Genomic DNA, 60948 nt, shown 5'->3' with positions numbered 1-60948 from the left:
AACGGTTTTATTCCAATGACTTTTTCTTACGGTTTTACTATTACATTTTTTTCAGTTCGGTCCCGCAGCAAAATTCCTATCTCCTCCAAGCCAACTTCGTTCCAATAAAATTTGAAATTAAAAGATATTCACGTTACGAATCGAAATAAAACAATCCTATCTCTTTAATTTTAGATAAATTGATATTGTTAAAATTTTAGAAAAAATATAAAGCATTTTATTGGGGAAATTCTTATGAACAGGTTTCTCGACACATTTTACATAAATAAAACACATTTTAAGAACAATTATTCCATGAATTTATTTCGTACATATCTTGTTATCAATTCGTACTTAAATATTTTCTTGTCCACTTAATTACCCATACATCACATAGAACAATAATAACACTAAATTTAAGCATTACTCATGGCAGGAAACAAGATAATAAAAAAAGTGCATTTACACATAATATTGTAATAATTAAACACTTGAATTAACGAGAGCTCAGGTCGAGTTCATAATATTAAAATTAATACGCGACTATTGTCATAAACACGAGGACCAATTCAAAAACCTAGTCCCATTCCTAAAAAAAAATATAAGTTGACCGCAAACACGCCGACTTTCACACAAAAAAGCAATTGCCCGCGTATTTACAACACATAAACGCCACAATGCTAAGCTCGCTATATTACTTCGTTAAACACTTTCGACTTTAATATCCATAATGACAAAGTTTACATACACAATCATTTATTATTAGAAATATTCTAAAATGGATATGTAAATGGGAAACATTTTTTGAAATGTACATACAAAATCATCCAACATCTATAAAAATAAAGCAACTCGTAAAATTACACATTACATCGTATAATATATTAAAGTATAACAAATGAGTAACCATTGGGACAAGGCTCCCTATAGAAAGTTAAAATAACGATTTAAGCTTAAACTAAATTATATTAAATAGGGCAATCATATGACCCTGTATCACCGATATACAAAAATGAAACTTTCTGAGTATTAAAAAAGCATAACAGTTTTTGAAAACAATGAAGATTAGCGAAAATTGGGAATGTATATAATCATGAAATATAAAAAAAATAGGTTAAATTTCCGGTAGTTGTTCAAAGCAAAATCACAGTAATGAATTTCTGATATGGATGCGTTTGTGTAAAATTTCTTGATTCGATGCTGCAATGGACTATAAAATCTTTAATATCATGTCCGCTGCTAATAAACTAATTGAATCTCAAATCCAACGATTTAACTTACTAAAACCCAATCGTAATCGTATTACAAGCACTAATAATCTTTTAATATGAGATGATATTCTCTAAATGAGAAAATAAATAACTTTCATACATAGACCGCCATATTGTTTTGTCTGCATCGAGTGTGTGTGTGTCGTTCTAAATACGTATCTAAAATTATTGTCCTATTTTAAAATAAACAGTTTTAATTAAGTAAAAGATGCAACAATTCAAGAGGTATTAAAGTGATAACTTCTTATGGGAGTGTAAGCCGCTTCGTAACGTAACGCGTTACGGCGCCAGTCTATCTGGCTTCTCTTTCTCTCACGCATACAACAGCGGTAGGCAGGCTCCTCCTCTCTCAATCTAACCAATAGTTTAAGTCTTAAGCACACAACGTTTTCTTTTTATTCGAACATTGATCGTAACACATCATCACATGCTAGGGATATGATATATCGGACACAAGCGCCTTACAATAGGCACAATGTAATCAGTCTAGAATGAATTACGAACGAAAACTGTTGCAAGTGTCATGTGGCCGATTATGACATAACGCCTCAATGGTTACGCGTACTCTTAGATTATTTATACGTCTAGATAGAGTCTGTTGCTGTTAGACAACCGTTGAAAACAGGCCAGGTTTAAATTGTGCATTGCTCAAAATAGAGGTTTACTCTAAACTCAATTTTTTTAGATGTTTCCGCAGTTGTCATAGTCTATCTAGAGTCTCTAGTATCAATACCACTAGTACTATAATAAAAATACTAGTAACGCGGAGCCGTGACGTAATTCATGTTTCAGTTAACATGGCCGACTGTATTTTATACTAATCATTTTTCACTTATATTTTTATTTCTTATAACCTTAAATTCTTTGATTATTATTTAATACTGTGAACTGTAATCACGAGTTAGTGATGGTTAGGAAACACGGACTTATAACTAAAGCAGTTGATTTACGATTTTATCTCTTATAGTTTGAATTTACCAGTGAAAGACTAAAACCTTTATATAAAAAAAATAATATGCGTTATATTCATCGTTTAACATCAAACACAGGCGAAATTGATTTAATTCTTTCGATAATTCCAAAGATAAATATATTATATTATAAATATGGGCATTAATCATGGTTTAATAAAATATTCATAAAATATGAGACTGCTTATGACATTTCTTTAAAACGCTATTGAGTGTACAAGGCAATCATATCATGTAGACATATAGAGGACATTCTGAGAATCAAGAATGAATCTATTTCAAAATTTAAATTATTAAGCTTTAAAACATTTCTACAATCCATAAGTGTTAAGAACAAAAAAAACAAAACTCAACAGTTACTTCAAAAACGTCAAAATCCAAGATATCGAAACAATAGAAGCACTAAACAAAAAATACACTAATAATTATACAAAAAATATTTTCGATACTTTTGCAAAAAACATACACCCCTTGTTTAACTTACACCTAAGTATCCTTAATTTGACCTCAGAAAAGCCAACACAAACAAACCAACCAACAAAATCGCTAAACAAATCCGATCGTGTGAAACAGCCTCTATAAACATTAAAAGCTACTAAAAATATTATCACAACATTTAGTAATTAATCTAAAATCGACCCTTAAGCCTATTTAATGAGATTAGCGTTCACTTAATATATAATTCACATATTTAGAGACTGAGTGTCCCGCTTCCAGATAAAGTTAACACAGTCAAAGACTGCAAGGCTTGGAAACCGAAAACAATCTAACCGGGTAACATGTAAGTAGTTATTTCAGTTCCATTAAAAAGTTTTTGTTCAATAAGCCGGCTACGAAATGTTTTTTTCCATCGGCGAGTTATTTGTAACCTAATATTTGTTTAACAATATCGCACGGACTGAGCGTTCGTTCGTCTCGTTTCGATTATTTTCTTTAAGTTTATGAAAACATCTACCGTAAACTTCAAACGCCGAGCGAATTAATTGAATATAACCAATTTTAACCAGCAATAACCGTTAAATTTAAAACTGATTCCAAGCCTTGAGGATCTGTGGGGCATATAATACGAACTTGTAGCCACTAGCCGTTTCTTCTACACTCTGGATGAGATTTAGGCTGGGTGCACACAACATTAAACTGCACGTTATTGTTAAACGCATAAACAACCTAGTGTTATATTTGTATTAATTTTATTTCGAGAACACATAAAAAGCCCAGTTACAATAATATTCCAATCACCCAGTTTTCTTTCTAACTGGTACCTAATGAATTTTCTATGGGTATCACCGCACACAACACAGGCGGTTTTGGGTGAATCCTATAAATCATAACATAAAAAACTATTTTAATATCTATAACCAGGCTCATTGCACAGAATGCTAGTTGGGAACCACAGCGGTGTCTTACTGCTGCCAAGCAGTAGTGTAGTTTATTTAACATCAACCGATCTAGCGGTCAAGTGCCTACTAATTATTATTTTTTTTTTCAATATTTCTTTTTATGATAAGAAGTGATGAGATCAATACGACGTTCACCTGATAAATTGTCACACAGTATTCTTTAAAATCCAAAATTTTAACGACACCATGCTTTAACTCGCTACCCTGATAGTTGAAGCCCAATAATTTAAAGCTACAACACACTCAAATTAAAACACACAACTGACACACTATGCTTGGCGGTAGAAAACAGTGCGTAATAAGTATAATGCAATTTGCCACCGTGTGTACCCAGCCTTACACGATATTTCATCAATTTGGGGCATCGCGTGAATTGGCCGCACAATAACCTTTCCCTATTTTAAAGAACGTGCAGGTATCACTCAGTTCATTCTCTGTACAGCTATGATAAAGTTACACCGCTTCTACAACTATCAACATTGCCTCGATTATTATAATACTGTAAAACAACTTAAAACTTAATCAAAATCGATCATTTTGCACTTCACATAAAAATATTTTAAAGACGGTTGTTATTATAAACCAGTGACAATTTTTTCTATTCTGATACATCTAGAAGCGTAAGGTTCATATTGAGGTTAGCCTATTTATACGAAAATACACGAAAATATATTATTATTACTAACAAGTGAGCCGAAAGCCATCAATCCAACTTGATTTTGCTAATACAAGAATTGAACTACAAAAATTTTGCTAGATTACAAAAAGCCTTGAAAGTGTTTTTCGCTGCTTATTAGACAACCAATGGTGGGGATTTATATCTCTGCCAGCAGGTGTTTGTTAGGACAAAGGCTTTGTCATTGAAAACTGTATACTAATCCATGTTACTAGAGTTCAATATTGAGAAATACAAAATACACTATATTAATTTGTATCAAAACATTTACGAAACATTTGAAAAGATGTGCTGAGAAAATATATAGCATTTAATTATTCATCTCTTTGTAAACTTATTCACTAATTACTAATCGATCAAGGACGCCCGCTATCCCAATCTACTTTTCGCCCGACGAAGAGCTAGATGCCCTTCCCCGTCCCTTTTTGCCCTTCTTGTCTTCGACTTCCTTTTCATTTACGTTTGCTGTGTCGCTCTGCTTCCCTGGTCCTTGTGACTGTGCTAGAGAGTTTGAAGAGTTCTGAAAATGATTAGAATATGAAAAAATATCATTAATCGACTCAATCACTGTTTTGCGTAGAGACGTCACTTTATTATTATTAATGCACTAGCAGATCATTGATCTGACGCGTGCATATCTCTGCACATATGTTTACAATCTAGTTTTTTTTAAATGTTCATCAAGTCTTATTTTAAGGCTATTTACTGATTTTGCACTAATCACAGATTCTGGTAAACTGTTCCACATGTTCACCACCCGATTTGGTAGAAAAAAAATCTAGGGTTGCTAGCAAACTGAGATTTGAAGAGATTGTTGTTTGTCTTTATGGCATTTTTCAAGGGGAGTCTTTTGTAAGGCTGTTTGAGCATCCCCGATGACTTGATCGGGAAAACGTTGTTGTTGACGATCTGGTAAAGATAGCCTAAAAAGGTTGGATGAGAGCAGCGCAAGACCGATCGTCGCGGAGATCTTTGGGGGAGGCCTGCGTCCAGCAATGAACGTAAGCGCCTGCCGGAAAAACCAGTCAAGGCTGGTGGCCTGGAGTAAGAGTTCTTCTTGTAATGTCAATAGTGTGGAGCTCCAGAAGCAGGCATTACCTTCCGCTTGTGATGCTTGTCCTGCTTCTTGGCCGCGTCATCCCGCTCGTCCCGCTTGCGGCCCATCACGCCCAGAAGCTTGCTCACCACGCTCTTGCCGCGACCACTCTCGCTCGTCTCCGCTTCAGGAGACTGTAAAGTAATTCACTTTTAAATCTACCAGCAGTTGAGAACCTGAGAGTTGAGCAAGATATACCAAAATTTATGACCCATGCGTACTCTAACGGTTGGCTCAGTCGGAAAGAGCGTCCGTACAGAACCCGAGAGGTCGCCGGTTCGAGTGCCGCATCGTTCATAAATATTGGTTACACATTTCATTTGTATATCTAACGGCAGTTCTCAAGGAGTACGATACCTCTTAGACGGACCAGATTTCATGTATTGTATGAAAATGAATAACACTTAAAACAATACAACAGGCCGTGTTCGATACTAGAAGATATATTGTAGCCTCGGTATAAATAAATGTTACCTTATGTTAACGGAACCGATATGTATGAACTAAATAATCAGATGAGACTGATACTTCAATTTATACAATTTGTTATGAAAGTAATTGCTAACGTCCCTATTTCTTACAATATTTTTTTTATGTCAAAAGACCATCAAATTCTAATTTAAAATTCCTTTGTACCTATTACCTTTTAAAGAACATATTTAACAACATGCAATGCGCATATTTTTAGTATTGTAAACCCAATTATAAATTACCTTAAGGATTTCAACTGATTCTTGTTTCTTCAGATTCTCTTTTTTCATGGAGTCTGATCTCTTAGCATCTATCTTCTCCTGCTTTTTCTCCGCCTTTTCTTGTTTCTCGAGCTTTTTCGCCTCCTTCTCCCTCTCTTGCCGCTCCTTCTTACTCTCCTCCGTTCTCTTCACCGAACCACTCCGCTCCATCTTCTCCTTCTCGTCGACTTTTGCCAGATCTATCTTCTCTTGTTTCACATCTATCTTCTCGAGTTTTTTAAATGAGTCTTGTTTTTTAATCTCCTTCGGCTCCGACTTATCTCTCTTTATCGAGTCCTGCTTCTTCAGTTCTACCTTCTCTTGCTTGTCTTTTGATTTCGATTTTTCTTTAACGGATTTGTCGTCTTCCTTGATGCTGGAGTCGGATTTCTTACGCGTCTTAATCTGCACTTCGGGAATATTCGTGGTCTCTTGAGTCACGTTTAGTTTCTTGTTAATATCCGAAGTGGTGAGACTCATATCCGTGCTTGAACGGCTATTGTCTGTTACTGTTGATGAAAAATCAGTAATAGTGAGTTAGTTACCTTTAGCATTAACAAATGATTGTAATTTAAATACAATGCCTATTTTCGTTTAAAAATAATAATTACATTATTTTGTAAATGATCACAATCTTGTATCATATATTAATTCATTTACGCTAACGCTTGGATCTAGAATTACCAACATCTCAATTATTGATATTTTTTTTTGTTCAGCCGCTAATAGGTCGGGTAGGTAATATTTTTTTTTGTCAGTCACTAACCGGAGGACGAACATGGATTCATATGCTGGAAGTTCAATTTTTATTTAAAGTATAAAGGAGTACATAGGGACACTCAAACAAACAAAACAGGACACAAAAAAAATCAGTCTGCAATCTGCGGTTGGAAATTTCTAGATTCGAAACCAACGCCCCTTAGTAAATGAAATGGGTTCAATTCTAGTAATACGAAATATACTCCAATAATAAAACATACACTCAGACATGGAAAAGTAAGCCCAGCAAGTAACTAGAAAATGTAACCTACTCTCTGAGTGTCAAATACTGTATTTTTTTTCCAAATAATTGTATTACAAATGGCCAGTCCAGAGACTTTGAGTACGGACCACGTACTGTTAATTTGAGAGACAGATGAAGGACAGTGCTAGAGACTTATGTGGAATAACAGAAACGGTAGTGACAGTGATGTTATTCACAAGAAAGTTGAAGGTCATGTAGAAAGGATGTATGAAAGTAGATTAACGGTATAAATTTACAGAGCTAATGTGGTTAGGAAGTTTGGGATACGTCGCCAAACTTGGTAATTGACCAGAGGTCAGGTTAAGAGTACCAAGAAGAGATTGGGAGCTAAAAAAGCCAGCGATGTATGTCAAGGTGGTGTGATTATATGTATATGTAGCACATTACCCGTGATTTCCCTCGATGTGTCCACATTTGACGCGTCCACGCTGGTGTCGAGGAACGACTCGTCGGACAGCGACAGCGACGCGAACGACGAATTCGCGTCGAACGCACCCTTGTCTAAACTGGACTTCGGCGACGACGTAAATATGCTCGGCGTTCCTTGTTTAGCCGGGGTGCTGCAATATTGTAACAGTATAGTTGTCGTTTTGTTATTGTGTTTATATTTATTACAGTAATCTGTTTATTTTATTTGGAAATTTCACATGTTTAACGGAGTTTTCTGTACTTAATTTATAATGACAACTATTTAATACATAAAATCAGTACAAACGAAAGTAAATATCACGTATAAAGCGTCAATACAGGCACATAAACAGGACTTATAACGTAGTGCATTATTCCAGCTACTACCAGAGATGGGCCTATAACTCGATTCATCAATTGTGGAACGCACTAACCGAATGGTGATTCTTGCGGCGTGATGTGTGGGCGAGTCCTTCTCCTCGGCTATCCTCGGTAACATGGGTTCATCGGTCTTGTCCGACGGGGGCGGAGTGGAGGGTGCCGCGGGCGGAGGCTGCCCCCCTCCCCGCCACGCCCCGGGCCCCCCTCGCCGGGCGCCGGTCACTGCGGCCCCGACTGAGGCCCCGACCCCACCGGCTCCGCAGCACAAGGGCGATATTGAGCACTTTGATTCAGCTGAACGAGGGTGCAACCTGGGCGATAACATTCGACAGTCAATTTACACATAAATGAACTAAGCATAACATAACCATTAATTATTTTTCCCGATCGAAGTCGCGTTTGATATTTCTAAAACCTTAACCCTTCGTGTAATACAGCCTATTGCAATTAATTGCCTGTTAACTCAATTTCTTGAGGTCAATATAAATTAATATTCTTGATGTAAATTTCATTCCGTTACTGTTAGCGGGACTGCAAACACGCTTAGAAAACTAGTACTATGCCAAATGTTCAGACGTGTCGAATGACATTTAAGATCCAATAAAAATGTTTCAAATTTTTATCGATTCGATTTTGATGAAAGAGGGTATAAAATCGCAAGCGATTTAGCAGTTGACCGACTTTACTGCTTTATTAAATTTCACAGTGTCGACGCTACGCCATTATTTCAAATAATCAATTATTTACTTTAATTTTTAGAATTATTTTATGATTACGCTGAAGTAGTTCTACCTGTGTGCTCATTTAATGTCGCTACGCTGCATATAGCAAACGGTATATTGACATCCACCATTTCTGGGAATATATTATAACACACTCTTATTTGTTTTAATTTATCAAACAAAATTTATGGACGATACATTTTGTATACAATTATTTATCTTGATTATCCTTAAGAGTCAGACATATACCAATGCAGACTTTTTTGTAGACATTTTAAAGGTGTACATTAGTGAGCTAGCAGTGTAAGCGGAAAAAAATGTTTTTATCGACGACATCACATTCGAAACCTCTAAAATTATGAGTGTTTCTCTTAATCTTCCTCTTGAATCTCCTTATCTATTATCTATCGCATAAAAATCCGTTGCGTAGTTTTAAAAATCTAAGCATACATAGAGGAAGATAGAGGGAAGCGACTTTGTTTTATACTATGTAGTGATATAATATGTATGTGATATATATTACGGATACGGCTGTACGTGCTGTAAGGCCGCGGTTCCACCTGCAAGCAAACTACGCAAAAAACTACTGCAAAAAATGCGGAAGTTTTGCTCGAGTTCCTTGCAATATTATTTACATACCGTACTAATTCCTGCAATTTATTTCTGCTATAAATGTCTTGCGAGAAGCTTGCGGATCATACTATCGCAACTTATCGCGGAGGTGTTTACACACGAGAGCTTACGAGTGTCGCGATAGGAACTGTCAAGACGCGAACGTGTAGCAGCTGCATTAATAATTTTGTTCTTGAATAAGAAAAAAAGGTCAATTTGGGTTCGAGAATAGATTTCTACGAGATGTGAAGCTGGTGTTTACCATAATTTATTACGTGCTATACAACTGGAAGATGGTCAACAATATTTCAATTTTATTCGTATGACCGCAGTTGATCTAGAAGTATTATTAGTAAGAGTTGGTGATATTATAAAAAAACAGGTCACAAGCACGGACGAGTAAAATAAGAAGCGACTCCGTGTCACCTTACATAACAGTGAGGCACCAAAACAAGCCGGTAAACGTGTAAATACATAGCCCCACGCATACACTTATACAAGCCGATCGGCCGCCATTATGAGATTTGCCATCATCTGTGAGAGATCAGTTTGCGTCGCAATAAAATATTTTAAATATGCCGTCGTGCGTTGTGAAAAAGTGTAAGAACAATACTATAAAAGTATATGTGGATATATGATTATTTAAGGGAGAAAAAATTGTGTATCTGGTATACCCCGTAACCACACACACACTAGCATAAAGGTGCTTCACCTGCTAATATCACAGCGCGGAGTCCTTCTTTTTTTACTAGTCCGTCGTCACAAGACACATTTCAGAGATTCGATATCACCGAAGGAAAGACTCATTTTGACGCTGCGATTTTTCGGATTTCATTCGCAGTAGTAGAGAATTCTTTTACGGTGGAATTAAGCCCAGAGCTTTTTTTAATTCGATTTGTATAATCCTATATTGCTGCGAGATATACGAAACTAGAGCGGTAAGCAGCGAGATCTGTTGCGCGTAGGTGCAGATATGTTTAGACACATAGAATAATAACGCTCAGAACGATAGTTAGCGGTGGCCATCTTGGATTTCAAAAATGATCCCAAAATCATTATCTGCACCCTCGAGAACCTCGGATACGATGTCCATATTGTTGAAATCATAATTTTGTACGGCGGCCATCTCGTTTTGCTATAAAATTTCTCTCATACGTCGATAAAGAAGTTTCACTTCAAAAACATACCGACGTTTTGAGAACCTCCCCCTTTTTTGAAGTCGGTTAAAAAGAGTGGCTGTTAATGTTCTCACGTGGTCAACTTTTTCCGAACATAATATGGTAAATTCAGTAATTTAAAAGAAATATTTATAGTGATTATTCAAAAAGCTTAGTTTAACGCCAATTGATTAAAATTATTTGACTTTGACTTTGAATACTTATAACAACATGTGGCGTCGTACATTATAGCCTCTAATAAACACAAAAAGCTATCCCAGCGGAGGAACTCGGGGTATATAATATTTTCATAGTTGGCAACATATTTTTTAATGGCGTCTGTTTTGTTTACAAAATATTTTGTTGTTTTGACGAACGAATTAGCTTAAATTAAAAGTTGTGAAATAGTATTTAGGTGTGAAATGTGATTTTCTTATCATAATTTTTATTATAAGACGCTTTGTGACACTCTTTCACTGCACAGTAAGTCATGTTTCAATTGCACAGGAAGTTGACAGAATGACACTGACGCGGCGAGAAACGTATGTGGTCAGAAACTGCTTCATTTTGCTTGGGCCTACTCACGTTTTAAGCGTTATTATTCTATGTTTAGAATAATTTTTCACAACTACTACGAGTAGTTACGCGCTTGACAAACTGTCGCGACAGCCGCTGTCAAACAGACTGTTGGACATTTCTCGCAGAAGTTGTCTTGTAGACTAACACACTCACCTGTCGGGCGAGAGAGCGCGGCGCAGTAGCGGGGAGGCGGGGTCGCGGCGAGGCCATCCGCGTCGACACTCGCGTGTCGCGAGCGGCGACGGACTGCGGGCCTCGCAGCCGCGGCTACACGCACACACACATGACACAGGCGCACACGACCATTATGTATATCGCAAAATGTTACTTTATATTACCCACTGTTTTTAAAACTTACTCTTACATTATATATACATCTAGATAGACTGTGCCAGCTGTGAAAACGCCGATAGACGTGTTTGAAACTAACTTCTATTTTGATCAATGCACGCACACTAACACAAAGTGTTATACAAATCGCGAGTGTAAGATGTAGGTTTTTTACGCACACTTCTCTACTATATGACGTATTTATTATACATGAGCTATCGGTTGTCTAACAGCATGAGACTCTATTTAGACGTATAAATTATTTAAGAATTTATTAATAAATAATAATAACAAATTTATGGGTTACATTCGAAACACACAAATATCAAAAAACATTTTGCAATATACTATCTGCAGAAGGATATTAAGTAAATATTCCTATGATTTCGTTAGTAATTTAACACAGCAATTTAATCACAACAAAAAGATGATTATAACTGTATTTACAATACATATACACACACAAGGGAGGAGGAGTGCACACGGAGAGACACAGTGACATACCGATGTCGATCGGTGCTACTTTAAAAAAGTACCGTACAGACGCACCGATGGTAAATTGTGCCTTGACTGAACAATTGATTGACTATAATAACAGTACATGTGTTAACTGTGCTCACCTAGTGGGCGAAGCAGGCGCGGCCGCGGGCGCCGGCTGCGGGGAGGGGGAGGGTGTCCGAGCCAGAGGCGACAGCGGCATGTGCTGCAGCGAAGCACGTCGTACCTCGGGGCCAGCTCCGCCCGCCACCAGCTTATGCTTCAGACCGTGCAGCGACGACGGCCTGGCGACACGACACGTACACTCGTCTCGGATGGCATTCATATTCAAATTCAAATATTTTTATTCAAAATAGGATGTGACATCACTTATTGAACGTCAAAAAACTACCACCCATTCCAAAATGAATGCCTCAGACCTGAGAAGAATGGGCGCAACAAACTCAGCGGGCTTTTTTTCCATCGAATAAATATGTTTACAAAGTAATTTTGTACAATTAAACTTATTATGTAATAGCCTCAGGGCGGTCATTTCATTCCCAATCTGTGATATCATTAAGAAAGTCATTTATGTTATAGTAACCTAAAGGTTACCATAAACGTTTAAAAAACGTTTATGTGGTAAACCACCTAAACGTTTTTTAACAATTCTTTTGAATTACGCCATACTTTTGTTTTGAACATTTTCTGGGATCTTGTTGTAAAAGCATATACATCGGCCCACAAAAGACTTACTAACTCGACTTAACCGGGTAGTAGGCATCATAAGTTTATGTCTGTTCCTGGTGATAACATTATGGTTATGACAGTTTCTGGCAAATTCACTTATGTGCCTATGGACATACATTACATTATCAAGAATAAAAACAACAGTACACACTATACGTACGGCACGCTATGATGGCCGTTTTGACGTTTGTCCACTCGTGAAGTTTCGTATTAATTAATAATTACATTGAAGGAGCAAATTACTGTTCTTTATTGTCAATAGTGACGTGCAGTTAGTCATAAAAAATTATCGAATGTATAATTTTAGGACACAAAATTTATTTATTACATTGATTTCTAAACTATATAAGAGTTTACTTATTTACGACAAAACACGGCATGTGTTTTTCAAAATTCAAAATTTTTAAAAATGAAATCTAATACTATCGTCACATAGGATCGCTGGCCAGCACAACTACAACCTCTGTCAAACTCGCGTCAATGCTTAATGTAAAAGTACAAATTGTGAGTGCACTGCGATTGCGTTATAGTTTTGACCTGGCTTTGGATTTCGGATATTGATACTGCATTACTGTTGACCCTTGCTCGTTAATTTGGACTCTGTTGACGCCTTTTGTTGTGGATTTCTTGCATATGGCCGAACGTACGCAGAGAACTGTTCTAAACAGTCAAACACGTGAGTTCGTTATACGCCTTTGTAACTATTTCGATCGTGAATCTTAAAATGGAGGGTCAATTTTACCTATAACGTCAGTGGTTGAACGCGTAGCTGATGCGCGTAATATTGGACAACGAACTGTTAGACGAATAACTAAAGAAAAATATGGCGAGACTGGCACAAAAGAAAATAAACTTCACACACTAAAAAAGAGAAAACGAGCAAAACCAGTCGTAGGCATCGGTAGCTTTGACGCCGATGACATCCGAAGACATGTGTCGTACTATTTACGGAAGGAGTATCCATCAAGAAAAAAGTTAGTGCAATCACTGAAGGAAGCTGAATTGTTCTTTGGTGGGGAAAGTTCTTTAACGAAGATTTTGAAGACCGTTGGATTTTGATACAAACAATGTAACAAACGCAAAATATTGATGGAAAGATTTGATATCGTGATGGCAAGATATAGTTTTTTACGGCAATTACGACATGGTTTAATGCTAACCATACTGTTAACCGTTCTTGGACCGATGACACTGCAGCATCTACGTCCAAAGTTCCTGTTGGAAAAGGATCGCTATTTATAATTTGTCACGCCGGAACCATCAACGTTTTTGTCGAAGGTTCTCTCATGGCTTTTGCGTCAAAGACCACTAGAGACTATCATGAAGAAATGAATGGAGAAAAGTATACTGAATCATCTGTTATAATTATGGACAACGCCCCATACCACTCGTTGCAAATTGACAAGCCACCTGCCCAATCCCAAAAGAAAGCTAACATCGTCGCATGGCTTCAAAAAAATGGCATGGATGCAATCATAAATATGTTAAAAGCGGAATTAGTACGTCTTTTAAAAGAAAACAAAACTTTTTTTGTATCGCTTTTTTTTTTAAATATTATTCTGTTCCATCCACAGATCCGCAAGATGGCAATCGAATATAATAATTAGTGAAATACAATACATTTTATGCGTACATAAAATGTAAAATTTTAATTATTGATTTTTTTATTACTTTAGCTGTCAATACAACGTTGGTTGGGTCGTCTAGTCATTAAATAGAAATTATTTATTTCATCCAACAAAGGAACATAATGCGTTAGTAACAAAGTAACTTAAAACAATTGTTAGTACAAGATATCTTAAAACCTAAGCCTTCCTAACCTAGGACAGGACCGACTTGTCAGAACATGTATTATACAGCGGTGATTCAGGTACCTACTGTCAATCGAACCTGTGGGAAAATGCTCTCAGAATACTACTGGGGCTAGCCCGGATCCTACGCAACAGGGTTTACGCATAGTCGCGTAAAAATAATCTATACACGCCTCAGCAAACATCATTCAGTTTTTTTTTATGAAATAGGAGGATTAACGAGCGTACAGGTCACCTGGTGTGATCACCGCCGCCCACTTTCTCTTGCAACACCAGAGGAATCACAAGAGCGTTGCCGGCCTTTAAGGAAGGTGTACACGCTTTTTTTGAAGGTACCCATGTCATATCGTCCCGGAAACACCGCACTAGGAAGCTCATTCCACAGCTTAGTAGTACGAGGAAGAAAGCTCCTTGAAAACCGCACTGTGGAGGACCGCCACACATCCAGATGGTGGGGATGATATCCTAATTTGTGGCGTGTCGTGCGAAGGTGGAATTCGGCGGCAGGAATCAGTTTAAACAGCTCTTCGGAACACTCCCCGTGATAAATGCGGTAGAAGACACAATGAAGCGATGTCTCTACGCAAAGCCAAGTGATCCAGCCGTTCACAGAGCACTGGGTCCCCGACAATTCGAGCTGCTCTGCGTTGCACGCGATCAAATGGATCGAGCAGATACTGGGGTGCGCCAGACCAGAGATGACAGCAATACTCCATGTGTGGCTGGACCTTCGCTTTGTAGAGTGCTAGAATGTGGGCCGGCTAGAAGTATTGCCGTGCTCTATTAATGACCCACAGCTTCTTCGAAGCCAATTTGGCTTTGCCCTCCAGATGGCCACGGAATTGGCAATCGCTCGAGATTTCGAGACCCAGTATTCCGATACTAGGCGAGGCTTTAAGGGAAGTGTTTTCGAAGAGCGGTGTTACGGCAAATGGGGTTTTTTAGTGGTCCGTTTAGTGGTGTCAGTTATCAATGTATACATTCTTATGAAGTCCCAGCCTACATTCAGATGTTTCGAATCAACTTAAATGTTTTATTAAATGTCTTTACTATAAACCTTCAAGGTAAAGTTACCCTGGACTAGATTATGATTATCTTTAGCAGTAGCTCTTGTACCATATGACTGGTACTATTTTATCTTTGCCCTGTACTTTCTCCGGGGCGTAAAAAGAATAGGGGAGTCCCAGGCCCATGGGTGTCGTAAGAGGCGACTAAGGGCTTTTTAGAAGTGGGAGAGTCACGCTGCCGTCTTATGACGTCAGCACAATCGGGCCAGACTCGTCCGGGTTAATTACCACACTCGCACAGAATACCGGCGTGAAGTAGCGGCCTAGTGCCGCTATGTTTCGCATAGGTTAGTGTCGAGGACCGGAGGCCATCAGTTTTCGTTGGACGTCAGGAAGTCGAGCGGGCCGGATGGCATTTCTCCAATCGTGCTTAGAACGTGTGCCCCTGAGTTGACGCCGGTGCTAACGCGTTTATTCCGGCACTCTTATTCCAAAGGCGTGGTCCCTGACTCATGGAAGTCAGCCCTCGTCCATCCGATCCAAAAAAAAGGAGACAGTTCGGATCCGGCGAACTACAGGCCTATTGCTATCACCTCCCTGCTCTCCAAAATCATGGAGAGCATAATTAGCCACCAGCTTTTAGTATACCTAGAGGGTCACAAGTTGATCAACGACCGACAGTACGGGTTTCGCCATGGACGGTCGGCAGGTGATCTTCTGGTATACCTAACACATAGATGGGCGGCGGCTATTGAAAGCAAGGGGGAAGGCCTGGCAGTTAGCCTGGATATAGCGAAGGCCTTTGATCGTGTATGGCACAAGGCGCTCCTCTCAAAACTTCCATCATTTGGGCTTCCCGAGAGCTTGTGCAAGTGGACCTCCAGCTTCCTCACTGGGCGTAGCATACAGGTCGTTGTCGACGGATATTGCTCGAACCCGAAGCCCGTGAATGCTGGAGTGCCCCAAGGCTGTGTGCTATCTCCTACGTTGTTTCTTCTGCATATCAATGATATGTTGGACACCTCCAACATGCATTGCTATGCAGATGACAGCACTGGTGATGCCGTATACACGGGCCATGCAGGTCTCTCTCGGGAAATCGTCGACCAGTGCCGGGAGAAACTTGTGTCTTCTATCGAGTCCTCTCTCGAGAAGGTCGCGGAATGGGGTAAATTGAACCTTGTCCAATTTAACCCCCAGAAGACTCAAGTTTGCGCGTTTACCACTAAAAAAACCCCATTTGTCGTATCACCTCTCTTCGAGAACACTTCTCTTAAAGCCGCGCCTAGTATCGGAATACTGGGTCTCGAAATCTCGAGCTATTGCCAATTCCGTGGCCATCTGGAGGGCAAAGCCAAATTGGCTTCGAAGAAGCTGGGCGTCATCAATAGAGCACGGCAATACTTCAAGCCGGCCCACATTCTAGCGCTCTACAAAGCGCAGGTCCGGCCACACATGGAGTATTGCTGTCATCTCTGGTCTGGTGCACCCCAGTATCTGCTCGATCCATTTGACCGCGTGCAACGTAGAGCAGCTCGAATTGTCGGGGACTCAGTGCTCTGTGAACGGCTGGATCACTTGGCGTTGCGTAGAGACGTCGCTTCATTGTGTGTCTTCTACCGCATTTATCACGGGGAGTGTTCCGAAGAGCTGTTTAACCTGATTCCTGCCGCCGAATTTCACCATCGCACGACACGCCACAAGTTAGGATATCATCCCCACCATCTGGATGTGTGGCGGTCCTCCACAGTGCGGTTTTCAAGAAGCTTTCTCCCTCGTACTACAAAGCTGTGGAATGAGTTTCCTTGTGCGGTGTTTCGGGGACGATACGACATGGGTACCTTCAAAAAAAGCGCGTACACCTTCCTTAAAGGCCGGCAACGCTCTTGTGATTCCTCTGGTGTTGCAAGAGAATGTGGGCGGCGGTGATCACTTAACACCAGGTGACCCGTACGCTCGTTTGTCCTCCTATTCCATAAAAAAAAAAATGTGTATATGGACCACTAGAACAATATAATATATACCTCTGATAGTGCGTGTTGGCCGCGTTATGTATTGCGGGGTCGGCGAGTGCGGGTGGAGGGAGACTGGCTGGCACGGGGGACACGCACTCGCTGCTGCCCGCTGACACCATCTGTAGATACAAACAAGCACAATTTAACTTAAGATAAAGATGAAATAAGTTTTACTAAGTTTGAGACATTTCCGGATGATTGCTTAGAAATCTAACATTGAATTTGAAGTATGTAGAAATTAAGTGTTGAGCTGAATATCTAAGTGATCAAACACCCTGGGACTAGATTATGATTATTTTATAGCAATAGCAATGACAACACAAGAGTGCAAAAAAAGAATGCTGGAAGAATTTCTTCAGCCGCTTCTTCTCTCTCAGAGCACCATTTGTTTCCGAAGCAGTAGTAGTATCTAGAATATTAGAAATGACATCAAAAAGAATTCTAAAGGAATCAATTTTGAAAATTAAATGCGTTTTATGCCTTTTCAGAGTAGGTAAAGAAGAAAGTATGTGAGTTAATACTTTTAATGTGATTTATTAACTCTTATAACTAATTTATAATGTAGGATGAGATGATTAGGAAGATAAGTAGCGAGTAGTTCATGATCTTCCTCGCGAACTGTTTATATGAGATAGAGATAGAAAAGTTGCGTAGAGTATAGGATCTGCCGCGAGCTGCTACTAAGAGATTGAGATGAAATGAGCAGCATTTTTTTAGTTATTAACCAGTAGCGTACTGGTTAATAACTAAAATAATTTACTTATTTAATAAAAAATATGCAGCGTTGCCTCATTCGGTGTCACTACCCTAGATACACTCAGCTAGATACAATTTATAAATAACAATAATGAATAAATCTTATATATAAAAATGAATTGCTGTTCGTTAGTCTCGCTAAAACTCGAGAACGGCTGGACAGATTTGGCTAATTTTGGTCTTGGATTATTTGTGAAAGTCCAGAGAAGGTTTAAAAGGTGAATAAATATGAAAATGCTCTGAATTATATAAAAACAACCATTTTGTTTTTCTTTTGATGTGTCCCCCGTCGTTCAAAAATCAAATCGAGAGAATAGTTTAAAATGAATAACTAATAAGAATCTTTATATCGTTTGAACTTTCTCCGGAGGTAAAATAAACTTATTTTTAGCTACCTACTACTATAGTTGGAAGAGTTTATGTACAATTTAATATTTGGTTAGTCTTGAGAATCAGTCGTCATCTATTTTTAATATCCCAAATATTTTAATATTATTTTCGTATTACTGTACATGGGTCAGCTAGTAGTGAATATATATTTGTTACGTGTTGCATCTCCTGCGAGGCCCGCTTGGTTGAGATGCGGCGGAACAGCGAGCAGCGCCGACGGGGCCGAGGCCGCGTGGGTGCGGCGGCCCGCCTGCCACCCGAGCGTCGTCGACCGCCAGACTAAGACATCACAAACGTTTTAATACTCGTTCGCGATAACGCGACACCTTGCTTTTATTTTCTTTTATACAAGGCGATAATAAGGGACGAGACGAACAGGACGTTCAGCTGGTGGTATTTGATTGCATCAAGAATGCAGTGCCGTTCAAGATTCTTAAAAAGCCAAAACTTTCTAAGCGGCACTACAATAATTGCGCTTGTCACCTTGAGATAAAAGATGTTAAGTCTCATTTGCCCAGTAGTTTCACTAGCTACAGCCCCCTTCAGACCGAAATACAATAATGTCGTTGTGCTACCCTCAATATTGCCGGCGTTTTGTTGCTAAGGAGCCTCCCACTGGTATATAACAACGAGACTGCATTATGCCCACTAGGTTGTTCCGCCACCGACAAAACATCAACAATTGTCGTATGACAGACAGGCTGATTATCCTTCCACACCATCGATGGAGTTATTTTTGAAGCGAAACTTCTTGAAAAATGTGAGCGTTGTTGTAATTACGGATTAAAATTTATGAATGTAATTTTGAAACCCCACTTGATCGAATATTATAAATATTGTATGTACAAATTTGTTTGTATATATAAATGTAAAACAGCGAAAATAATAATATAAAAATGATAATTTATAAATACTGTATCTAATAAAAAATACTTCCTATAATATTAATAAGCTATTTCACCTGTGACATGCAGTCCAAAGACTGACAGTTCTTTACCTACTATATTCAAATTCAAATATTTTTATTCAAAATAGGATTTATAATCACTTATTGAACGTCAAAATCTACCACCCATTCAAAAGAGACTGCCTCAGACCTGAGAAGAATGGGCGCAAGAAACTCAGCGGGCTTTTTTTTTATATAAAATATGGATTACAATGTAATATCTATTTAATATATTTGGGAAGAGTCACAAACTAAGCTTAAATGAGAAATCGGTACTTCATAAACCTTACACTTGCATATGGTGGGTAGTTGTGTCATCCGAATATTGACGACCTGTATAGCCGAGTGGTTAGCGATCCTACCTACTAAGCTAGAGGTCCCGGGATCGAATCCCGGTAGGTGCAAGCACTTATATGATGAATATGAATGTTTATTTCCGAGTCATAGATGTATGTTTATATGAATTTATGTATGTTTAAGTAAGTATATTGTATTTAATATATCATTGTCTTGTAACCCATAACACAGGCTACATATGCTTAACTTCGGGCAAGATGGCAAGATAATTTGTGTAAAAAGTGTGTCAATAATATGTGTCAATATTAGAATATATATCACATTAGTATAACCCTAGGGCCCAGACTAACACCTGTGCATGGACAAAATCGATTCATCACCCACTTTGCTGATAACTCTTTTAGAATTATAAAAACAGGTGTATATTTGCCCGAAAAAGATTTTATGATGTATTGGTGGACTGTTAGTCTATATATATCTATACTAATATTATAAAGAGGAAAGATTTGATTGTTTGTTTGTTTGCATTGAATAGGCTCCGAAACTACTGAAACGATTTACAGAATTGTTTCACTGTTGGGAAGCTACACTGTCCCCAGGTGACATAGGCTATTTTATATTTTAATTTTTTTGTTAAATTGTTAAATACCCGTGCGAAGCCGGGGTAAACTGCTAGTATTATATATAATGAAAATGGTCTTTGTTTCAAGCTCTTTCACGCCTAAACCATTGATCGCATCGACATGAAACTACCACCATTCGATGCTAAATTTATCCTAGATGGTTTATGGTTTATTTATTGTTTCACTTATTTCCTTTTAAAATTCGGCCAGCGAAGCGGGCACGAACGACTAGTGTTTAATAAAATTATAACAGTTACTTGGGAAATTTTTGTTCAAGCTAATTTCGACTAGGAAAATGACATTAAGGTGATTCAATCTTGTCGGTAGTACATATGGCAATGTACAACTGGTTTAAGGAATGTTTTAAATTACTTTGGAAACAATATATCTGCTACAATGCATTATATTTATTTTTAACACACCTGTATCGTTGTCTGATCCAGCGGGGTGGCGCGTAGAGTCGCGTGCGGCGCCGCTAATAGCAGCCTTAGTACCTAAAACATAAAGTCCACACTGTCATAACCAACATCAATAAATAAATAATTGATTATTTACTACCTATTTTCACTGTGAAACACCAAGACATTTTAGGTAAAGTACTTTTTGTAATTTATTGTTTTCGATGAATTTCTGATGAATGATTCCATTCATTTTCATACGTGTGAACCAATATTCGAAACCCGCAGAGCTTTATGTTCACTCAGTTTGTGGCTCACAGCAGTAAAAACATTGATACTAACGTTGATTTCGTGGAAGTACTGAAACCAGGTACCCAGTTAAAGTAAGAAAATCTAGTGATCAGTAGTCAACAACTTTTTATCTAGAATTTTTGTCTGTTTGTATGTAATATTAACAAGAGGTCGAAAAAATGAGTTTACAGTTAACCTCTATTTTTAGTAATTCACGCACACTATCACAAAGTGTCATACAAATTGCGAGTGTAAGAAGTAGCTCGATGCGCACACAAAAGTATTAAACCTGGCCTGTTTTTATTCAAATTCAAATTCAAATATTTTTATTCAAAATAGGATTTAAAATCACTTATTGAACGTCAAAATTTACCACCCATTCAAAAGAGACTGCCTCAGACCTGAGAAGAATGGGCGCAAGAAACTCAGCGGGCTTTTTTTAAATATAAAATATGGATTACAATGTAATATCGTACAATAAACATTTATAATTAAAGAGCCTGAGGGTGTTCGCTTTATTCCCAGTCCGTGGTGTCATTAAGAAAATCATTTATGCTATAATAACCTTTCCCACACAAACGTTTTTAACAATTCTTTTAAATTTCGTAACACATTTGTTTTGTACATTTTCTGGGATCATATTGTAGAAGCATATACATCGCCCAACAAAACAGTTAGGTTGGGTCGAGTTAGTAAAACTCGACCCAACCGAGTAGTAGGCATAACAAGTTTATGTTTGTTCCTCGTGTTAACATTATGAATGTCACAGTTTCTAGAAAATTCCTCAATGTGCTTATGAACATACAAAACATTATCAAAAATGTATTGAGAAGCACCAGTCAAAATGTTTATTTCTTAAAATTTTCCTCTTAATGATTCTCTAGGACCTAGGTTATAAATCGCGCGAATAGCCCTCTTCTGCAGCACAAAGATAGTATTAATATCGGCCGCACTACCCCATAACAATATACCATAGGACATAATTAATAATAAATAATATTGGTTGTCTAACAGCAAGAGACTCTATCTAGACGTATAAGTTATCTAAGCATATAATCTATATATAGCATATTTGCTGGTTATAGCGTCCCCGCGGGCAGCAGCCAGTACCTGTGTATGCAGTAATCCCTGCACAGCCTCTCCATTGAGCTGAGTGATGAGGTCGCCGGCTCGCAGCCCGGCCGCCCAAGCGGAGCCCTGCTCACTCACAGCCTGGAAGACATTGCAATCAATGAATCAGTTACAGGTTTGGAATGATCGTTCGGGGCGTACTCATCACGATCAAGTCTGGTCAAGAGTACCTAGATGAAGGGAGCATGAACATACGGTTGAATGCTAGTGACAGAAGCCGGGAGAGTACGTCATGTCGCACTATATGGAACTCTGTTCTATGCTAAGTGCGTACCACTCTGTCTCTCTTCAATGTAAAAAAATACAAATAAATATTCTTCCTTTTATCTAATTTATATGTTTCATAGAGAGATTTGATCCTAATGATTGATGCCATGAAACTAAAAGGTGTTATTTTTCTATCAAGCAAATTTATATATTAAAAAATATTTTAATGCAATTTTAACTTACAACAGAATTTTTACTTCTGTAGAAGCATTACTTTTTTATGGAAGAGAAGGACAAACAGGCATAAATTACTTTCTCTCTAGGAGATATTAAAATTTAGTCAAATACTTCATCGTACCGCTGACTTAAGCTAAATAGTTCAACAGATAAAGGTAACAAGAATACACTCACCGAAACCAAATGATGCATTGTGTAGTAGTCAGTATCTCCGTAATACACTCGCACCGTGTGAATGGTGAAGCCGAACCCGCGGGGTCCACGGCGGACCACTATCGGTGGTTTCGACGACTGGATTAAGCTGTGCAACCAAAAAGTACATCTTTAACTCACTTACGGAGTACTAAACAGCTATCGGTAAGATATATATAATATTTGAAAACACATAATACAATGATCAAAGCATCGAAGAGGCCAAAACAATGTTTCATTCTCTTTTAAAAAAAAACATACGACGCTAGGCATTCCGAGTGAAATCGCCAATAAACTAAAAGTAGTTAGTAGTAGTAGAAACAAAGGTTCCTATCGGGCTCGAAGGACCATATATGAATATTTTACTATTAAGACGAGAAATTCTTATACTCATTATAAATATTTCACTATTTCAAAAATAATCTAACGATCTGTATTGTGTTATGAAATCGGAGAAAAATTGGAGAAAAATTTATTTGAAAAATAAATAATAATTTTGGAATTTTATACTCAGTTTTTTACTAAAAGTAAGTAGTAAGTACTATCTAGTAAGTTGTAGAGCTATTGGCACTCTTGCTTTAACATGTCAAACTCATTTGTACTATTTAAAGAGATTGGTCGAATATCATAACCGAGAATATAAATATTAATTATCCACTACTACAACATAACAACTGCCACACTTTCACTTTCATCATCATTTATTTATTAATACTGAAAATTTATTGAAGTAGGCGTTACTTTGCGGAAATCCATAACTATCCCAATGATTTGAGTTTTCTTTAGTTTTAATTCCGCCAATATTTGTCTTTAAATAATTAGACACGTGTTTCGCCTCTACACGAGGCATCCTCAGGACATGTTGAGCCGCCAAAATATTTTACATATATGTGAAAAAGGATTTCGCTTGAATGTTAAAGCAATTAGAAATAATAAAACACAAAACTGACATGTTTACATTATTGAATGAACAAACAAATTTGGTCCCGTCAAGCTTGTTACATATCTCTTCCGGGGGTAATACGTCACAACAGCCGACCAATCACAGCGCGTCATTTCATGGGGCGAGGGTATAAAAAAGCGGTTTCTGGCTCATTTGATTCTACCTCGTGCTAGATTCCGGCGACACAACATGTCCTGAGGATGCCTCGTGTAGAGGCGAAGCACGTGTCGAATTGTTTAAAGACAAATATTGGCGGATTTAACACTAAAGAAAACTCAAATCATTTGGATATTTATGAATACTTGTAAATAGTATTCCATTTTGTATAATTAATACTTTTAATAACATGTCACTAGCTGTTAATTTTGTAAAATTGTAAGATAAAATAAATGCAAATATTTGAATAAAGATCAGGGTTACTACAAGCATAGTAGTCTATGCTATAAGGTCGTTTAATTGAATTAAAAAAAAAACAGTTAAAACATTGTTGTTACACGGAGCTAACTCACGAATGATTGGTGATAGCGAACGGCGAAGGCGGGTCGCGGCACGGAGATGAGTCCCGAGATGAGTTGGTGGACGAAGTGTTGCCGGCGCACGGTGAGCCTAGCAAATTCTCGTCCGCTGGTGTTCATAAACAATTACATGAAATTATTATCAGATTACATGAAATACGAAAAACCATCAACTGCGGATCGGACACAGACACAATCGGCCTTACATATAAACTTGGTATAATATTATACCTGAGAATAAACCAAAAATATGCAAAGTGTTACATATATCGCTGCCAATATTGACAATACAATGAAAATAGTTTTCTGAGTGTTGGGCAGCCTTACAAATAAACGCGGTAGTTCTGCTCGAGAAGAACGCATTTAGCACATGTTCCGGTGACGAAAACTGGACCTCTTTATTTTTTTGTGCTAGGTTAGGACTGCGAAGAGGGTGGCCTGTAACTTTGACCGGTGTGGTGTCCAGGAAGTTTATTCTTTTGAGCGCTGAGTGCGCGTTGTCGCGGTGGTCGCCTGTCGCTCATGGCAGTGAAAACTTCTGGCAGGCATTTTGCAGCATAAAACCATTCGGCGTTAATGCAACTATGAGTTCGTAATGGAATCGACACTTAATATCCCGTCACAGTGAAACTAGGGATGAAAATTATACCTGGGCTTCTCGATCGCATCTATTTAGTTAGTTTTGAAACAGCCAATAGTCGGGATAGTATTGAATCCAGGAATCATCTGTCATAATGTCGGGAACGCGCCGAGACGAGCCTACTTCAAATTTATTGATCATGTCACGGCACCATTCCACACGGGCCAGCTTCTGAGCTTCGCTGAGGTTGTGCGGCACCCAGTGCGAAACTATCCTTCTCACATGAAGGTGCTCGTGTAGAATCTTGTGAACGCTTCCCGGTCCAATCCGCAATATATTTAAAATTCCACTGAATTTCTTCGTATATCATTAACAATCGTAGAAGACGACCATTTCATTTTTCATCCGCCAACGATAGACGACCACGCTTAAATTCGTTTAGACAACATTCACGAGTTTACGCATGGACCAGTAATCTTTCCCTTCGCACATATCTGAGGCGACCCGGAACACGACGCCACCGTTAGCAATGCCATTTTAGTGAGCATGACGATATTCTTGTCCAATCCAAAACCCTTGCAAAAAGAAGAGGATGTAATTGACTTAATCATCAGTCTTACCACGCGTTATTAAGATTATCCAATAAAACGCTACAAAGTATTAAATATACAACATATACAATAGGTAGTTTCGTTTACGTCGCGTCGACAGGCAGGCAGTTAATTTCAATGTAATTGTGTAACTATTACCTGGATGTATGACCAGCGATAGACCCGATGTGCTTGCTGACCTCCTCATAGACTTAGGTGCGGGCAGAGCAATCGGCTTACTCCTATCGGGCTTTTCAAAATATCTATCTACTCTTTCCAATCTATCGACTCTCTCCAGTCTATCCTGCTTTTCCAATCTATCCGGCTTGTCGACCTTGTCGATTCCCTTTTCGTCTTTCTTCGATAGCTCCGATCTGAAAAGATGTGTGCAACGATTTGAAATATGTTTTTTTTTCAAAGTCATGGCCCATGTTGTGAGGGTGAAGGTTATGAGGGTTAGAATAATGTTTTGTGAGAGATTATAGTAAGAGATGTTTCAGATTTATTTCAACTGACTTAGTTGAAAAAATCGATACATTTACAATAACATAAATAGCTAAAATAAGATTCTAAATCTCTAGTTTAGTCTTATATTTTATCTGTTTTGTTGTTATTCTTACAGTGTGAATATTTATTGCGTATGATTTTACTGCAACTACTCTATCCATATTAGTATTGCATGTCGTAATAATAATAAAATATATTAATATAACTAAATAAAGGTGAACTCGTATTGTTATTTTTGAAGTGTAGTCTCTCGCTTCTGATTTTAATCATACAAGTTAAATTCTCTCTACTCTCCACGATGGAGCCACAACCTGAGGGTTGTACAAGACCAAGATTTACGATGCATGTGTCACTCGAAAGGTTGGCCCGCTTGATAAGATGGCTCGGACGGAACCCGAGAGGCTGTTTTAGGACCGCATCGTTCATAAATTTTGGTTGCAAATTTAAGTCGGATCATTTTTTTACATATAATTTCTTAAGAACTCTTTGAGGACCGTCTGTATGTCGTTATTGTTATTTTAATTTGTAACTCACGGCCTGGCTAGCACAGGGTGCGGATGCGTCGCGTGCAGCAGGGACGACGTGGCGTGCGGCACGTGCGACGTGTGCAGCGGCGACGGACGCAGCGGCACGCGGCGCCGCGCGGCCGGCGACACGTCGTCTGAGTCCGTCTGGGACGACTCCGCAGACCCGCCGCCGTATATCATCTGTTATAGTTATTTATGCAACTGTTGTGTAATAAGGGTCACTCATGTGATACTATTATAATCCACATTCGTGTTTTAATACCTAATTGTCAACAGTTGCATACAAGACTTTATCTACACCCAGAATATGAATCCTCTAAAAGATTCTGAAACAGTTAGCCTACTGCTAATACTAAAATACCAGTCCCAGTAGTAACCTAATATCATTCATTACTGATTATATACATATAAACTAAGTATTGAAACAATTATTTATTTTAGTTTACATTAATTACAATTACATTACAATAATTAAAATTCACTCGAATATTATGTTCTTTTGCAACGTTTAAAATAAATCGCTCATTTTTTGTAAACAAAACAATAAAAATATCGAAGAAAAATGGCGGGGATTCGAATAACCTACTTTTTTTTACGGCACGCGACGTTCTGGTAGTGTGGAACGCGTGTAAACGAAAATATTGTTTTTTTTAAATTCATACAGATACCACGCATCGAGCAATAAGAATGAGGCTGTCTGTTGAAACTCTTTGCGCATGAAGGGATCGAAAAAAAACATAGGAGTGTTGTTATGAAATTCAGTACAACATTACAACACTCTTTTGGATGATGGTTATTAGAACAATGGGTGTAGATAAACATTATTAAACAATTCTAGTGGACCAAACAGACTGTGTGTAGTTGTAATGAAAATATTTTCGGTATGATGTATAAGAAAAGTTTAGCAAAACTTTTGATATTGTTACGGAGATTGTCGGCCGACGGCGATTATCTTCACAGTAAGCTTCGGAAGTGGGGAATTTTACTGAATGTACTTTAAAAATGCTTTTAACTGTGTTGATGATGTAACTAAGAAAAGACGTCATTCTGCTTGTTTACCAAGCCGATTATGTATTAACTTTGATGCCACGTATACTCTATCATCTTCAAATGTCAACAAAAAATGTTGCACGCCTTTGCCCATGGTTCGCAAAGCAAAGTGTTAGTGTCGATTCAATGATGTATCGCGGGGTTCAAAATAGACTTCTATTAAAAATAAAAAAATTTAACCAACGCAAAAATAATAAAACATTAATTGTAATCAATTTACATCACAGCAAACTAGCACACCAAAATGATGAATTTCAGAGCTTTCAAAACTGAAATATCACTTTCACTTTTATTTATTATTTATAAAATATACTATAATGGTTTATATCATAACACGAAGCGACCGCAGACTAGTCAAACGCTTGCAACCAATTTCCATAGAAAGTTACTATTTTTAATTTTTCAATATAGTATTTTTCGATTTTCCGGATTATTGGTTGGCCCGGTAGATTTTCTAAGCGAATCGGCGCTCTCTGATCCGCGTGCGGTGCGCGGTACGGTGTAATTTTGGCACTCGGGCAGCGGTCTGTCTATGCGAATTATTTTACGTGTAGCAATAGAATTGCTTATAATTAGGATGATTTGAGTGAATTTATCAGAAAGCTATTGATACAAACTATAAGACCATGCAAAATAAACTATCTTATAATCAAAACAGGGTTCGATCTTGGTGAGGGGATAGGATGCCGGACGGCACAACCGGTTTTGGTCTACCTAAAAATTTAGTGCCCTGGGGCACTGCCGATTTGGGAAGGATATATTGACAGATATCTAACAGTAAATATTATAAAAAGCCATACCGGACATTTGGGATGATGGTGCGGCGCAGTGGGCGTCGTAGGAGGTCCCGCACTATCCGGTGTACCCGGCCAGCTGTCAGTACTCTGTGACGACAAACAACTCAGTTACTCTCTAGCACAACAAATTAACATGCACAGTGTTAAATGCAGTAAATCTACGCACAGTAGTAGTAAGTCGGCTTCACATATTACAAAATTTTTAACTTTTAAGATTGTTCATTATTTAGGGTTTTTATCAAATAGTCAATGAGGATTGCACGTTAAATTTACTCACATGACATTTTAATATGATCTAGCCAAAATCTTTAGTATAAATTAACACTGTCAATAAGTGAACCACGAACTGATTATTTACTTTATTTAAATCAATTTAATACGCAACATAACAATAATGTGTTCGAAGTCATTTTATCGATCATCGCCTATAAGAAACAATTTTGCTTAGTAGATTAAAAATTCTTTGCATGTGTTGTATTTGTCAAAGCAGTACACGTCGAACTGATCAAATTATTAAATTGATCTTGTCTATATTTCTAATAATCGTTTTAATTGGTTATAGCCATAATTGAGGATTCCGCGTACTCACTATAATAATTATAACCAATTTCCATAATGTTAATAAACAAATATTGTAATTATATTAAAAATCACCGACAATCTCATGTCCACCTTTTTTAGTCCTTCAAACCGGATCTGAACCTAACATTCTAGTGTTTTTCAACTTGAAATCTCAATTAAATTTTTAACTATGCCAAATATTACACTCTTGCGCTGAGCACTTCTGCTTCTGTACATTCACTTTATTAGAACGACTTTTAACTTACTTACTTTTAGATCCAAAGAAAAAGTTATACTTTTCTTTATACACTCCATACCTCTAAGTTACTCACCCTGGAGTCGTGCGAGTGGTAGTGCCGCCTCCACTGCGGCGACGTGGATGAAAACGCGGCAAACAGGCCCGCCTCCTCCACCGCTGTCCCCACGCCCGCGCCCGCCCCGCTCTCGCCCGCATCGCCTGTCTCGCCCGCCTCGTCGGTCTCAACCTCGCTGTGGTTGTAGCGGTCACATCGACCTGATACACAATATGTTGTAACAGCAGCAGGGTTTAAATTATAAGCAGTAAGAGACGAGCAAGTCATTCACCTGATGGTAATACGCTCATTACTGTCCTATGCTATGTATTTTTGAGACTCAAAACCTGTGGGTTGTATGCTACTATGTCCGCCTCAGCGATCTTTAGTGACACCAACTCAATTTAAAATTCAATTGGTAAGATTTATATTAGAAAATTATGCCCATTTAATGTTATTGAATTTGACATTGAATTGTTCGGAACACATAAGTCAAAGTCAAAGTCAAAAAATCTTTATTCACTGTAAAACTTTATAAGTTATTTAGTGCAAGTCAGGATGAAGTACAAAAGTTACAATAACATTCAAATGAGTATAACAATATTCATTAACAAAATTTAGAATTCCAACTATCTTTATCATTCAAATAATCTTTCACGCTATAATAGGCCTTAGATGTTAATTTATTTTTTACGATACATTTGAATTTTTTAATAGGTAACATTTTAATTTCATTTGGGAGTTTATTATAAAATACAACACAATCCACTTTAAAAGATTTAGCAATTTTACGGAGCCTAGTAGATGGAATTGCGAGTTTATGTTTGTTTCGAGTATTGACACTGTGTACATCACTATTATTTTTAAATTGGCTAATATTTTTATGGGCGTATAGGAGGTTCGCGTATATGTACTGGCAGTGTACTGTCATAATATTTATTTCACTAAACTTTTCTCTCAATGAATCCCTTGAACGCATTTTATAGACTGCTCGAATTGCTCTTTTCTGCAGCACAAATATGTTTTCAATATCTGCAGCCCTACCCCACACTATAATTCCGTAAGACATGACACTATGAAAGTAGCTGAAATATACAAGTCTAGCCGTTTCAACATCTGTCAGCTGCCTAATTTTTTCTATCGCAAATACTGCAGAGATAAGTCGATTACATAAGTTTATTATGTGAGCACCCCATTGTAGCTTAAAGTCTAATGTAATGCCTAGGAATGTTGTCGTTTCTACTTCATCAAGGTTTTCATTATTAATTTTTATAGGTGTTGGTTGGTGCTTTATATTTGGAAGTGTAAACCTTACACATTTTGTTTTCCTTTCGTTTAAAAGTAAGTTATTAACATTAAACCAATTTACTACTTCAGCAATGTCGTCGTCAACCTGACACAAAGTTTTTTGCTGGCGTTTTATTTTAAATAACAAAGATGTATCGTCAGCAAACAGTAAAATATCATGTTTATTTTGAATAAGGTATGGTAAATCATTGACGTAAACTAGGAACAAAAAAGGACCCAAGATTGAGCCCTGCGGTACACCCATCGATATGATAGAGCCAGTTGATCTTTTTCCATTAACGTCTACTCTTTGAATCCTATTACACAAGTATTATTTTATTTAATCTAGTGAAACATCCCTAACACCATAGTGGTGAAATTTTTGAAGTAAGGTTTCATGATGAACGCAGTCGTATGCCTTGGATAAATCACAAAACACTCCTCACGCATCACATGAATCCTCCCAAGCATCCAAAATATTTCTTATTAACTCGATACTAGCATCTGTGGTTGAAAGACCTTGAGTAAAACCATATTGTTTATTATGCATGAGGTTATTATTGTAAAAATGGTTAATTAATTGCGTTAACATAATTTTTTCGAAAATCTTGCTTTAAGTTGGTAGTACTGATATGGGTCTAAAATTGGTGGGGTCAGCTTTATCTCCCGACTTAAATAGAGGAGTGATCTTGCTCTGTTTCATTTGGTTTGGAAATATACCGCAATCTACACACTTATTGAAAATAAAAGCTAAGTCTTTGGCTACAATTTCTATTACAGATTTCACTACGTTAACAGAGATTCCCCAGAGATCTTTAGTTTTCTTAACGCTAATTAGTCTAAACGTTTTAATAATCTCTATGCGATCAACATGCTTAAATTTAAAGTTTGTATTACATAAAGATACGTTTTTCTGTAGCAGTTTCATTGCAGATATAGGTGAGAAATTTAGATATTTTGTCGTAGAGACCGGTATATCAGTAAAAAACTTTTCAAATGTATCTGCAATTTCAGAATCTGTTTTTATGTTTCTGTTACCAATCTTTAATTTGAATTCATTATTTTTCTTATTAGTTTTACCAATGTCCTCATTTATAATTTTCCAAGTTGTTTTTATTTTGTCATTGCTATTTTTAATCTTTAAACTTATGTTGTGAGACTTAGCTAATTTACAATCGTTATTGAATTCTTTAGAATATAACCTTACATAATTTTTAAATTTTGCACTTGTATTAAATCGCCTCTCTTCATATAAGTTATACAATTGTTAAGTTATTATTAAGTTATACAGTTGTCTACGTTTGTGTAAATCGACGGAAGCTCAGTCATTAAAAGATAAAGTATTTTTTGGAATAAATGATTTTGAAATGAAAATAGAGTTAAACAGTTTAGTAAATGATTCAAAAAATATGTTGTACATTGCATTGGCATCTAAGTTAAGTTGAGGTAGGAATAGAGAATTGGAACTGAGGCAATTTTTCAATTGATTTAAACGATAATTTGTTACAGGAGTACATTTAACTTGTTTTTTCAGAATAGATCTGATGTCTTTAATTTTTATTAGTTGACCAAAATGGTCTGAGTCTAATTTACTAATAATACATTTGTTTATTGGAATAATGTCAGTGAATATATTGTCAATACACGTGGCGCTAGTCGCAGATATTCTAGTAGGCTCCGCAAACAAATGAGAGAGATTAAATGATTTGAACAGATTCAGCAATCGCACACTTAAGCAGCAGTTATTTATAATATTAACATTAAAGTCGCCACATACAACTAATTTCTTTTTCGATTGAGATAGTTTCGATAACACATCTTCCATAGTTTTTTCAAATATTTCAAAATTTGCCAGGGGCGGTCTATATACACATACAATTATTATTATTTTTTTATCTCTATTGCAGATATTTCCACTACACGCTCAACAGATAATGCTTCGATATCTTTACGATTTTTGCACTGAAATTGTTTGTTGACTATAATCAAGGAACCACCATGAATAAAGTTGGTTCTACTAAACGAGCTTCCAACTATGTGATTGCTAAAATTAAACATTTGCTCATAATCTCTTAGCCAATGTTCAGTAATACATAAAATATCAATATCATTGCTGTTCAAAAGTTCTAAATCTTTGCCTCTTAAACACTGGATGTTTTGATGTACTAAAGTTATAATTCCTCTTTCTTTGCTACTTCTAATATTACATAAATTGTTATTTGTTTTGATGTTGCTACAGGATAATTCCGTTGTCTTAAATAATTTATTTTGTAGCTTATTAATGCTAGAGACGTCCTCTGTTGTCTTATAAACTAATTTAAATTACTTGGGATAGCTTCCAATGTGAGATTGTCACGAATCTCTTCAGAACAAATAGTGTGCATTTTCTGGTTAGCCAAATTCCTGGCTGTTATACTAAAGTAGTAGGACAGTGACACAGCTACTTGACGTTTATAAAAGTCTGAGAGGTCGTAACTACCTTTTCTCAAATATAAATTATTTTTAACATAATTGTTGGTGTCGATCAGGTGAATTAGTTTATTATTATTTAGAATAGTATGTAATGTTAAATTTAAATTATACCTAAGTTCGTTTTCAGCTTGTGGTAGGCTTTTGCTGTACGGGAATGTAAATATTACAATTTTATTAATATTAGTGAACATAGTGTCTCAACATATTTGATAAGGTCACGTTTGTTCATGTCTCCTCTATTTCCAAACCATATTATTAAGTTTGTTACAGATGTTAAATTTGAACTTAATATTTTTGGAATAATATCATGAAAACTAGTGTTTGGGAAGCAGTTTATTACTGTGTGTTCTATTTTACTGTGCAATAGTTTGCCTAAATTTTTCCCTATTTCATCACAAAATATTACAGTTTTATAATTGTTTTTTTACGCATAGCTCTAGTGTTGGATCCGATATTAATTTCAGCGGTTAAGGGGAGAGCTGCTCTATCTGGTTTTAAATTCGCAGAATTTTGGCAGTCACACAAATAATTGGTCATCAAGGAATCGAATCGTTCCTGGTTACTTTAACATAATTTAAGTAGCTCATCCATATTCGCAGAGTACTCCCGAATCGTCTCTTGAGATTTGTCATAAAGACTAGTTATTGACCTCAAACTACCTTCAACACGGGCTAGTTCAGACTCGAGATGTTGTAAATATCATAAAATTACTATTATAAATATCTAAAATAATATAACAACGGTAATAAACAAAGACAATTTGTTTGAAAATATTAAAATAAATAGATTCATAGAATAGGTCCTGTGCTGACAGTTCGCAGGTCCTAGTTGTTAAAAAACTAAGAAACAGTCAGCAGACAGTCCGCAGGTCCTAGTTGTTAAAAAACTAAGAAACTCACTATCGAAATAGCTCGTATCTTCATCGTTCTCCAGCTGGGGAATGAACTCCGCTTTCCTACGCAGCAAGTTGTTCCAATCAAGACCGTAGAAATATGTGTGCTCCTAGAACAAAAATTATGATCATGTTATACGCGTATCTGGTGTTTTATTAAAAAAAATACTTTTTAAAAGATTAATATTTTTTTATATATTTGCGTAAATGTGATTTTTTTATTATTTATTTATATTATTACAAGGCTCGTGCCTCACGTGTAGTACTGTTCTCACCTCTAGGTGGAATTTACAAAGTAAAGTTGTTAACTTTTTTTATTTGTGCGTTTGTAATTTGTAGGCACGAGGTGCAGCCAGGAGCGACAATACACACAAGCCCTTATTTAGCAAATATGAAAGCTGATTTTCCTGCAAATTTTTTATCCGCATATATGTGAGTATAGTCAGTGTTGCATAAAGGAGTTTGTCCTCTATCCACTAATCCTGCCGTACTATAAAGGTATCAGGCACAAATAAAAATACGACACTAACTACTGCCTATACGTCTCGCCGCCTGATCGTGGGCAGACACCTTAAAGGTGAGTCTCTCCGAGATGTAAATACTGTAACGTGTGAGCCCTTCCCTCACTCGTTGTAGAATGAAACAGTCTTCTTCTTTGGTAGGCTATTATCTCACCGATTCTAAATAATACTTTTATACAATATTTCACTTTTATTTAAAGTAAGGTTGAAGACCGACTATTCCCACTTCACTTTCGAATCTGTCTCGCAACTCGATTGTATTCCATTCCCGTAATTTAAGTTTTAAATTTCAAATAAATTATTTTTCCAACGTTACGGTCAACCATATAACATTGAGTTCTTATCTGGGAATAGGAACTCCTTGTTACAATACCTTGACTTGATGCGTGCCACCCGTGCCGAGCCGGTCTCGCGGGTTCCGTGCCAGGAGCTCGGTGATGATGGCGCGCGCTTCCACCGCGATCGGGAAGTCCTCTTCCGAAGGCCACTCTATGTCATCTAAACAATATATTACAACTTTATTTCAAGCTTTAGATTTTATAGTAACAATCCAATATGATTCATAACAGTAGATTTATATAAATATACTTATTGAATAATTATTGTACTGAACATTGAGAATATTAAAAATCCGTCAAGTACGGTCAATCCCGCGGCCTGTATTCAATCTCGGCATTTGCGGGACTACGAACTTTAAATACCGCGGGATCTCGGTATTTGCGGGATCCCGCATATACCGAGATCCCGCATATTGAAAATATGCACATTTTAAAATGAATTTATCAACTCCACATTTATTTACGTACATATTACTATTAAAATGAGAATAATCAAATTATATTGTTTATTTCACAAAAATTAATACTTAATTATTAAGTTTGTCAGCTTTTAATTTTAACTGAAAATGTTTGCGAAGGAAACACATGTCCAAACTGTCATCTGCCAAACTACTGTGTATTATAGACGAAATTTAGCCTGCAGCAGAAAATGAATCTTTCATTCACGTACAAACCCTTAAAAGGATGTATCAATAAACTTCACGGAAAATACGAAACAGTTAATAACTTGAGTTATTAACAATAATATGTCACGCAGATTATCCTATTTTGCATCACATGCACGCTTTTTTTCAGTTCCGCAATTCCCGCGGATCCCGCGCCCATAATCCCGCATCTCGCAGGATTGGAAAATGGCACGGGATCCTGCAATACCGAGATCTCGGTATAGCAGAATTGGGATCCCTACACACAGGAACACGCCTGCTATCGGGCAAAATATAATAGTTAACTCTACAAAAACTTTCGTAACAAAACATTTTTTATTTTAATTGCGGCCATTTCGTAATTCGGAAGGGATAGCGAAGTCATAGTATAAGTGTAGTTTTGGTTACCATTCGTGTACGAAACTCTTAAAAGAAGCATTACTTTTAGCTCTTTGCAAAAGCGACAAGAAGAATATACAAATTAAATTTGTAACCAAAATTTATGAACGCTGGGGAGCTCGAATCCGCGACCTCCCGGGCTCCGTCCGAGCGCTCTTTCCAACTGAGCTAACCGTATGAGCACGAATGTGTCGTAAATTTTGATATATCTTGTTCAACTCTAAGTTGTGGGTCGAGTCCCGCATCGTTCATAAATTTTTCGCCTCATGTGTTTTTAAAGACATAAAAATTATTAAAATTTAAATTAAAATACGGTAGGTTATTTAATTAATTAAATATATTATATATATATATATATTATAAAATCATTTAATAGTAGGCTGTATAGGTGTCCAAGCCTAATATCAATGTCGTAAGAATAAAAAAAAAGCGGCGGGAAACAGGTCTTGTTTTTTCGTGCGTTTATTAATTTCGTCTAATTTGCTAAAATTGTTAAAAATGTCCATCTTATACTACTGTTTTATTTCCTCGCAATCGAAATGAAAAGCAGTATTTATAACTCGTCAAACATTAAACAACAAAACCATTTTATCCTCGACATTACTATCAGCTAAAAGTCTCGGATAAAAATGGTTCGTTTTGTGCACTCGTTGTAAAATCTACTATTTCAAAACTACTCGTGTTGGCATCCACTCCAAGATTTAATTTTTAGTTTTTTCACTTGTTTAATTCTACATTATATTAGTACAATACATTATTTTTTATTGAAAACTTGCAACCCCGCACTTCTGCAACTAAAAAAATGCGTGCTGGTTTGCCTATAATTGAATTTACACCATAATTAATACTTATTTTGTTATTTTTATAATCTTGTAATAGTGTATTATCTGTTGGTGAACATAAATAAATATACCGTTGACAGTGTGAGCGAACAACTCCTCAGGCGTGTCACCGAAGAAGGGCACACATCCAACTATGAACTCGTACAGGATAACACCCATCGACCACCAGTCCACCGGCTTACCGTAACCCTGAAAGACAACACAAGAATAACAAAAATGAAAACTTCTTGAGGCGCTCTGTGCAATTTATTTATACACAATTCTACCGAAAGCTACTGCATACTAAATATATTTTATAGAAAATTTTGTTTATTTTAAATAATCATCCTCTTCAGTCTCGTGCCAACATTTGGCGAGTCAAAATCTCCTAAAGATGCCTCATGTAGAGGCGACACACGTATCGAATTCATTGAAGACAAATCTAAGCGGAATTTACTTCAGAAAACTCACAAAATATGGATATTTTTTAACGATGCGTCACTGGCGAACATTCATGATTCAGTGCGATTACAACAAGCGATACAACTGTACTATTATTGATCTGTATGTATGGTGTGTACGTTTTGGTATCAGTGTTTGTTAGTAGTTTCATATCGACAGTAATTAATACAGAAAAAGCACAAACCTGTCGCAATATAACCTCGGGCGCGATATACTCGGGTGTACCACACACTTGCTTGTCGGAGAACTGACGTGCCTCGCGTTCTGCGTACTCTTCGTATAAATTTGTCGCCACTACAACCCAAACAGAGAGTAATTATTACTTATAACAAGAGAGAGAGAGAGTAATTATTATATATTATTCATCCATTTTTCAATATACGAATATAAATTCATTAGATGACAATAGAATATAGGGATCATTAATTATGTAAATGTAGGTATGTATATGTAAACATTACGTGTCAACAGGCAACACGGTACGTGTACTCGTAACGACATGTTCAGAACATAATATACGTACGCGACATTAATCCCATCTTACTAAGACCGAAGTCAGTTAGCTTTATGTGTCCCGTCGCCGTGATCAACAAACTGAAACAATAAAAGGGATTAAAAACAACTGCTTAATTATATACACCGTTATTTTAAAATGATTAAAGAACTGATTTAACAGTTTTTACCATTCTGAATTCATTTATATGATTTTATTTTATTCATTTGGTGCAAGCATTTATATGTTGAATATGGATGTTTGTTTCCGAGTCATGGATGTTTAAATGTATTTATGTATGTTTAAGTATATTGTATTAAATATATCGTTGTCTTGTAACCCATAACACAGGCTATACATGCTTAACTTGGGGCAAGATAATTTGTGTAAAAAGTATGTCAATATTATTATTATTATTTATGAGAAAAAACTACTTAAATAAAAATAAAAACAATGTCAAAAAAATAACTCAGGTAAATAACAAAAAATTTACATATTTTAATTTCTGTTATTGTATGTGTTTTTACAATTCACAATTTTAAGCATAAATCAATACGAAAAGTTTGAACTCCAACGGCAGATTTCATGCATGATAGATAGGCTTTTATTAATAATTTAAGTGGGTACCTTATCGGGAACTCTAATTGCTTGATAAAAATTCTTCATCATCAGCCGGAAGACGTCCACTACTTAACAAAGGACAAAGGCCTCCCACAAAGATCTCCACGACGATCGGTCCAGCGCTACCCTCATTCAACGTATTCCGGCGATCTTGAGCAGATCGACGGTCCATCTTGTGTAGGCCTACCAACAATGCGTCGTCCGGTACGTGGTCGCCGTTCGCGGACCCAACGGCCATATGTCCGTCGATTTATGTGCCCTGCCCACTGCCACTACAGTTTTGCGATCATTTGTGTATTTGGGACAAGAAGATTTTACTTAGGTTCCCTAACGCTGTCTATCCGAGTTGGCTTTGACGGGTGACTTCTTTCGCGAAATTGGACCTGACTAACTGGATTGTTTGGACCCAAGGTAGAACGTAGGGTTACGGGAGTAGGTCCGACATGGACATTATCTTCGTCTTTTCCATGTTCTTTTTGAGACCTACTCCTTGGGAAGCCGTATCGAAGCTCGATAAAAATTATAAATGAAAAAATACTGGATAGATAATGAACCGGATAAATCAGCCGGAGGAAAAATTAGACTGTGCAGGAGGTCCCAACTCACTTGTCCGGCTTTAGGTCGCGGTGCACGATGCCGTACGAGTGCAGGTACTCCACGGCCAGTACCGCCTCCGCGAAGTAGTGTCGCGCCATGTCCGGGGGCAGGGGCCCCGCGCGGAGCAGCGTGGCGCAGTCCCCGCCCTCCACGAACTCCAGGATCAGGCACAGGTGGCGCTTCGTCTCGAACGAGCAATACATCGTCACCTACGATTAATTTGTTTAAATATAAATAAAGGACAATAATTACAGATATTGCAAAAACAGTGGGTATACGACATGAAGGTACATCAGTTCGTAAAGGGGCTTTGATACGGAGAGAAAAACTGATAAGAAACTCCCGGCCCATCTTTTGAAACATATAACAACTTGGCCTACTTAATATAATGTTATTCAATTTTAGGCGGCCCGCTCAGAACCAGACGAGAACCGTGGATCATTATCCTCTATATAATCTACTATACTATTGTAAGCCTTCTTTGTCAAAGGAAATTTAATATATCTGCTATTTTATTGTAAATTTGAATACCAAGACCTATGAAGGAGCCCTTACCTCTAGCCAACTTATTTATTCTTTTAGAATTGAATGAATTCAAATCACAAATTTTCTTGATTTATATGATTTGTATCACACTCTTTAATTTTGATTAAATCGCTTGTAATTAAAGAATATTTTATTATTTTTAGGGAAACTGGAATCACATTAACTAAAGTTTATAATTAATTATAACTAGCTAACCCGACAGATGTTGGTCTGTACGTAATAAATAAAATACTATTTTTTATGAATTTGTCAATAATATTTAATAACATCAAGAATTATTTCGTAAAATATGCTCCCTGTTGTAATAATGAAATTGTTTCACAGCAGAACTGTCAAACCGTGCCTCAATAAATTGTCTCATAGAAAATATGTCCATACAAAACAAATATTGGAAATAAAAAAAATTAAAGGTCCCAAATCGAAATAAAACTATCTTCGCTATACGGTATGTGTACACATTATCATATACATAAGCACGTACTGTATAGAGCAGAGAGATATATCTCTCTGCTCTATACAGTACGTTTAGGTTTTTATTATAATAAAAACCGGCCAAGGTATTTTTTTACACAACCTCAAATAAATTATCGCCGACCATTCCCCGACGCGTATGTATGTAATATGTGTCTATGTAGTATACTAATAAAACCGTAGTCCTAAATATTAAAAAAAATAGCTACCACAAACGGGTTATCAGCAAAGCTCAGAATGTCCCTCTCCGCAAACGCCTGCTCGACTTGATTCCTCAGTATGAGATTATTCTTGCTAATCTTCTTCATTGCATACCTGCGAAAGTATTACAATTTTTATCAAGGAAAGAATAGCATGAGTGTTTTTAAACTTAAAAAAAAATACCGCATACCTTACAAGAGTCTTCTTGCAGTCGCGAAAGTGACCGTAAGCTACCTATAGTATTTAACTACCAGGCTGGCTCCCTTGCACAGGATGCCGGCTAGATTACGGGTACCACAACGGCGCCTATTTCTGGCGTGAAGCAGTAATGTGTAAGCATTACTGGGTTTCGGTCTGAAGGACGCCGTACGTAGCAAGTGAAATTAGACAAATTTGACATAGCATCTTATGTCTCAAGGTGACGAGCGCAGTTGTAGTGCCGCTCAGAATTTTTGGGGCTTATCAAGAATCCTGAGCGATACTGCATTGTAATTACCATCAGCTGAACGTCCTGTTCGTCTCGCCGCTTATTTTAATAAAAAAAAAATAACTACAGATTAACTCTATAGAGCTGTATACATTTTATTGGTAGCGGCGACTGATTGCGCCACCGTGGTGTCCAGTAATATAGCCCTTTGTTTAGACATTAACCGTCGACCGACGACATTTTATTTATTTAAACTGTAATGCCTATTGGATGATACGTTACCTCTGTCTAGTCTGCTTGTGTTTAACAAGATAGACAGCGCCGTAGGCCCCGTTTGAGATCAGCTTGATGACTTGATAGTCGTTTTCCGAGGGTGCACCGCCGTTTATCGCGCTGGGAGGCGATTGGCGACCGCGTATTCTGAAATAAAAACAGTATGACATAATGTATTTACGTTCAAAAGTTCTTATCAAGATATACATATCCTATACCTATAGCACACGTAACTAAAAAGGCCGCGTGAAAGCAACAAATCTTTCAACTCGCAAGTTTGACCAATATATCACGCTGACAGTCGGATGACTATCTCGTTCACACACATTGGGGCATTGATTCTAGTTATTATATCTCTTTCTTATTTATTGAAATTTTTATCTATATCTAACTATAACCTATAGATTTATTTAACGGGATAGTATAAAGAATTAAGGCAGGATTGTTCTGCCTTGACGTTGCCTCATTGTGATTTCATTTATTTAATTGGCGTAACTAGAGTGAACAACGTCAGATCTAAGCATTTACCCCCTTATTCATAATAGTCTGCTAACTTAAAGCATTGCTAATTCTCACTCTGTCTTCTTCTATTGACCTAAGTCAGAATGAGAAAAAACACTCCTAAGCGTCTGTTTAAAGTTAGCGGACCATTATGAATAAGAGACCCCGCAAACTGCAGACTTTCGATCGGCCGATAGTTTGGTTGAGTTCGGCTGTTAAGTGCGCACATTAGACAACTATCGGCCGACAGTTTTAGGGACGATTCGCTATTAGTTTTAAATCGGCTATTGATGAGTCTGGCCGACTAAACAATCGGTTGTGTGCGCGCCTAGAAGAGCGCTGTATTGATTTAACAGTCGGCCGATAGTTTGCTGACGGTTCAGTTTGAAGGCAATCGTGTAGCCCATCAAACTGTTTTGTCGGGCAATACCGAATCGATATAATGTGCACACTCTCATACATCTTCCAGAAACCAACCAAACTATCGGCCGATCAAAAGTCTGCAGTTTGCGGGATCTCTAAGGGGGTTAGAGTTTAATTTTGAGTTGAGTGTTATTACAAGAGCGACCTTGAAACACTATATTATAATGTTTCAAGGTCGCTCTTGTGCTTGTTAATTATAATTCTATTGCTTGTGTTAGTTTATTTATAAAAAGTAATCAATTAACTATTTTACATTTATTCAAAATGAAGATAGTAGTGCCTTGTAATGATTTAAAGTGTACAAAAGCTTTGATTAGTGGCGAAAAGGTAAAATTTTTAAACGTTTATCAGAAAAAACAGCTTATTTTTCTCAAAAACCGTCGCCTGATTTGAGTATAGTATAGATTTATGATGGCCCTAGGCACGCCACTGATACTACAGGATGATTTTTTGAGAAGGGCGGTGATGGCCGAATCGGAAACTACGAGACTTAGAGGAAAGGCGGGAAAGGAGTCATGCCCTCGTTTATAAGTAACCATTAACTGCATATTTAGTTTTTGCAAGCTGATCCTTTTTTTATGGAATAGGAGGACAAACGAGCGTACGGGTCACCTGGTGTTAAGTGATCACCGCCACCCACATTCTCTTGCAACACCAGAGGAATCACAAGAGCGTTGCCGGCCTTTCAGGAAGGTGTACGCGCTTTTCTTGAAGGTACCAATCCTTATCAGCAACAGAGTCCATTGGTCAAATAATACAGGATGTTACTTTTTTTGAAAAATCATTTGGGTCGATTTCCGTCAAAAGTTCAAGAAATTCAAAAACTAAATATGCAGTTATTAGTTACCTATAAATCGAGACCATGACTTTTCTCTAAGTCTTTTAGTTTCCGACTTGGCTATCACCGTCCTTCTCAAAAAACCACCCTGTATAGGTTGTAATGAAACCCTCCAGATGTAGACTCTAGTAGTCGCGGAAAGGAGGGATGCTCCACACGCATTCATTTCTTACAGTTCATGAGTTACCCACAAATTCATTACAGACTTCTTTCTACTTGCCCTGGAGACATTATAAGCTTGTGCAGGCATAGATGGACGGAAAAATTTAATCAATAAATAGTCACAAATGTCGTGGAATAATGCTTTTTTTAGCTAACATAGAATTTATATTACAAATTCGTAACAGACTAATTAATTTATCGAATACTTATTGCGTTCTTCCTAACAATGTCAAACTTGCGCCTTTTCTCACAGAGTAATTTTGAGTAGGTATGTTAGTATCGAGACATTAAAGTCAAACAATGTCATTCTATACATATTATAGACAAATTACGTCATATAAAAACAAACGAAATATGAAATAGGGCACAAATTACACAGTAATAAACTTCGATTGCTATTTGTATACATTGCCGCATTTACTAAAGTCGTTTAAAATATTCTTGGTTAATAAGCAGCAATGTAAAACATTAATTAAGTTCAGATTAGATTCGGACAGTGACAATTAACACACAACTAAGGAGAAAAGTGTGCTTCGATTGTTTTAAGGCACACTTTTGCCGTTCCGCTATCACACTGAGAAAGATATGTATAGAACGTCATTCGGGTCACACTATTAAAGAGGTAATATTTATCTGCTATCGAGGAATAAAAAAAACATCATTAACGTTATACCTTGGGCGAACTGTTGTATTATATTATGTACATGAGGGAACTCACTTGGATGGCGAGGAGGTGTGCGGCAGCGGGGGTGGCGGGGGTACCGACAGCTCCGTCAGGGGGTCCTTGGACAGACCCAGCTTGTGGATGATGTACTGCGGGATGTCTGTGGTGATACCCTGCACGTACAAGTGTCTTTAAAGGAGTCATTCTTAGCAAGGTCAAGGTATTATACGGTGTAAGGAGCAAAACCGTTTATTATTTATTCTAAAAGCTGTTTTGAATATGCTTTTTTCAATAGTAGTCTCATGAGAAAATAAATTATGTTATATATATTGTATTTTATGTGAGTCTCGCTCCTATAGTATTTTACCACTGCCGGCAAACGGCACACTGAGTCGAACAGAATGTCACTGAAAAATATTTTTACAATTTGTTACTTTAAAGTGATTACCCTCACTTTTTTAATGGAATAGGAGGACAAACGAGCGTACGGGTCACCTGGTGTTAAGTGATCACCGCCGCCCACATTCTCTTGCAACACCAGAGGAATCACAAGAGCGTTGCCGGCCTTTAAGGAAGGTGTACGCGCTTTTTTTGAAGGTACCCATGTCGTATCGTCCCGGAAACATCGCACAAGGAAGCTCATTCCACAGCTTAGTAGTACGAGGAAGAAAGCTGCTTGAAAAACCGCACTGTGGAGGACCGCCACACATCCAGATGGTGGGGATGATATCCTAATTTGTGGCGTGTCGTGCGAAGGTGGAATTCGGCGGCAGGAATCAGGTTAAACAGCTCTTCGGAACACTCCCCGTGATAAATGCGGTAGAAGACACACAATGAAGCGACGTATCTACGCAACGCCAAGTGATCCAGCCGTTCACAGATCACTGGGTCCCCGACAATTCGAGCTACTCTGCGTTGCACGCGGTCAAATGGACGAAATCAGAGCTCGCCGAACAGTTTTTTGTTTGAACTGTACTTCAGGCATGGAGCTCTGACACCGCGGGTTGGTTGGCGGTGTTTTTCCGTTGTCGTCAAGAGTCGAGTTGGAGGCAAAAAGAGTGCACAGGAGATCGGCTTTCTCTTTTGCCGTATGGGCCAGGGTGTCATTCTCATGTGCAACGGCGGCATGGACGGCTGGTTGAAGTTACCAAGAGCAGCTTTCGACAACGACCAGAACTTGCGTATTCCGGTCGGGTAACTGGAAAGCTGCTCGCCAATTTGGCGATGTGCTTCGATTTCGCACGGGCGATTTGCCGCTTAAAAAATATGGAGGCACGGTTATATTTCCTCTTCAGAACTTTGCAGTTCGGATCCTTTGAGCCCAGCGCCGCAACCCAAGTTCGATACGCCTGTTTTTTGCAGTCAGATGCTGCTTTAACTGACGCATCGAACCAGGGCTGTGATCTACCACCGATCGGTACTACAGAGCTTGGTATAAAAATATCAATCAAGGGTAGGATGCAAAAAAGGAACGCATCCTTTCCCAATCTGCTGACTTGTAGTGCCAAACGCAGCGGGTCGCTGGTGGTCTGCGACGTTGGCGTCGGATAGGCACTACACTCCTGATCAGGCAATGGTTGGACGTTCCGAGAGGGGCGTCGACGGTGACCTGGTAACTATCGGGATGTGTAGTCAGCAGAAGATCTAATAAGGACGGCATTTGGCTATCCACATCCGGGAGCCGCGTTGGCGACTCAACCAATTGGGACAGCCCATACGCCAATGCAAAATTATGCACAAATAGCCCTGCGTAGTCTGTGGTGCGTGATCCAAGCCATTCGGCATTGTGCCCGATGAAATCACCCAAGACTACGATTTCAGCGGAGGGGCTCTGTGCAAGCACGTCATCAAATGCCGCTTGAACGCAGCCCATGAGGTGATCCGTTTCTGAGTTACCACTATGGGACCTGTAGACACACGCATAGATGCGGACGCGGTCCTCTAAATGGACGCGGAACCAGAGAGTAGACAGGTCCCTACCCTCAAAATTGCCGAGACGGCGACAGCAGATATCCTCCCTAACGTACACACATACCCGGCATGAGGCAAAAAATTATGCTCAATTTTGTAGCCGGGGTACGTTAAATACGACGTATCGCTGGGTCTTTTTTTTTTTATGGAATAGGAGGACAAACGAGCGTACGGGTCACCTGTTGTTAAGTGATCACCGCCGCCCACAATCTCTTGCAACACCAGAGGAATCACAGGAGCGTTGCCGGCCTTTAAGGAACGTGTACGCGCTTTTTTTGAAGGTACCCATGTCGTACGGCGGCAGGAATCAGGTTAAACAGCTCTTCGGAACACTCCCCGTGATAAATGCGGTAGAAGACACACAATGAAGCGACGTCTCTACGCAACGCCAAGTGATCCAGCCGTTCACAGAGCACTGGGTCCCCGACAATTCGAGCTGCTCTGCGTTGCACGCGGTCAAATGGATCGGGCTGATACTGGGGTGCGCCAGACCAGAGATGACAGCAATACTCCATGTGTGGCCGGACCTGCGCTTTGTAGAGCGCTAGTATGTGGGGGGCCGGCTTGAAGTATTGCCGTGCTCTATTAATGACGCCCAGTTTCTTTGAAGCCAATTTGGCTTTGCCTTCCAGATGACCACGAAATTGGCAATCGCTCGAGATTTCGAGACCCAGTATTCCGATACTAGGCGAGGCTTTGAGGGAAGTGTTGTCGAAGAGCGGTGATACGACAAATGGGGTTTTCTTAGTGGTAAACGCTCAAACTTGAGTCTTCTGGGGGTTAAATTGGACAAGGTTCAATTTTCCCCATTCCGCGACCTTCTCAAGAGAGGACTCGATAGAAGACACAAGTTTCTCCCGGCACTGGTCGACGATTTCCCGAGAGAGACCTGCATGGCCCGTGTATATGGCATCACCAGTGCTGTCGTCTGCATAGCAATGAATGTTGGAGGTGTCCAATATATCATTGATATGCAGAAGAAACAGCGTGGGAGACAGCACACAGCCTTGGGGCACTCCAGCATTCACGGGCTTCGGGTTCGAGCAATATCCGTCGACAACGACCTGTATGCTACGCCCAGTGAGGAAGCTGGAGGTCCACTTGCACAAGCTCTCGGGAAGCCCAAATGATGGAAGTTTGGAGAGGAGCGCCTTGTGCCATACACGATCAAAGGCCTTCGCTATATCCAGCCTAACTGCCAGGCCTTCCCCCTTGCTTTCAATAGCCGCAGCCAATCTATGTGTCAGGTATACCAGGAGATCACCTGCCGACCGACCATGGCGAAACCCGTATTGTCGGTCGTTGATCAACTGGTGACCCTCTAGGTATACCAAGAGCTGACGACTAATTATGCTCTCCATGATTTTGGAGAGCAGGGAGGTAATAGCAATAGGCCTGTAGTTTGCCGGATCCGAACTGTCTCCTTTTTTTTGGATCGGATGGACAAGGGCAGACTTCCATGAGTCAGGGAGTACGCCTTTAGAAAAAGAGTGCCGGAATAAACGCGTTAGCACCGGCGTCAACTCAGGGGCACACGTTCTAAGCACGATTGGAGAAATGCCATCTGGCCCGCTCGACTTCCTGACGTCCAACGAAAACAGAGCTCGCCTAACAGTTTTCTGTCTGATCTGTACTTCAGGCATAGAGCTCTGACACCGCGGGATGGTCGGCAGTGTTTTTCCGTTGTCGTCAAGAGTCGAGTTGGAGGCGAAAAGAGTGCACAAGAGATCAGCTTTCTCTTTTGCCGTATGGGCCAGGGTGTCATTCCTCATGTGCAACGGCGGCATGGACGGCTGGCTGAAGTTACCAAGAGCAGCTTTCGATAACGACCAGAACTTGCGTGTTCCGGTCGGGTAACTGGAAAGCTGCTCGCCAATTTTAACGACGTGTTTTGACTTTGCACGGGCGATTTGCCGCTTAAAAAATCTGGAGGCACGGTTGTATTTCCTCTTAAGAACTGTGCAGTTCGGATCCTTTGTGCCCAGCGCCGCAACGCAAGTCCGATACGCCTGTTTTTTGCAGTCAGATGCTGCTTTAACTGACGCATCGAACCAGGGCTGTGATCTGCCACCGATAGGTACTACAGAGTTTGGTATAAAATTATCCATACCCTGTAGTATCACATCGGCTACTGCAACGGCGCAGGCACTAGGATCATCCGAAGGAAAACAAACCCTGCCCCAAGGGTAGGATGCAGAAAAGGAACGCATCCTATCCCAATCTGCTGACTTGTAGTGCCAAACGCGGCGGGTCGCTGGTGGTCTGCGACGTTGGCGTCGGATAGGCACTACACTCCTGATCAGGCAATGGTTGGACGTTCCGAGAGGGGCGTCGACGGTGACCTGGTAACTATCGGGATGTGTAGTCAGCAGAAGATCTAATAAGGACTGCATTTGGCTATCCACATCCGGGAGCCGCGTTGGCGACTCAACCAATTGGGACAGCCCATACGCCAATGCAAAATTATGCACAAATAGCCCTGCGTAGTCTGTGGTGCGTGATCCAAGCCATTCGGCATTGTGCCCGTTGAAATCACCCAAGACTACGATTTCAGCGGAGGGGCTCTGTGCAAGCACGTCATCAAATGCCGCTTGAACGCAGCCCATGAGGTGATCCGTTTCTGAGTTACCACTATGGGACCTGTAGACACACGCATAGATGCGGACGCGGTCCTCTAAATGGACGCGGAACCAGAGAGTAGACAGGTCCCTACCCTCAAAATTGCCGAGACGGCGACAGCAGATATCCTCCCTAACGTACACACATACCCGGCATGAGGCAAAAAATTGTGCTCAATTTTGTACCCGGGGTAAGTTAAATATGACGTATCGCTAGGTCGAGATATCTGCGTCTCAGTAAGGAAACATAAGGCCGGCTGCGCCGTCTCGAGGTGGTGGTGGACGGCGATTAAATTGTAGTGAATTCCCCTGATGTTACAGAAGTCCACGTTGAGTGTGGAGCGGGGTGCCGTGGTGATACTGCCTCGTTTGTCCTTGGTCATGCGCGGTTCTGTGCCCTCCCCAGAATACGAGGGGCAGCCCGAGCGAGAATGCTCGGGGAGGGATTCTCCGACTCTGGTAGAGCCGGTACCCTCCTGGGGTAATATAATTTTAAAGACCGCTCTCATATTTTTGTTTGGTGGTGATGGGGAGAGGGAGGGGGGGAAGGGATGGCCTCCGGTCCTCGACACTAACCTATGCGACACATAGCGGCACAAGGCCGCTACTTCACGCCGGTATTCTGTGCGAGTGTGGTAAGTAACCCGGACGAGTCTGGCCCGATTGTGCTGACGTCATAAGACGGCAGCGTGACTCTCCCACCTTCAATAAGCCCGTAGTCGCCTCTTACGACACCCTTGGGCCTGGGACTACCCTATTCTTTTTACGCCCCGGGGAAGCACAGAGACTTCTGGGATTAAGTATACAAATTAAATTTGAAACCAAAATTTATGAACGATGTGGGTTTCGAATCCGCATACTCTCGGGTTCCGTCCAAGCACTCTTACCAACTTGATCAACAACACACCACAAATTAGGTTATCATCCCGACCATCTGGATGTGTGGCGGTCCTCCACAGTGCGGTTTTCAAGGAGCTTTCTTCCACGTACTCAAAAGCTGTGGAATGGACTTCCTTGTGCGGTGTTTCCGGGACGTAACCGTTTCGATAAAAAAACTCTCAGGTTGTGGCTCCAACCTCTCTTGTTGCGTGAACAAGACATACCAAGATTTACGAACCATGTGCCACACAAGCGGTTGGCTCAGTTGATAAGAGCGCTCAGACGGTACCAGAGAGGTCACGGGTTCGAGTCCCGTATCGTTCATTGGCTACACAACATTTTTTTGAAAAGGTATACCTGCGCATGCCTGGCGTGGCCCTCGGCCGCCTCCAGCAGCCGGTAGAACCGCTCGGGGTCGAACTCCAGACACTCCAGCAGGCGGGCCGGCCGCGCCTGCTGGAGTGTTGGCTCAGTTGGTAAGAGCGGTCAGATGTTTATATAAATACAATAGGTATACCTGCGCGTGCCTGGCGTGGCCCTCGGCCGCCTCCAGCAGCCGGTAGAACCGCTCGGGGTCAAACTCCAGACACTCCAGAAGGCGGGCCGGCCCGCCTGCTGGAGTGTTAGCTCAGTTGGTAAGAGCGGTCAGATGTTTATATAAATACAATAGGTATACCTGCGCGTGCCTGGCGTGGCCCTCGGCCGCCTCCAGCAGCCGGTAGAACCGCTCGGGGTCGAACTCCAGACACTCCAGCAGGCGGGCCGGCCGCGCCATGGCCAGTGTGAGCCGGGTCACCAGCGGCGCCACCCGCCCGCCAGCCTCCGCAGACTTCTCCCGGCTCTGGGGAAACAGTCATTCTTTAGAAGGTGTACTTTAGAGTGTGTCGGTGACGCAAAGGCTAGCATTTTGTATGTCTATGAGACAAAGTGTCAAATTCAAATTAAAATTAAAATATTTTTATTCAAAATAGGATGTGACATCACTTATTGAAAGTCAAAAACTACCACCCATTCCAAAATGAATGCCTCAGACCTGAGGAGAATGGGCGCAACAAACTCAGCGGACTTTTTCTTTGATCGAATAAATATCTTTACAAAGTAATATTGTACAATTAAACTTATTATTTAATAGCCTGAGGGCGTTCACTCCATTCCCAATCTGTGGTATCATTAAGAAAGTCATTTATGTTATAGTAACCTTTACCACACAAACGTTTTTTAATAATTCTTTTGAATAACGTTATACTTTTGTTTTGAACATTTTCTGGGATCTTGTTGTAAAAGCATTTACATCGCCCCACAAAAGTCTTACTAACTCGACTTAGCCGAGTAGTAGGCATTATAAGTTTATGTCTGTTCCTGGTGTTAACATTATGGTTATGACAGTTTCTGGCAAATTCACTTATGTGCCTATGAACATACATTACATTATCAAGAATATATTGAGAGATTGTGCGAGAGAGAATAACATACTGAAGATTACTATATACCATAAGATAACACACACAAATATAATTGATCACGCTTCATCGGTCTAGCAGATAGCGTATAGATTACGCTAGAATATTTTAAGTCTATGGTCAATACTATAGCTAACGGAGAATCTACGGTCAGGTCTACGGAAGACAGGTTTGTTCGAAACTAGTCGGTACCGACACCAACATCATGAGTTAACTTTTGAAGTGAATGTTCTTAGCCGTGTTGGGCACTTTTTGGTAGGGGAAAATGTTAGGCGTCACCGACATGCTCATTACAGGCGCACCCAATAAATAAATATAAATATATTATGTTTGACATTTCGTTTCTGGATGGGAAATCTCGTGAGTTTGCGTCACCGAAATGCTTATAGCAGTATATCTGAATACAGCTGACATCTTATAAGTGAAATTGAATGGTTTTAGGGAAAATTTCTGTGTATATACTGTGCAGTGTTGAAATAGTGTTTTAGTTTGATTAATATATTATTGAAACTAAGTTTAAAATATAAATTAATAATTAAACTGTTTTTAAACATTATGAAATTTCAAATTTTTAAATACTAAAAGTTCTTAGTTTTTAATTCTATCGGCATTATCTAAGACTGCCAATTTTTTTTAAATAAATAAGACTTGTATATTATGGTCATGATAAATCTCACCTCAGCGAGGAGTCTATCCAGGCTGTCTGCCATATCATAGAAGTAGCTGCTCGTCACCTGTTTGGACTCCGACTTGTGCAGGCAGTCACGGGCCATCTCCAGCACCTTAACATTTGAAAAATATATAAAAAAAGAGGACTCCAACACTGGTGAATTTTATTCATTAATAATGGTTTGAAACTAGGGACAAATTTCTTGAAGGATTTTATTTTGTATTTTGTGTTTAGGCTCCATTCATACTGCAACGTGTCGCGTGTGCAGCGCTACCAGTCGAGTACTCGAGTTGCATTGGATAACAACATTATGTAAAGTTACATATTACAAAATACACTTTAAATTAATAAGATTTTCCCAATAGCAGTCATCCACTTAACATAATATATTTAAATAGTTTAAGTTTAAAAAGGTTATCTGTAATGTCTGACAAAAGATTAACATTAATAAGTTTGAAAAAATGTTCGACTATATTCGTGTTATTTGTAAACTATTATATTTATTGATCACGTGTCACTAACAATGCATTTCTAAACATGAATTTTAATGTCTGCGTGGTGAGGAACAATAATGTAGGCAGAATCGTAATATATATTTTGTTTCAACTTCTTCTTCTTGAGGTGCCATCTCCTATCGGAGGTCGGCTATCATTTGTGCTATTTTTATTTTTGACACAGCAGCTCGGAACAGGGATCCTGAGGTTGAACCATGTCCGGAGATTTTCAAGCCACGAAGTACGCCTTCTTCCGGGAGGACGCTTTCCCTAGATTTTCCCTTGCATGATGAGTTGGAGCAGGTCGTATTTATCATTACGCATTATGTGACCAACGTGATTGTTTCAACAGCTAACATTAATCTAAGAAAACAATATAATATAAATTATAGTTAAAGACAACCATAACTTACTTGTCTCTGGACAAATCTCTCGATTGGCGGTCGGTCCGGCTTCTTATCCAGTTCAGTCAGTTCTTCGATGAGAGAGTGCAACCTACAATTATTTAAATGTACTTAAATATATATTTATATCACAGCATAGAATAATTAAATATAAAATAAATCAAGAATACATAACAAACAAAAGGCGGCCTTATCGCTTAAGAACAATTTATTCGATATACATATAATTGAAACATAAACATACAGTAAATAATATCAAGAAAAGATCAAATGAATTTGTCACAGTGATAATTAAATAGCATTGTTTTGAAAGATGGAGTGTATGAGACTTTCTGATTTCAGTGGGAAGAGAATTCCATAGATTAACATCTTGCACAGTAAATGAATTGTTATATAAGAAAGAATTATTATTATAGAAAGGAATTATTATTATTATATCAAGGTTTTGATAAAGGACTGCTACAGACAAATGTTAAATTAAGGTTTCAACCGATTCATTGATGTAATTAAATTTTAGTATAATTACTTATCTACTTTAGGTAACCCCAAAAGTAAGATTTCACACTGCTTCGTGCTCCTATAAAAAACCAAGTGTGAGTTGTACACGCAGGGTTCATCCCATGTCCCATCATTGATATTCTGCGCACATCAGATGGAATGTGGCACTCTTGGTTTTTATTTTTTGTTATTAAAATGCCAATAAAAACGCACACTATCAAAATTTAAGCTGTATATGAGAATCCTTGAAATCTACTTGCAATAAAGAAATTTGAATTGGATTGTAGCCCGCTGACACAGAGACGGACAGTGGATTCTGAAGTGGTCTTAAGGACAGTGGAACCCTAATAGCCTAAACACATGTTCGGATTTGGTCGGGCCGAACCATCGGACGCGGTCTGGTAGCGATATTCGATGGTATGTCGCATTGGACTAAATTAATATGATTGGTTGATGATTACCGTCCGGACGAGTATGATGCTAGACCAACGGAGGGGCCGAGGCGTAATTCGACTATGTTGTTCGAGTATCGAACAATAGTATTTTAATATTGTAATTTAGGTCGATAAGCTATTCGCCTGATCAGCAATCTTAATTGCGTGAGGCGCAGACCAGTGCACTCACAGCAGCAAACGAGTTTTCTCTATCATTATATCCGATCATTTATATCATAAATTTTGCAGTAATTTAATAAAATCATAGTGAAAATTAAACGCAATTCCAGAAAATCGTTCCAAACCACAATCATGTGGAAATTGATTTAAAAACACAAAACTGGTCACATGATTCATATTAACGGACTGATGGCAAAAAATGGCCCACATGTATAGATTACAGTAATGTTTATAAAACTTTAAACACAAATTCCATGAAATGTGATGTTTGTGGCTCGGAACGTTAGTCAGGAACTACGTCCAATTATCCCAGTTATTTTTTTTTATGTGAGAGAAGGCAAACGGGCAAGAGGCTCACGGGATGGGGAGAGGTGAGGCAACCCATGGACATCCGCAACAACAGGTGTGTCAAGAAATGCGTTGCCGGCCTTTAAGGTGGGAGTATGCTTTTTTCTTGAAGGTCCCTAAGTCGTATCTGTTCGGGAAGACCGCTGCCGGTAGTTGATTCCACAAAGTGGCTGTGCGAGGCAAGAAATTTCGAAGAAAACGCGCGGTTGTGGAATGCCAGACGGATACGTGATGCGGATGGTACTTTGCACGTAATGTCCGATGGTGGAATTCGGCCGCTGGAATCAACCCGAACAGCTCCTCTGAGCACTCCCCGTGATAAATGCGGTAGAAGATGCAGAGAGAACCCACATCTCTACGCAATGCTAGAGAATCAAGCCGATCGGAGATGACTTGATCGTCGATGATTCGAGCCGCTCTTCGTTGTATGCGGTCAAATGGAGGAAGCTGGTACTGGTATTTAATATATAGGAGCGACCTAAGACCGTCCATGTGTTATACGTAAGCTAAGCGCTAGGTTATAATAAAGATAATAACTTGTCGTTCATGGCGCGCTGTGCCGCGGGGAATCGTGCGGCGAACAATGTGGACATGGCGGTGACGGCGTCCTCGCGCGACCCGTCCGAACCCACGCTGCCGCCGCCCGGCGACCGCGACGGAGAACTACAACCGATATTGAACCTTATTGTACAAATAATTAGTTAAAGTCTTTTTTTACACTCTTACACAAATTATCTTGCCCCAAACTAGGCATAGCCTGTACTGACAACGATATATTTAATACAATATACTTACTTAAACATACATAAATACAAACAAACATCCATGACTCGGACACAAACATCCAAACTCATCATATAAATGCTTGCACCTACCGGGATTCGAACCCGGGACCTCTAGCTCAGTAGGCAGGGTCACTAACCACTGGGCTATAGGAGTCGTCACTTTATTAAACTAGGCTTAAACAAAGCGCTTTTGAATCGTCACTATAAATATTTCTTGTTTGCGCCGCAATAGTCTATCATTTTTGTTGTAATTTTCTGTTATGGCAAACTATAGTGCAGATAGATTCCTGTAAGTAAATAGGCAGAGGCATTAGAATCTGGAGCCCTGTTACCAAAATCGAAAAACGAAGTTTCGGTTGACGGATCGTATATTTTCCTATCACGAAAGTGTTTCGGATCCGAATATCGATACGAAGTTCGCGATAAGACATATTGTATTTCGTTTACCTTATTCCCAAATTCACTTGACATTATTATAATCGTAACTACAACTTCGTTTTATATGGTTATATCTATGGTTTCGATACGAAGTACTTTGGTAATAGGATTTAATTCGAAGTACGTCGTTCTTTCGTTTCGGACAGAAAGTTCGACTTTTGATTTTGGTAGTAGACCTCCTGATACACGGATCTAATGCCAATTGTAATTCTCGTGCCGGTATATAAATCAAGAGTTTATATTAATCATAAGTGCCTTGCGCCCATTCTTCTCAGGTCTGAGGCAGTCTCTTTCGAATGGGTGGTAGTTTTTGACGTTCAATAAGTGATTTTGAATCCTAATTTGAATAAAAATATTTGAATTTGAATCAACCATCGGGCATCGGCATGACACATCGCATATGTAAAAGTGCTCTGTGACTCATATTTCATTCACCAAACGTTTAGCGGACACAGTTGTAGCACCTATGCCAAACAGTTCCTAGAGGATTAGCGGGATCCCCAGCAGACCATCTCTACTCGGAACCTCAGGTATTATTGTTTCGCCATAACTAATTTTCATTTTAAACATTATAATATGTTTCCCTACCCGCGCGCTTATAGTTTCCTTTTAAATTACTGAATCTACCAAATATTCTGAAAAAGTACAGCTCGTGAGAAGAAGTTACAATAAACACAACGGCTACTCTTTTCAATCAAATTAGTTTGAAAGGTGCTTTATCCAATATATGAATCGTGTTTAAATAATATAAAAATATTTCAGAAATACCTAGAAATAAAGAATAAACTGTATAAATATAAATTATCGTATATTGGATGCATCAACCTTTAGAGCTTGAATTCATGAAGCCTTAAAATACTGCAAACAGTTTTGAAGTTTTTAGTAGGCTTATGATGTCCATGCTAATATCTATACAGTTCTTACTCATCACACTCGACGTATGATAAAGAAAGAGAAAGAATTACTCAGCAGAAAGCTAAACTTATTTTGGTGCAGGGTTTGTTTATAATAAACAATATTATAACTATTATATTTTTATACATTTTATGTATTTTTATACATCAACAATGCATGTACAGGAACTTATTTTACATAACTTAACATAGACCCCAAAGAGCTATTGTTACAAACGTACACAGAAACAATACAAAGCAATGTCATTCTCCGTTTTAATAAAAGTCTAGTTCGCTGCTGCGTCGAAAAGTATTTTTTTTTCGTCGAACCAGATAGTGTAAAAAAAATACTCTATATAATATGCATAATATATGTCCTATTGTTGCAATAATTAACTAAAGGCTAATTAACACTCTCGGATCTCTATCATATAACGTATAATAAATACCGTCTCGGCCATAACATACGCCTACTATTAATATCACATTATTTTTTTTTTTGAATAAGGGACGAGACGAGCAATACTTTCAGCTGATGGTAATTGATACGCCCTGCCCATTACAATGCAGTAACGCTCAGGATTCCTGAAAAACCCCAAAAATTCTGAGCGGCACTACAAATGCGCTCGTCACCTTGAGACATAAGATGTTAAGTCTCATATGCCAAGTAATTTCACTAGCTACGGCGACCTTCAGACCGAAACACAGTACACATTGATTGATTCACGGCAGAAATAGGCGCCATTGTGGTACCCATAATCTATCCGGCATCCGGTGCAAAGCAGCCTCCCACTGGTAGAAAATCTTAGTTCGCTCTATAAATCTCAGCTTAAGTATTTATAATCATACTATTTTGGAATTGCTTCTAGATAACGCTTTCATTTTAAGCACAGGTACCTGAGACTCCTGCTCCTCACTCTTCGCGGGATGTTCCTCGGCGAGGGCGAGTGCGGGGGCGACGAGGGGCGCGGGGCGGGGCCGCTCCCCCCGCTGTCCGACAGTGACGCCCAGTTCATGCCGCTGCCTTGCGACGAACTGTGCAATCGAAACGTGATTAGTCTGTAGCGGTCTGTTGTCCAGGATAAAAAAAAATATTTGTGCTGTGTACTTATATTATAGCGAGTGTGAAGTAAAATTATATTATAAATTTTATACAAACATTTTAAATTATACGGTTCGTTTGATAGACGTAGCCCATACCAACTAAAGTACATAACTCATTCCAACGCATACACATAGTGAAATGGGTTATCCATTGAAGACAAGATTGGAATATTTTAAAAATATTCCAAAGTAATATAGTATGTAGTTTATCATATATAATTGTGATAAAATAAACTTTTTTATGATCAATTCATACATGTTACATAATATACAGGTTGGTTTTTTGAGAAAGGCGGTGATGGCTAAGTCGGAAACTACGAGACTTTGGAGGAAAGTCGTGAAATGAGTCATACCCTCGATTGATAATAAACCATTAACTGAATATTTAGTTTTTTAAAATTTCTTTAACTTTCGAAGGATATCGACCCTAATGATTTAAAAAAAAATACACCTGTATTATTAAACCAATGGACTCTGTTGCTGATAAGGATCAAACTTTGAAAAGACATGTTACTAAAAATAAAAGTAAATAGAATTTTTTTACAAATTACTTTTCATATCACACAACTAATAAGGTACTCAAAATAGTTTCCGTTGACTCAAATGCATAAGTTTATACGTCTCTCTAATGATCATACTGCATTAGATACCATGACAATATTTTTCATCGATAGATAATCAACAAAAAAGAAATTAAATTTATTGTTTTATTACTCAAAATGATAAAACAAAAAAAAATGGTATTTCCTTTCAATTTTAGTAATATATTTCTTTGCAAAGATTGATCCTTATCAGCAAGTACGTCTATTGGTCCAATAATACAAGAAGTAATTTTTTTTTAATAATCATTCGGGTCGATTTCCGTCAAAAGTTCAAGAAATTTTAAACAACTATATATGCAGTTATTGGTTTCTTATCAATAGAGGGCATGACTCCTTTCACGACTTTTCTCTAAATCTCGTAGTTTCCGACTTGGCCATCACCACCCTTCTCAAAAAACCACCAATAGTGACTCAATACGGCCACTTAGCGTTGGGGTGCGATATGGAAAGACCTGCTTGCGCGGTCACCGATTGTATCGTTTTATTCCACTGCAAATCGGTACTCGTATATAGGCGTGCCATGTTCCTACACCAAATCATTTGCACGCATTTGGTGTTCTCATGCCACGATTTTGCTACTTTGCTACTATCAAATAATTATAATAATTTTTATTTTATATAATGACACGTAATGTTGAAAGTGACATACTTGAGTGAGTTTTGGTGCTGATGCTGGTGCTGGTGGCAGTGGGGACAGTGCGCACGAGGCTGCGGCTCGCACCCCGTCTGCATCACCAGCAACCGTTCTTGCGACGAACATTGCGACTGAAAAAATAAATGAAACCAGCTCTGTATGAGTTGGAGGTGACAAGTCATTTATAAGAATAAATTCAGGATTGATTGATAACCAATCTGCGCTTATATTAAAATAAATAAAATTTTTGGGTCCATCATCATCTTCGACAATTTCACATATTTTTTCGAGGTTAATATTAAACATTAATTTATATTTAACTTTTATTTGCACAAAGCGAGTATGGAGCCGTCATCGGTCATTTTCAAAGACATTTCAAAAGTTATGTATCGTACGTCGTATGTTCGTATATCGTACTATCGATAGATATACCCACACATCATCTGTGGAAGACCATCAAAGATCCGTGCAGCCGCGTGCTCTTAGAACTCAAAAGGTTAAAAGCCAGAATTCTCAGAAATCGTATAGTGAAACAAAATTTTTGAAAAGAGAAATTTGGAGAAATGAAGATTCCTGCTAATACACTGGCGTATCATGAAAGAAAACCTTGAAAAGCCTTGTTTTGTGGAAGAGGAAGACAAACGAGCGCACATATCACCTAATGCTAAGTGATCAGCGCCACACTCATTCTCTTGCAACACCAGATAAATCACAGGAGCAATGCTGCCTTTTTGGGATACCTGACCTTTAACTGACGGTTAAAATCTCTTTACAGCTAAGGGATCTTCCTTGCTCCTGCCGAGACAACTATCAGAAACTTAGCGACGCTAGGCCGCTACTTCACGCCGGTCTATTATAGTTTCAATAAAGTCAAAAGTCAAAAAATCTTTATTCACTGTTAAACTTTATAAGTTATTTAGTGCAAGTCAGGATGAAGTACAAAAGTTACAATAGCGTTCAAATGAGTATAACAATATTCATTAACAAAATATAGAACATTAATTCCAACTATCTTTATCATTCAAATAATCTTTCACATTATAATAGGCCTTAGATGTTAATTTATTTTTTACGATACATTAAAATTTTTTAATAGGTAACATTTTAATTTCATTTGGGAGTTTATTATAAAATATAACACAATCCACTTTAAAAGATTTAGCAATTTTTCAAAGCCTAGTAGATGGAATTGCGAGTTTATGTTTCTTTCGAGTATTGACACTGTGTACATCACTATTCTTTTTAAATTGGCTAATATTTTTATGGGCGTATAGGAGGTTCTCGTATATGTACTGGCAGTGTACTGTCATAATATTTATTTCACTAAACTTTTCTCTCAATGAACTGTATTTTGTATAAAACTGTACTTTGTAAGCTGTACCTTTTTCGTAGAAATGTACTGAGCTGAATTAATATCCTACCGATAGTGTATTGTAAGCTGAACTGTACAAACAGAAGAACGCTGCAATTCGATAACTGTTATCGCATCTATCAACAAGACGTTTATTATACAAACAGTAACTACTAGGGGACTAGAGTACTCGCATCTATTTACGGAAAATATGTCAAAATCATCTTTTTTTGTGGAAAAGGAGGTTAAACGAGCGTACGGGTCATCTGATGTTAAGCGCTCACCGTTCTCTTGTAACACCAGAGGAATCACAGAAGTGTTGCCGGCCTTTAAGGAAGGTGTACGCGCTTCTTTTGAAAGAACCCATGTCGTATCGTCCCAGAAACACCGCACAAGGAAGCTTATTCCACAGCTTTGTAGTAGGTACGTGGAAGAGTTCCTTGTGTTGTTACACTGTCGAGGAACGCCACACATCCGGATGGTGGGGATGATAATTAAAACTAATTAGTTGCGTGTTGTGTCGATCTCTGATGTATTATCAAAAAGTCATAAACTGTAACAAAATTAAACCTACATTGCGTGTCAGTCTGTGTATATCATACTATTAAAAATATATATAGGTACTTATAAGGATTTAAAATGTATATAGTCTTATATATTCTACGATGGTACGGAACTCAATTGGGCGGTTTTGAAAACATCGATATGAAAACGACAGTCGATTGTCGATGCATTATCAATCACATACCTCATATTATATGAATATGATAGATGTCATAAATTGTGGCTCGTGCTGAACTACTTCCATCGCATACTATAGTTTAGTGTTTGCAAGCGTTATTGACGGTACATGAGTAAATATATCACACACAATTATTACGTAAATCAGTAACCCTAATTATATTAAGTAAAAATTGCATGCCTACAAAGACCACATGTCAGAAGTGAAACCTGCATTGTACATGAACCTCTAAACTGCATATAAAGTCCTGGTACATGTTGCTAGGATGACACATGATTTCAACCGCTAAGGAAAGACATTACTATCACCGCTACCATATTTATGTTCTCCTGGTGTCTATGTAGTAATACGTCGTGCGCATAACGTCAGAATATATTAAGATATACTCGCATCATATATAAGACAATCTCTTCTCCAATTATGATCGCCTGGTACAAAAACCCCACAATGCTCATGCAATTTCATTTTGTCCAACGTTAAATCTTATGAATTTATTTATGTGTCTGTCGATGCTAAAGAAGTTCTTACTTCAATAACGCGATTGTGTCAACATACAGGAACTGCCACTTGTCTGTTGTTGAATCATATTCTATATACATTATTTATCTTTTCTTTCTAAGTATGATATCATAATATCATTATTTTCTTTTTTAATAAGTATGATATCATATGACATTACTTTATCCGTGTCTTGAAATGATTCATTTACCCAGAATCGACTACTATAAGTCCGAACACGTTAATTCAATCACTACCATCTTCGCTCCGAAGAAAAAAGTCTCTCTGAGAGAGAAGAATCGGTGAAATTATTTTTGAGAACGGTTAATCGCAATTTATTCCCAGGTGCTGTTAGTTAGATAATCTGCAATAATGTAATAAGATTTCCGGAGATTCTATTCCCATCTTTAAATTTGTTTAAAAAAAAAGCAAAACTTATGTCGACGTGCTTTATTGTATTAATTTCCGTTTTCGTGTAATAAAACCGACCCTCGGTACTTACCAAACCTGACCCCAACCGAAAACCATTTTTGCTACGATTTGGAATAATCAGTATAAAATGCACTCACAGATTTGTAAGGTCCAAATACCTAAAGTTCTACTGCAAACGCATAAATGACCTTCCCGTGAAGCGTATTCAATGGCTGAAATGTAGAGATAACGA

The 60948-nt window shown here is 38.5% G+C and overlaps 1 protein-coding gene across 1 annotated transcript; it reads right to left on the bottom strand.

Annotated features, from left to right (window-relative positions):
- Positions 1–275: 275 nt before the first annotated feature.
- On the bottom strand, positions 276–49343 carry LOC126970126 (microtubule-associated serine/threonine-protein kinase 3). Its single transcript, XM_050815855.1, has 27 exons — positions 49267–49343; positions 43336–43454; positions 40703–40840; positions 40002–40107; positions 38785–38984; positions 37588–37658; positions 37249–37358; positions 36695–36812; positions 34774–34898; positions 33887–33989; positions 29268–29449; positions 28378–28461; positions 26535–26707; positions 25653–25867; positions 24318–24432; positions 22848–22974; positions 22209–22310; positions 20832–20903; positions 18700–18822; positions 17407–17516; positions 11958–12119; positions 11161–11274; positions 7991–8248; positions 7536–7708; positions 6107–6633; positions 5396–5527; positions 276–4817 (listed from the first exon to the last, which is right to left on the bottom strand). Exons 4-27 carry the CDS (start codon positions 40098–40100, stop codon positions 4677–4679), a joined length of 3636 nt encoding a protein of 1211 aa, XP_050671812.1. The 5' UTR covers positions 40101–40107; positions 40703–40840; positions 43336–43454; positions 49267–49343; the 3' UTR covers positions 276–4676.
- Positions 49344–60948: the final 11605 nt, after the last annotated feature.

This window comes from Leptidea sinapis, chromosome 20, assembly GCF_905404315.1.
Source record: "Leptidea sinapis chromosome 20, ilLepSina1.1, whole genome shotgun sequence".
NCBI classification, from domain to species: Eukaryota; Metazoa; Arthropoda; class Insecta; order Lepidoptera; family Pieridae; genus Leptidea; species Leptidea sinapis.
This window is presented reverse-complemented; position numbering and strand designations above follow the sequence as displayed.

Coding starts and splice junctions, on each gene's coding strand:
- LOC126970126 (XM_050815855.1), bottom strand. CDS start 40,100: ATGAAGAAGATTAGCAAGAATAATCTCATACTGAGGAATCAAGTCGAG. Junction 37,359..37,587: donor TAAGATGGGATTAATGTCGC/GTACGTATATTA, acceptor TTTGGGTTGTAG/TGGCGACAAATTTATACGAA. Junction 33,990..34,773: donor GTGGCACGCATCAAGTCAAG/GTATTGTAACAA, acceptor TTTTTGTTCTAG/GAGCACACATATTTCTACGG.